The sequence below is a fragment of the Prosopis cineraria genome, unplaced genomic scaffold (assembly GCF_029017545.1).
Source record: "Prosopis cineraria cultivar Desert tree isolate PC_DT_omini unplaced genomic scaffold, ASM2901754v1 PC8, whole genome shotgun sequence".
Lineage (NCBI taxonomy): Eukaryota > Viridiplantae > Streptophyta > Magnoliopsida > Fabales > Fabaceae > Prosopis > Prosopis cineraria.
In genome coordinates, this window is record NW_026555339.1 from 27662531 (window position 1) to 27734619 (window position 72089).

General features: G+C 31.5%; 4 protein-coding genes across 12 annotated transcripts; 1 reads left to right on the forward strand and 3 right to left on the reverse strand.

Annotated features, from left to right (window-relative positions):
• Positions 1 to 1770: 1770 nt before the first annotated feature.
• Positions 1771 to 6034, reverse strand: LOC129317049 (uncharacterized). The gene is made up of 3 exons (XM_054961375.1): positions 5756 to 6034; positions 4369 to 4590; positions 1771 to 2327 (listed from the first exon to the last, which is right to left on the reverse strand). The coding sequence occupies exons 2-3, from the start codon at positions 4549 to 4551 to the stop codon at positions 2055 to 2057; spliced, it is 456 nt and encodes a 151-aa protein (XP_054817350.1). The 5' UTR covers positions 4552 to 4590; positions 5756 to 6034; the 3' UTR covers positions 1771 to 2054.
• A 12938-nt stretch (positions 6035 to 18972) lies between these two features.
• Positions 18973 to 22248, reverse strand: LOC129318412 (uncharacterized). Its single transcript, XM_054963154.1, has 6 exons — positions 21990 to 22248; positions 21690 to 21905; positions 20949 to 21028; positions 19938 to 20013; positions 19409 to 19531; positions 18973 to 19311 (listed from the first exon to the last, which is right to left on the reverse strand). The coding sequence occupies exons 1-6, from the start codon at positions 22107 to 22109 to the stop codon at positions 19153 to 19155; spliced, it is 774 nt and encodes a 257-aa protein (XP_054819129.1). The 5' UTR covers positions 22110 to 22248; the 3' UTR covers positions 18973 to 19152.
• A 12529-nt stretch (positions 22249 to 34777) lies between these two features.
• Positions 34778 to 40245, forward strand: LOC129318176 (uncharacterized). 9 transcript variants are annotated; one of them, XM_054962798.1, is made up of 5 exons: positions 34778 to 34926; positions 36546 to 36632; positions 36757 to 36929; positions 37481 to 38525; positions 39825 to 40245. In XM_054962798.1, the coding sequence occupies exons 4-5, from the start codon at positions 37602 to 37604 to the stop codon at positions 39954 to 39956; spliced, it is 1056 nt and encodes a 351-aa protein (XP_054818773.1). In that variant the 5' UTR covers positions 34778 to 34926; positions 36546 to 36632; positions 36757 to 36929; positions 37481 to 37601; the 3' UTR covers positions 39957 to 40245. The 9 variants fall into 9 exon arrangements, with proteins under 9 accessions (XP_054818773.1, XP_054818778.1, XP_054818774.1 ...); XM_054962803.1 differs by having other exon boundaries at positions 36546 to 36613; XM_054962800.1 differs by having other exon boundaries at positions 34806 to 34947.
• Positions 40246 to 51518: 11273 nt separating this feature from the next.
• On the reverse strand, positions 51519 to 56302 carry LOC129317563 (protein TRAUCO). Its single transcript, XM_054961872.1, has 2 exons — positions 55069 to 56302; positions 51519 to 51961 (listed from the first exon to the last, which is right to left on the reverse strand). The coding sequence occupies exons 1-2, from the start codon at positions 56120 to 56122 to the stop codon at positions 51696 to 51698; spliced, it is 1320 nt and encodes a 439-aa protein (XP_054817847.1). The 5' UTR covers positions 56123 to 56302; the 3' UTR covers positions 51519 to 51695.
• Between the last annotated feature and the right edge of the window lie 15787 nt (positions 56303 to 72089).

The following is a 72089-nucleotide window of genomic DNA, read 5'->3' on the forward strand; positions in this document are numbered from 1 at the left end:
AAAAAAGTTTAGAGATAAAAATACACCTTAACCTTTTAAAAATTCAACAAACTACTTCTCTGAGGACTTATGGTATCAACACATCTCAAAATTAGAGTCATTTGTTTTTTATGACTTACATCAGGAGTATAATCAAGAATAACATAATAATATTTTGCATCTTCGACTCGTTTTATTATTATTTTTTTATTTGGAAAGCTAACAATTCTACAAGTTCATTTTGTATAGTATAACTCAAGTAATAAGCATGAAGTTTGCCATTTTTTTATTCCTTTAACATGCTCCTGTATAATTGGGTCAAATTCTGCAAGCATGTCAATCAAGCCCTAAAAGTTGCCATTATTTTTTTATTTTTATATATCTTCTCATTTGTCCCCTGAAGGAAAGATTATTTTTAGAAAAATATTTAACTATGGCTGTAATTCTAGGTAAAACCTTTTCCCAGCATTCCTTTTCTTTATTGATTTGTAATTGGATGCTTTTATCAATTGTGTTTGTTCTTCTGAATCTTGTTTTTAGTTCAATCCATTTGGTCATATTAGTGATATGTTCATGCCTTGTTTCATGATTATTGAGTTTGGAACTAAGATTTTTCCAATCTCTAGTCCCTTCATTAACTAGTTGATTAACGTTATATTTTAAACAGAAAGGCTTACAACAAAAACAATACACTTTATTAAAATCTTTTCAATAAACTAGCCGTTTTCTATCAACCTTTTCTCCATTTGGCAGTATTCATTGGTAAAAAGATGAAGAAAAATGTCTATTATTTTTTATCTTTGGGAAATTGCAAATTTTTATATTTAATTGAACCCCTTTCTACTATTAAACCTCTAAAAAGGAACATCGATCGATGAACTCTTATGTTTAACATTTTCTTATAATTTATTATTTTTGTTTAAATTTATATCATCTTCTTGCTCTTCATTCGAATTAAACGTACTAGAATTTTCAACATCATCCATAGGTGACTGTTCTATTACTTCTCCGTCAACTGAAGTTGTTATTATATCTCTTTTATTATTACTAGTAACAAATTTATCAAGAGCACCATGTCGTGATTCAATCAATTTTTCAACTTTCCTTTTTTTTTTCTTTCAATTTTTCAATTTTTCTTTCAATTTTTCTAGGGAAAATTTCCCAAAAATCCTCATCAAGAATTTATTTGTTAATAAGGACTCGGGATAATTTCTTAAAATAGGATCCTTCTCTAGCATTGAATCACACCTGCAGAATGACTATTTTGCCTTTATTGCATTTGGGAAAAAAAAAAAACACACACACACACACACACACGCAAAGGAGTTCTTTTCAGGCGCGTGATTTCTAGAAGCCAATGTTTGATTCTGTCTGACGAAGCTTCACATCTGACGACCGAGTTGATGACTTCGTTCGCTCAATTCATTGAATTTCTTAGGTTGAGTTTTAAATTCTTGTTGAAAGATCTTTTTCTCAATACCACATAGGGAATAATTCTAATTCTCTAAATCATATACATTAATTATCTCCTCACGTCATTAAGGACACTAAAAACATTAAACATTCATGATACTTGCAATACAATTTCTTCAATATTTATTTTTTTCCATCACTTGGTGTCCTATAAAATTTGAAACATCAGCATCTTCCACTCAAACTAATTTGAACTCTCGTTATATGAAACTATTATTATCAATTATGATTTCACAAGTATCTTAGAGATACTTATAGCATATTTATTTAACATAACTACATATTCTAACTCTTGAACTCGATACAGATAACATGGAGTTGAACCAGCCACAAGATGTCAATCAAATTAAAATGCTCATACATTCCCAGAAAAGTGCCATTCACGTCAGTGAATTAAAAAATATTATACCCAATTTCCATGCAAGGCTCTTTTTCTTGACAACCAAACTGAGAGCGCATGAGATCAACAACATAACATCATACTAACTGATGATATCAAATTGTAGCCTCACACTATTAAGAACATGCCTAGCACCACAATACAAAGCCCAATGCTTTGTTCCTCTCATAATGGAAACCAAAAAGAAATACCCTATTAGACTTTAATCCAACTTTTTCTCTACTTCCTCCACTTCATATTCCTCATCGTTGCTGTCTTCATGTTCATCATGGTCAACATATTCATCATAAATACGGCTTCGAGGCCATCGGCTGAGCTCGAGTTGAGTTTGCTCCTCATTTAAGAAGTCAATCCCATATTGCGTGTTGCGATGTTTAACCAGCAGCCAGCGAAGTAGCCGGTCTTCCTTGTTTAGGTAATGCAGCTCCTTATTGATGTTGGGTGTAGCCATCATAGTCATTTGCATCATTTGACCCTACAATTATGTATATAGAACATTGCCAGGTTATTACGGGACAACTTTCAGAGATCAATCTACCTTAGCCACCAGAAAATTTTTGTTAGGTTCATTAAATTTGAAAGTATTGACAAACATTTCCAAATAAAATAGCTGAAAGAAAGAATTCCAGCATCATATTTATACACCAATGACAAGACACATGAAAAACTACAAAATCTTGGCACCATTTTATAATTGATATGATCTAAAAGTACCATTTTATCCTAAAACTCCTAGTTCCATGCAGAGAAACCACAGGATCCGCTACTTTCTTTTTATTAGCATAAGATGATAATAATAGGTTGCATCAATTCCTAGGGAAACAGCCGTTTCACAAGAAAAATCCATCTTACAAGATCAGTGTAGATTAAAGTAGTAGTCATAATGGTGGTGGTGGTGGTGGTTAGCAGCAACTGTTTTGGATAGTTTTTTTATTCCTCTCCTTTTTTAATGTTATAATTTTTTTATTTCTTTCTTTCCTTTTTTTTTTTTGGGTGGGGGTACTCTCTCAGGATTAAAAGAACTGCAAGGGGAGGCATGGGAAAACATTAAGGAGTGTCGGAGAGAATTTCTAACAACCCAACAAATTAAGGAAATTCATTGTATTATTATTAGATGCCGATTTGTAAACTGCATTTCTGCATACTTTACATATATTACTACTTCTGTATTCTGGTTTCCACAAACTTGGTATCAATGCAGTGATACCCAGAAGCATGAAAAACACAAGTGCAGTACATTTGACGAGTTGTAAAGAGACTTTGCTATCAATAGAAGTGAGTTGTAGAGATAGAAAATACAGGCAATGAAAAGGGGGGACATATTGCAGAAAAAAATCTCTAAACATGCCATGAAATTTCCAAGAGTTTAATCATGGGGTAAACTTCCAAAAATGAGATAAATTTAGAAGGGAACATCAAGGAGCAAGAGGTTATGGTGCTGGCAGGTATTGTGAAAGCTATTGAATCAAGTGTTTTGAGGAAATTAGAGGAAAGTCCAATTGAAAAGCAGTCCTTGGTCACAACTTTAATTCTTGCCGTGGGATCAAGGTAAAGCTTCAAGAACCTGGTGTCTATGGGATCTCATTTTCCTTACCCATTATCATGTGACCGTTTAGAATGCATTTGGCTACCAGTTAGAAAGCCCAAACTGACTTTCTACAAATCCAGTTATGGTATATGTCTGTTTGGGTAACTCAAAACTGATTGTTGCAAAATGGAATATCAACCCAAAATTGGGTTTTGCAAATGGAAACAAAAATCACTTTCAAAAAACTGGGTTTTGCAAAAGGTGACTGAGTTTAGGAAACTGGTAGCCAAACACATACTTAGAGAAGTTTTTATGCGATAGAGGATAGTCATGTAACCATCACTGTCTGGGTAGTTTCGTGATACCTGATTTGGAAGATTTCGCCAGTAGTTGAGGATTAAAAGGATGAAGCAGCAAGGAGAGGAAAGCATTATGAAGTGTTTGAAATATTTCCTAATGTCTTGAATAACTAAGGGAAGTCATTGTAAGTAGATTTTCCTATTTGCCTTTTTTCTTTTTGGGGGATATTTTGCATATAATCCTGGTTTTATATTCAAATTTTGAGACTCCATCAGGATTATCCTAACAAAATGGTGGTTCAACAACTTATCAATAACTTAAAAGTGCTGTCACTAAAATGAGACTAACAGGCAAAGTGGGGGAAATCAGGCAGTTTAAGATGTCAATACTCAGAAGTCAACTCATATTACGTCAAATTAATCCTACAAGTTGGTAGCTCTTTTTAATTAATCTCGACATATAATATAATTTAATAGAATCATGTTATATCTTATTGCTATAATCTTCTAATCATCACGAAATGAAGCATTATTTGCATTCTTGAGGATCAAAATGGAACTTGATTTCAAGCACACAGTGCCAACAAGGCTACAATAATATACATTATCTAAAGATATATTCATAAGAGAAACTAAGAAAAAAAGATTTAAACAGAGTCATGGAAACGTCATGGATTATCAAACCTCACCTGATAATATCTGCCATCTAGCTTTTTAATACCATAGCCCAACTGAACTGTTCCAAAAGACTTGACATCAGTGAGGACTCCATTTCTTCTATAAACATGTTTCCCCACCCTACAAACCAAATCCATGATAGCTTCCTTCTTTAGATTAGGCTTGAATAGAAACATACAATCGTAAAGAGGCATTTTTTTTTCTACTCTGATTGTGCCAAATCAGCTGTGGATCTGCTTCACCAATCAATCAATTAGCAAAGTTAAAGTATGAACCATCTATTAAATATGAACCATCTATTAAAACACATACACGCAGAGAGTTTAGACAGATAAATGCCAATCTTATCCCTATCAAAGTGCGTGCATCTGTACATACACACATCAGTATTTCTATACCCATATCTTTTTCCCTTTGAGCAAACTAATACTAATGATGATAAAATGAAGTTATGAAAATTGAGACCAATACTAAGTTCCTATAGTTTCAATTCTTTACCATATAAAATCAACAAAGATTAGAATTCAAATCCCATGATATAGGTAGTGTTTGGTTTACCAAAGTAAAGGCAGATATGATTCAAATTGATCACCCCGAGTGCTTAAAACTGGCTTCTAATGAGGAAGGACTTAATAACTAAACGTTTTCGAAACCAATACAGAAAAGTGATATTCTAGCATGACCATAGGTGGACCTATAATAAACTGATGCCCCCACAGAAATCTTTGAAATATGAATAGTTGATATAATATCCTATAAATTGTGGTTCCAGTCTTCCAGATACTTCAACGAAGATGCCTTAGTAAGCCAATTAATTCAGGCAACTCCTCCAAGCCACTGAAGAATAACAATTTAAATCCAAGTTTCTAAATTGTTAGACACAATCCAAGCCAAGTCATTTAACAGATCATGCATCACAAATACCTTGAGAATTTCCACAATAGATAATAATATAAAGAGATTAATAAACAGAACGCCCGAATCAATTGTCTTAGTAACAGACTTCCAAACCATAAATCTTTCTGTTTTCTTCTTTCTTTTTTCATTCTTTTGTCCATCAATATCAACACATTCCTCTCTTTCTCCATCATCAGTATTAGGAACAGAAAAACTTGCATTTCCCAACCCCCCATCATCAGTTCCAGACCCAGTACATCATCCATAGATTATATCCTTTGAGGCGCACACATTTTATCTAAGAAAATATAAATCACAAATCAGAAATCACCATCTATTATTCACTAATTGAAGAAAAAGACATAATTCAGAATCAGAAGAAAATAAAGGTTATTCAGATACCAATACCACATTGCAATCATTTTCAATGGCTCACAAATTGCGGACATAAATCCAACAAACCACAGAGAAAGAACAGGTGAGAGTGAGTCAGTGAGATACCTGAGTGCGAGAAAGGGAGAGATCAGATACAGAGGGAGGAGATTTGATTATCTGAACTCTGAATATTGAGGTGAGGCACGACGATGAAGAGGGACCGAGGAAGAGCACGAAGGCGAGGAACAGAGTCGGGGGTCGGAGACGATTCGAAGCTTGTGGTTTAGCGACTGGCGTTGTGGACTGTAGGGAGGATAAGGGAAGACGAAGGCGGCACGGGGACTGGGGGAGAGGAAGAGGAGCTTCGAACAGTCGGGACTCCAAACTTCGACCGCAGGTTTAGGTATAGGTACCGTACTGTGTTTCTTTGTTGCTTTTTTTTTTTTTTTAAGTTTCAATTAAGGACTCTAGATAAAATTTAATAATTGACCTTAAAAAATTTAAAATTTCAATTCAATTTCAAAAAATTAAAATAAAAATAAAAATAATTTTAACAGTAAAAATATCAAACTATTATTTTTTTATTATGTAAAATTATTAATTATTATTATTTTACTTTACTTATTAATTATTAATATAATTTATAAATTACATGAATTTACATGTCAATAATTATATAAGAGTTGACATGTTGTTCAATTACAAATAGTAATATCATTTGTTAAATTGTTAAATTTACTTATTAATTTTTTAATATCAGTTATAAATTATTGACAAGTATAGTAATTTACAATTGATATTAGTAAATTAATAAGTAAAGTAAATTAACAACTGATGTTACTGCTTGTCTAACAAATAAATATAATTTATAATTCATATTGAAAAATTAACGAGCAGAGTAAAAAAATTAATAATTAATAATTCTGCATAATAAGTAAAAAATAATTTAATTTTTTATCATTAAAATTATTTTCACTTTAATTCTTTTAGACTGAAATTAAATTTTAAATTTTTTTTAAATTCACTAGTAATTAAAGGGGCTTTAGTAAATTTAGCCAACATTATATAACTAAATAAAACTAATAATCTACTTTTTTCTAAATTAAGAGAATAGTTATTTCCTAATTTTCCTATGATACAAAAAACAAAATCATCCTTAAACACCCCAATGCCTTCAATCAAAAAAAAAAATTACCACACTACCCTAATTCCCTTTTTTAAGCTGAAAACCTGGAGATTTTACTTTCACTTGCTTTCCCCCACATGAAAGACAATGTGTTGCTCTTGGTCAGACGCCAAAGAACCTGACAGCAGCCACCAGAAAAGCTCACGCCCTGTGGATAAACTGACTTGCAGTTTTAGAAAAGAAGATCACACGAACGTGAGAAAAGGCAAACTGAAGCTCTGCATATTTATCTGCTAACAAACACAAACACGAGACAGGCATACTCGCTGCTACAGATTCAAGGTCAAAAATTATGAATGCGAGGTGAGGAAGTCCATAACTGCATCTTCTATACAAAGCCATGCTAAAGCTATAGATTCAGGGTGGGGAATCGATCACACTCTGTTACTAAAGGCAAAGTTCAAGCGAGGGTTTCAAGTCTTTTGTCAATGCCGCCAAAGAGAAAGAATAGTCCCACTTCACCAAGTTTTTTCTTTATATTAGTGATATATTATGTCAATGCCCAATTTGAAAAATCACCAAAGAGGTTTCATGAATGCTATTTTTACTTTCATTTTATTCTTCTTCTATCATCTTGTTGATTTTTCAGCTGATCTTTTGCTAGTTTAATAAATAATTGATGCATATCTTTAATGCCATGCACTTATATAGCAGTTTAATTTTAGAGTACAGTAATAAATTTATGGAGTTCGATCTTTTCATACATCTTTTTGTGTACTGTGTCTCCTAGAATATGTTATTTTTGCAGAAGGGATATACCTATGTTTGCTCCATAACACATACATCACCAAACTTATTCATATTACACACAAACACAGAGATAGGATTGAGAAGTTACTCATCAACATATATATGTCTCTTGAGATGCAAATACTTGTGTTAACTTCAACACCAATTATGCTCACAACATTAATTCGAATTATACAGTTTTAAAGGACAATTTCTTGTATACTGAAATCCTACCAAGCCTATTCACATTTCAAGAAATTAATGTCTATGCTAATTTCTTTAGAATTAGTTTCAAATTTATTTTGATGGCTCATGCTAAATGATACTAAAGTGTATTTGTTCATGAATCTTGAATTGATCTTCACTAAAGGGAACTATCCATCTTTTAGTCTAATTATAATATTTCCCTTCGATTTCAACCTTGATTTCATTTACATGAATCTGTTTTCAATACTCCACTGCTTATTGATTGAAGGTTCTTACTATGCTCATTGAACTTTTCCTATTTGCTTATTTAGGAATAGCTTCAATGAATAAGCTAGTTGTAATTTTCTTCATTTGTTTTGGTCTTAGGGAATGTAGTATAGTTTAGATATACATTCATTTGTTTTGACCAAAGAAAGGAAGGTAGTTATCTCATGAATTCATGTAAAAGCTTCTTGCTTTTTTTGCCCACTTTTTATGTCCTTTTTAATGGTTTTAGTTTTATAGAGGATGGAAATAATATCAAATATTTATGGGGTCCGTGTTTTTTTTTCCCTTTTTGTATCAAGAGGTCCAAAGTCCAAGTTGCTGTTAGCTTCTCTTTTTGGTCTATTTGACACAACTCTACCTAATACTTAAATGTATCAATGACATCTCTTGTTCTTTTTTGATAAATATATCAATGATATACCATTAGTACATCAATGATATATGTACCTATATCAATGACATTCCATTATGAAGTGTATTTTTTTATTGCTTTTATATTTGATTCATCAATGATAGTACTTAAATATATTAACACTTTTCTAAAATATTAGGGGCAACAACTTCAAAGGCTATTCGTAGGAAAGACAAAGAGGCAATGGAGAACAAAAGTCAAGACTAAAGAAGCACAAGAGAATATATAGTCTATAGGGAACTTTAGAATCCTCACCAGAGAATTTTGCATGGCAACAAGATTGAAGCTGTTGAAACAATAAACCAAAAACTAAACAAGGAGCAGCTTGAAACATTCAAAGAAGGATGTTTAGGACACCTACTAAACATAAAAATGTGTGCTTTTCTAGGGCGATTAGTGCATTAGTTGGTTCGAAGCTAATGCCCTGGCAAAAAGGATGACAAGTTATACTTTTTGATTAGAGGAAAAGTGCTAACTTTTAGATTAAAGGAGTTTGCAATCGTTACCGGACTAAATTGTAATCATTTACCTGCTATGGACTTTAGTAAAAAATCCATCCCAGCCTTCATAGACAAATTCTTTCAAGTTAAGAACACATTGCATAAAAGAAAGGATGTCTTCTCTGTCTTTAGAGGTAACATACCAAACAATGACGTTGATTTTGTCAAGTTAGTAAAACTTGATTGTTTGGAGAACATGCTCTTGTCAAAGCAAGATCATAATGCCATTGATCACAAGTTTTACAAGTTGCTTGAAGATGATAACTTGTTTGAAAAATATTCATGGGGAAAGGTGTGCTATAACATGACTGTGGAATCCTTCAAGGATACAATTAATAAATTTGGTGTCAATTATTAAATTGGAGGATTCCCATATGTCATTGTTGCTTGGGCATATGAAATGATACCGGCATGCTGAAAAAGTAGGAGATACACTCCCAAGGATATTGAACTGGACAATAAATGATTATTATGAATGATCACAACTTGAAAAGAATGTGATCAATGCAAAGAATACAAGTATATTTATAATTTTATATTTACCTTATAAATTGGTTGATGATCATGTTTACTATTCTAAATCATTTAATATTTAGTGGTTTCTATAAATATATGTCAATTATAAATAGATGGGTGCAATTGATATGCATTATTGGAAAATGAAAAATATAGAGTTCATGGTCTTGTATATCAGTGGTATATACTCGTATATCAGTGATATATGATTGTTTATATCTAATATATATTGTTAAATTGCTAGCTATTACTTACATCTGACATTAATTAGCAGCTCTAACTTAACATATATCATTTTATTTTGGATATTGTATAACATCCCAATTTAAATTTTAATAGTTAATTTGGGTTAATAGAAATTTTAAAAAAAATATTTAGAGGTAAGCAAATTAGTAGGAGATGATTATTAAATCTAACTTAGGATATAATTCTAAATTAAAATTTAAAAAATTAATAAAAAATAATAATAAAATATTATTAAATTATTATTATAATAAAAAAAGAAAAGGTATTAAAAAAAAGGGAAGAAGAAGAAGAAGAACGAGTTTGCTTTCGGCGGCCGCGTAATGATTACATATAAAATAATAAAAAAAAAGAAGAAAGAAGAGAGAGGAAAGAAGAAATAATTTAAAAAAAATGTGGGACCCACTGAATTTTTATAAAAACTCACCTGTTTCCTTCGTTTCTTCATTCTTTCCTGTGCGCGAGCTGAGGCTGAGAGAGTATCTAGTTTCGTCGGTACGGGAGATCTGAGTTTTTAAGTAAGAGTTTTTAATAGGATATTTAGGGTGTGATTTTAAGCTTTTCAAGACTAAGTGAGTGTTCTAAAAATTTTTCTTAGTCATCCTTCCTCTTTGGTTTCTGATTTTGTAGTGGTAGAAAATTTAGGATCTGGAAGAGGGATGAATTTATGTTGAATAAATATGGTTTTTGAGGTTGTTAGTAGTATAATAAATGTTCTAGAGTATAAATTTGTTGATGATCTTTGAATTTGTGGCTTATGGATCAAATTCTAAACTAGATCTAAAAATATATGTTAATTTATTGAGGTTTAGATGATTATTTGGGATGAGAAATGAATTATTATGGCTATAGGATTATAATTCTAAGCTAGAGACTTAATTTTTAATTTTTGAGTATTTTAGGTGCGAATTTATAAAATAAAAAAAATTTTGATAATAGAAATTAGTTTAAAATTTAATTTTTAGATTATTAATGTTTATTGATGACTAAAAGAGGAGTTAAAAATTTTACTTAATAGTGTTAACTCTAGATTTATATTAAGATTGAGATTAGGAATTATGTTAAATTTTTAATTCTATTATTAGAATTATTTTATTAGTTTCAAAAATTGAAACTAATATTTATAAATAATATGTTATTTGTAGATTGTATTATTGGTGAAGATTGTGGTGAGAGAGAAATTTTAAGAAATAATTTATTGAAAAAGCCACAAGATAACCATACTTTTAATTTGTGATTATTGTTACTTCATGTTAATTGGGTGATTATTGAGAAAATTATGAATTTTGTAATATTGTATAATTGTGCAATATTATTATGAATTTGTTTGATTATTGTGGGAGGTGTTGGGAGACTTGCTATTGTTGTTGTATTTATGTGCCACGTGGTACGCCCCTATTGGAGCTCAATAGGTGGCTTGTAAGGACTCGGGTTAATCTACCTTTGGCCGGGTAATTTGGCACCGAGTGAGGGCTACGGCTCGAGGTTAATGGAGGGATATAAGGATGGTTGTTTGTGTGTATTATAATATTTCTTATATTTGTTGGAATTATATTATTTTTAATTCTCACTTAATAAGCACACACTTAACTGTTTGTATACACTATCATAAATTGGCTTTGGTTACTGGGACTTTTGAGTCTTATTATGTGGTTAACAATTTTCAAGAGAAGAGCCACGAGTGACACGTGGAGGTGTCCCAGAGACTTAGTGGCATAGATCCACTGTCTCTTTTGGGTATTTGATTTATGATTTATAATGTGTTATATTGCCAATATTAGGGCTTTTTGTTTATAAATGTAATCATGCCTTTCAAACTATTTATTGTCAATTATATGAATATATAAATGTAATCATGCCTTTCAAACTATTTCTATTTTTGGTACAATTTGGATGACTGTGATTTTAATATTTGATTTACTTTGGATTGGTTAAAATGACATGATTATAAAGCCAAATAACTGGCTTGTATTGAAAATTGACTAAATTGTTTATTTTTCTTGTTGGGAGTATAAGGATGGACAAATGTGATTTAGTTTACTTGTTAGGAGTATAAGGATGGACAAATGTGATTTAGCCTAATGGCATGTGGGAGGTAAAAATTTATCTGAAATGTTATATTGTGTGAGTTGAAGCCAATTATAAAATATTTTATATTGAAATTATTGATATAAAAATGTGTTGGGTGGCTGTAACCCAACTATGGTTAAGTTAAATTATTTTTTAAAAAAAAAATTTAGTGTGTTGCATATTGCAATTGAGAATAGAAGAGCTAGTCATCACAAATCAAGAATGGGAAAAGGATTATATGCACATTTTTGTAGGAGAGAAGAGCACAACTCAAGCTGCAGTAAAAAAAATACTGTGCCACCTCTAAGTGTTGAAGATACTGATAATGATGACTTAAAAACAAGCATGCAAGGCTCACTTTCTAGATCAAAAAGTGAAAGAATATACAAAAAGCTTGAGATAATTGAGAAATGACAACTACAGATTGAAGAAAGACAAATTAAGATTGCAAAAAGTCAAATAGAGATGCGATCAATGATAGAAAAAATGTTTGACATGCTTGTCAAACAACAAGAAAAAAGTGGGGACAAAAATAAAAGTGTTAATAATGTTGATGATATCTTCCACTCTATTAATGTTGAGGTTATCGTGAGTGAGGATAATCTTTATGAAAAGAGGAAAACAACCAAGTGAGTTAAGATTTATTTTGTTTCCTATAATTGGATGTTATAATTCCACCTATATCAAACTATTACTTGTTTTCATTTTTTCATATTGCATTTCACTTGATTAGGGATCAATGTCAATGATGCCTTCAAATGTTGAGAGGGTTAACGAACAAGAAGGTTGCGACCCTAATGAATCAACAAATACCAATGAGAAATTGGAGGAAAAGAAGCAGGTATAAATTACACTTCATATAGAAAACTAAATCAAATTATTATTTGTTGACGATGTGATTCATATTCATTGTTGAAGATTTTATAGAAAAAGCACATCATAGTAATGTATATCAGTGCTGTATTATTGAATGTTAATGATATATTTAGTCATATGTTGATTGTTATAGTTCATGAGGCTAAATATGAATGACATACCTTACAAATAATTGTTTCAATATACTTTTATAACATACATTTGCTATTGACTCTTTGTTATTTATTTTTTTATGATGACGAATTAGTTGAACCTCAAAAGGACCAACAAAAAAAGGTTAGAATCAAGAAAATTACTAATAAGATGAAAGTAAAAAGGCCTAAGAGGTCAACAAAGACACTTGCTATACTTCAGTCTCCTTTCACTGCAAATTACGGATCAACAGATGAGGGTAAAGCTCAAAAAAAGGACCAAAAAGAGGATGGTCAATATGACGATCCTAGTTATGAGTTACTAAATCAATTATAGAAAAGTTGAAGGACTAACGAAGTTGATGCACCTTTAGCCTTTTGTATTTCAGTTAATTTTAGTCTATTGTTCCCTTTAGTAGATTTAGATGTAGATGATCAATATGAATTACGCTCTACTTATTGTTGATATATATCTAATTGAACTGACTAAAGAAAATATACTTTTAATTTAAAGGTGATAAAATATGAATCTTTTATGATCACTTCTATATTGATCATTTTTTTGTTTCCTTTGTTAAATGTTTTAAGTTGCATATTGCATAAAAAGCATAATTTTTGTGCAAATTATTCGAATCAAGATTTACTTATAAATTAGGAACATTACTTCTCTTTGATGGTTATAATATATACAAGGTCACAAGCAAGGTAAATGGATGCTGTTTTGAGACTTAAATCTCTTGTCTACATAGTTGGATTATATAATTGTTCTTGCAGTATGAAGGATATATATTTCAAAATATTTTCTTAATATTATCGCAATTGTAATTCATGTACTTGATTTAAAATTGAGAAGTTCATATACTTGGCGTGAAATTATAGCTATATATCTAAAAAAATCACTGTTCATCAGCAATGTACGATGACACAAAACATATGAATAACCAAAAATAAATCTAAATGCAGTAAGTTTCACTTATGAAAAAAATGAAATAAATATAAAATGTCCAAAAAAATTTTAAATTTGACTAGTAAATCCAACTATGGACTTTTGCTTCTTTAGAATGCTAAATCCAATAGGTATATGGTTCTTACAAGTAGCTATGTTATGTCCAAATTGGCCATAACAACTGCACCTAACAATTCTCTTAAACTCGCCAACCGATGGAATTCATGTCTTTTTAGGCCTACTGGTACTCTTCTTGTCTCTAGTGGCATCAAATTATTTTCAAGCACTTCGCTAGAGATTTTCCAATCACATTGATTGCCCAACGAATGAATTGTTGCCCCATATGTGCAACCATATGAATACTTAGTACCTAGAAACAAAAGTATATGCACAAAGTCGTTGCTTGCTAATCACTGCATAAGCATGAGAATAAGGAATCTCTTTAAAATCCCACTTCATGTAACTATAACTTCTAGTCTCCAAGTAAACAATAAAACTAGATTTGCCATGCACTACAATGAATTCATTTACATCATTTGGTTGAACCTACAATAAAAATGCAATACAATATAATAATGATAAGTTTCAAATTCAATATATCAATGATATTCAATAGTATATCAATGAAGATATATTTAGTTGTAAAAACATTGCCTCCATGTGTCTACTAAGCTCTATTTGCTCGAACAACTATTTTTCAGCCCATGGTATTAAATGAAAAGATATAGAATTAGCATGCATCCTTCATGTATAAAACCAGTCTTGGAGCTTAATGGTATAATCAGTAGGTCCTTTGCATCATCTAGAGTAAAGTTCATGCTTTCTAATATATTAGAAGTCATAATATCATACCATCTCTTCATATAATAACAATGTGACCACTTTTCATAACCTATATCTAGAAGGTAATCATAAATGTCAGGTGCCACTTGATCTAATTTCTTCATCTTACATTCAAAATCAAAAAACTTATATACCTTAGCATAATGATTGAAGGTACCGGCAACTGAAAGGTATTTGAACTTTGTTTTTATATTACCCAACAAATGTTGTACACAAATACAATGGGTAGTATTAAAAAATATGTTAAACACAACCTTTGGGATACTACTTTTCCTGTCTGAAACAAAGACTAGGTCTTGACAATAACATAATGCACTCTTCAACTTATACAGAAACCATTCCCAAGAAGTATTAGTCTCTGAGTCAACAACTACAAATGTTAATGAAAAGATTAAATTGTTTCCATCCATAGTGCATGTAATTAGAAGAGTCCCCACATATTTTTCCTTAAAAAAGTTCCATCAATGGATATAATTGGCCAATAATGGCTCCATCCCTCAATAGAAGCAGCAAATGATACAAAGAAATACTTAAAACGACCATTACCACCATCTTCAATAGCAATGATAGTACTTGTATCATATGATTAATAATCAGACAACAAAGTAGGATACAAAACATAATTACTGTCTAAATAACACAATATATCTAATTCAGTTACTGTCTGAATATATCATTAATAAACGTATGCATATCAATGATAAATATATATTTGGATTTGTGTAAGTCAAAGCACAGCACAAGGAAGGTAATTGGGCATAAAAGTCCTTCGGACAACCTTGAATTGCTTCCAAAACAAGTTTCTTTGCTCTCCATGACTTGTAATAACTAATACCAACTCTAAATTCCTTATGCATGTGCTTAATTATTGATTTCGGGTCATTACATTCTCCATCAATGACTTTTTGCTTCACACATTCACTAATGATAAGGCTTATGGCTTGCCTATGGTCACCACGCATGACATTAATGGCACAAGTATGGTCTTTTACATACCATCTAATGACCCAAACCTGAGTAAAAGAAATTATTGATGCCCGTACGTACCACTTACAACCATCAATACTACAAGCAATAACAAGCCTTTCACTATTTGATTTGAGAGTTTTGTATTCAAAATTTCTCTTCATAGCTAACAGTTGTAGAACTTTTTGGATTTTCAATTTGCTAAAGAATGCATCTCCCTCCTTAATATCGTCCATTTGCAAAAGTTCATCGGGCCCCCTACAATTCTTGTTGTTGGTAAATGTAAAAGAACATGAAGTTAAGGAACTATCTTCTTCATGTCAAGGTTCAAACACTTCTTGTATGGACAAAGGTCAATTAGAAATAGAGACAATCAATGAAAAGTTAAAGAGATTAGAATTTCTCAACAAATTATAATACCATATCAAATCATTGTCATTCTTGACCTCTAAAATACTATATGTTGAAGTTCCAATATCAAAAGAAACTATCAATTTGACCTCATGACTCGCAGTCAACCACAATTTCTTATACACAATTTCAATGACATCAAGATAGGAAATTGTATCTTCCACAATCACTTCCAAGTATAAACCATCCACATAACGGTTGTTCAAATCCCATTTTCCATCATAAGAAATTATAAGATTAAGCATCCCCATATCTACAAGATGACATAGTATCGGTAAGTTATCACTGATATGATTTATCAATGAGATACTATAATATATCAATGATATACTAACGTTAATCAAAAACACGAAAACACCTTACTACTTCACCCAAATCAGATCAAACTAGGTTCAAAAAAAATTATAAATGCCTTAACTGATCATAGAAAATCAAATACCCGAAATAAAAAAAATAAAAATCATGAACAGTGAGAAAATAATATATTTTGTGTTCGAAATTCAAACAAAGTGCATGATCAATGACAACAAAATAATAGATTAGGAACAGATGATTTAATGATTCAATGGATATATTATCTGGATATATGAAGATGATGGAAATTTGATTATGGATGATTCTCTTCAACCTCTAGATAAACGAATACAAGACAATTTCTATTCAATAATGCAGTTTCCTATTCAATGTGATGATAATGTCTAGGAAAAACAGAGAAGATAAACAAAGAGAGGCAAGCACTATACGATAAGAAACGTTCTGCGATCTTCGATGAAGATAGTGAAAATAACCGTATGAATGTAGAAATAAAAGCAAGGAAAATCAGATAAAAATAACATCAATTATAGTCTATTTTAATAAAAATAACCGAAAGGATTTGAGGATAAAGAAGTAAAAACACATCTAATTTATTTTTGAATGGGTCATATTTCAAAATATTTAAAAACCTCTTCCATAATTTATAAAAGTTGTATTTTTTGATGCCATTGAGCAAATTTTCTCGTAATTAAATCACATCCATAATCTTTAATTGAAATTCTTCTTTTTTTTAATTATTATATACCGTGCTATGTTTCATTTACTTACATACTTTACTCCATATATTTAATATATTTTTATTTAATTAAATTATAAATAAAAATATTTTAATTTATTAATATTTTTTTAATGGATCAAATATAAACATGAATCCTCTGACGTGCACCGCGCCCTCATATACTTATAAGATGATCTAGACCTTTCATTTATTTTCTGAAATGATCTACCGTTGATTTTCCATTTTTTTTAAATATTTTAATATTATATTTATTAAAATAAAAATTATAAAAAATCAAATATTAAATTATGACTATCTAAAGTATATTTAGATAATCAATTTATAAAAATTATAAAAAATTTTAATCTCAAATTGGACCTTTCAAATTGTATATGTAATATTCAGAGTGCGACTGAATAGTCAATTTGTAAAAATAGTTAAAACATTAATATTAATTGTGTCATCCAAATTGAATCTGTATTGGCTAGATTAGTGATAACCAAATTTATTAAAGATTTCTATATTTTTTACATATTTTTATTTAAATAAATATAAAATAAAAATAGAAAACTTAAATTTGGACTGTCTATAACTAATCAAGGGTGATGATTACAATGGCATTCATCCTATAATAAGCATAAAAAATTTTATTTTGATAAATATAATATTTAAAAATATTTTAATAAATAATTTAAAATTAACAGTAGAGATCATTTGAGGAGAAAATGAAAGGCCTAAAGAGCTGATCATTCCTGAAGAACACCAAATGCAAATCCATACAAACGGACACCTCACACACACTTACATACATACTCATTCTCTCATAGGGCAGAGTGACCCCCTTTAAGTAAAGAACAACACACCCATTTGTTACACTTATACACACCCACCCCTTACCCACATGGGAGAATAGAACTCACAACCTCTCTCTTTTAAGGGAGTGTGGGCACCATTTAATCAAGAACCTCTTGACAGCTGGAAAATTTTCTATACACAAAGAGAAGTTAATACTTTATAATAAGACTCTCATATTGCCTGCAATGTAGAACCTATTTTTAGTAGGGCTATAATACATTGTAATTAAATTATTTGATTTGTTTTAGCAAACTTCACAAGTCTTTTATAATATATATATATATATATATATTTAATTATAAAAATTTTAAATTGCATAAAGTATGATTACATTAAAAGAATTAAAACAATGGAGTATATCTTTGTATTTGCTGCTCGCAGGATCTTTTCTAAAATAATAGCCTATAACATGTGTTAAAATATGAAATTTAGATACCTAAAATACTCCTTTAACATTTCATTATAGAGCACATTCTAAAAAGAATTTTTTGGTCCTAGAATCTATTTAGATTAGATTAAAGTACTCCAATGCTACACAAAATGATGAAAGTGGAGATGAGATTTATAAGAAAAGGGACCAATTACTTGATGCACAAATGATAATTGCATAAAATGTAGTGATTTATATGAACTAATTTAAAATAAATCAATGAAACTCATAAAATATAAAGTTATGAGGGATATCAAACACTCACAAAATGTATCTGCATATTTTTATAAAACACATACTTGAGAACTTTACCAGAATACTATAATACATAGTTTCCTCCATGCAAAACTTTCTGGATGATTGAGCTAAAACATGAACATACTTATTCACAAAATTTTGATATTCCACCTTTATAGCTTGTGAATGTTTAAACCAAAGACTCTTGTCACATATCCCCGCTAGCGTCTTTGAATTTAGTGGTTCAAAAGTCATTAGAAAAAGATCACTTTATTAAAAAATGTTAAGAAAAAGCCACCAGTGGGATTTAATACCCATGTGGAAAATGTATGACAAAATATTTTTAACAATTTGTTATTTTTCCACAATGTATTACTTTTTTTTTTTAATATAAGTGGGGCCTATATATTCTATTCATAACCTGTGAACAATTTGGCTTTCCAAGGTTTGTGTGTGGGTATGATGATCCTGATAGATGGTACACATTTAATCCAACACGTTCGAACATTACATTAACCAACTAGTTCAACAATTTAACAACTGTTGCATTGGCCAAGAAACATTGCCATATGGGGAGTTGTTTATTTGTACGTCAGCACTTGGATTCATATTCTATAAAGAACCCATGGGCAATACAACACACAATTTCAAGTCATTCTAGCATCCTAGTGATTGCTTTTCTCATCATCACCACCATCATCCTCCAGTATGTTGTCATTCAAGTGTTGCTGAAATGGTGAGGACCTTCGAGGATCTTCCCAGTCCCTAATGTCCCTCAATTGATCTTGGACAGGTGGCAGGTTCCTCTTCTCTTTCTTGCCTCCCTTGATTATATAGCAAAGGAAGTTCATTTCAGAGAGAGTAAAAGAAGCTTGTTTGTAAGTATGCTATCATTAGAATGTAAATTAACACGACGTGTACCTTAGACACATCTTCCTTCTGATTCATATCATCTTTCTTCCTATTACCTGATGACATCTGATTTGAAACTTCCCTGAATATTTGAAAACCCTGGATATCTCCATTTCTGATGCTTGCTTCTAGCTGCAATGGAAATTACCAGTAAAAATGAGGATTACAACCTAGGAAGCATAAGCACAAACACAAGAACAAGACAAGACATGATACACGATCGATTCTACAACCGAGTGTATAGTGTTTAGGAGCAATTTAACTTATCGCTCATATTAGAAATAGGCGTCAGAACTGTACTAGAATGGCTACAACATAGATTCAAAATGGTCTAGTCTCAATTAAGCTCCATAATGTATTATCTTTTCAAGTCCCTGCATCAGCTGATCTTAGCTTCTTCTTGTTAAGCTACATTGTTGCTTGATATCAATATTTGATTTGAAACTGTATTTAGTGTTTACTATAACAGACACACAAAATATGTAAACAAACAACGCATGTGAAACCAGCGCCATAAAACAAAGTCATTAGCTTGTACCTGAATGTGAATGATGCAGAAAATAATACTAGCAATAGGCAGCCAGCTTTCTTCTGGCGAAAGTGATAGGTTTGACCTGATCAGACAAGCATTCACATCTGGTGGTCACAATCAATAGTAATATCACATAAAACTTAAATGCAATGAACCATTATTAGCAAAACAATAAAAAGCAAGGTGTTTTCATCATCATCATCATTTTTTGTTGCTATGAATGCAAGATGATTCTATTTTCTTTGGGGCACGCATCAAATGCAAGGTCAGAAGACTCAAATTTTGACTAAAATTCAAGATGTCCCTTCTTTTTCCGAGATGAGACTGATTGCCCAGAAAAAGAAGCACTTAAAAAATGACTGGCAGCTTATACTCTTAAGATTCAAGCATTTTGCATTTGTAATACATATTTTCAAACAAATAATTAGAAAGGCATAATCCAAACTCAGGAGACCCCAAAAACCATGACAATACAAGAGTTTGACAAAATAAAAACAGGGGGTAGCAATGGCCAGAGCAATTAATGTTTACGAATTACTCATTTGTTAAAGAAGATAACATTATCAGGCAGTAGTTTTTTTTTTTAAGAAAAGGATATGGAATTTTGATTTTTTTTTTTAAAGAAACAATAACTCAAGAAATGTATGTGCCTGTGTATTCAAACAGTAAATAAATAGTACTAGATCAATTTGATAATTGATGGATAGCATTAAAACAGTACTAGATGATCTTGGTTTGACATGATATATTGACATCATGTACAATTCAACAGTTAATCTTTCTTGCTCAAGAGAACATAATGTATTACATAGTAGCCAGTACTATAGATAACCTTACATGTCAAAAAAAAGAAAAAAAAAAACACTTCCAATTAAGTAAACATTATATCAAGCACATGAACGAACTTAGCAGACTATTTTGTGCCCGATAGCATTCCAAATCAAAACAAAATTAAGGAATTGAGCAATGAAAAGAATAAAGCATAATCTTGAGATTCCAACCTTAAGAGATTCCAACCTTAGATAGGGGGCCAAATACACAAGTGCATACACAGCATAACGTCTTCTGCCAGTGTCAAGCCATGCAAAAACCCAACTCTATCAGCCAAAAAACATCAAGCAAGATCATTACTATAGATCGGGGCCATCACAAAACTAAGATCAAATTTAGCAGTCAGGTATATTTCACCACGATACTCAGCATCAAGAGAGGGCTAGAGTTTTGTTCGGATCAAAGAGCCAAAGCCGTGGATATCTACAGCAACTGTGCGGACGTGATTAATATTCATACAAGAGACAGTGATCCTTCTCATCCGTTTCATCATCTACTCCAAGGTGTTACGTGTCGTTTGTAAGGATTGGCTCGTTACCATTAATTTTGTGTACAAGGAAGCTTTAAGTCCTGTTGTTAAACTCACTGATTTAGCCCATGAGTTAGAGGGTACTTTTGCAACTTTGATCATCCCACACCTTCTATTTTGGTATGCGGTGAATCATGAAAGTATTTTGCCTGATTTATTTCTTTCTAGTTGCATTTTGTTCATATTTTGAATTAAAGTTCTCAATTTACATTCAAAGAAGAAAGTTCTAATGAAATACATGTTTGTTCCTTCTTCACTTGACCAAATCATATCTCAATCTCACTCAATATGTGGATAGCAATCAAACAGAAATCTGACAATTCAAGGGCTAAGAGCTAAACTTTCAATAATCAAATTGTATATTCCTAAAAGATGAAAGAACAGGAAATGCAGATTACCAGCCAATTAAAATAAGGAATGAAGCCAACAATCCCCATCACAGCGAACCTAGTATCAGTTCCGTCAATGGCGGAATCACCATCCCCCTCTTGTCCACCATCAGAGACAGGGAAAACCAAAGAAGTGAGCATACAAGCCCCGATTGCCACAGCAAACGGACCGTCATCACCGAAGTGAACCCTGCAGGTTGTGTTTTTCCCAAGCTTAAACTTATTCTGAGACCAAAAAAAAAAATTCAGAATTAAGCCACCGAACTGCTAATAGGAAGCGCTAATAAAAGCGATAGTGATGATTCTTACCAGATTGTGTTTGGCACCAAATGAAGAACTGAGAATTGGCAGAGAACGAGAGAGAGGAGAGGACAAGGTAGGAAAAGGATTGAAACGAGTACATGAACTAAGAGTCCAGGGATTCATCATTCATGGGCGTGAATCTGAACTGAGATTAGTGGAAGGAACCATTCAAGATGCCAAATTCAGAAACATGGAGCGTAGTGCGAGTCTGAGAGAGGTAAAGTAGAGGTAAAGGGTTTGATGAAGCATCGCTGTATGCGCTGTACGCTCCCGTGGAAGACTGCTGTATCCGTTTTTTATTCAGGTTTTTTTTTAATGACAATTAGATACCCAAATAAAAATACTAATTACAATCACAGGTCATGATTGTTTGAAATCGTAATGATAAATCAGTCTTTACTTATATAATAATAATAATAATAATAATAATAATAATAATGTATCTTTTATTAATTGATTTAAGATTCACTACTTACTTATGTAAATTTTCAATTAAAGTCATAAAATTTTTCAAGTATTTTTTATTAATTTTTCAAACATTTATGTACTAACAATAAAAAAATCATATGTGATTGCACGATTTATAATTAATTTTTGTAAATTTTGAACTAACATTATAAATAATATCAAATATATATTATTAGTTTTTCAAGTAGTTTATACATATATAAAAAAATTAGTCATTTAATCCTTGTAATTTTAATCTAGTTATAACCTAATTTTTTAACTTTAATTTGTTAATTTAATTCTTAAAGTTTTGACTTCATTATAAATTAGTCCTTAACTTTGTTTCTTGTAATTTAATCCCTAAAATTTTATCTTAAATATTTATTTCTGTATTTTAAAAATAAAATTATAAAGTTTAAAAATATTTTAAACTTTTAATATTTAAAATAATTTTAATATTAGTAATAAATTTTAAAATATTTTTAATCTTTATAGTTTTATTTTTTTAAAAATATAGAAACCAATATTTGAGATGTTGAAACTTTAGGGACTAAATCATAAGAGATAAAATTTAGGAACTAGATTGAGTTATAACAAGTTAAAGTTGAAGGATTGAGTAATAATTAAGTCAAAATTATAAGAACCAAATGATTAATTTTTCCTATATATATTTAAAGCAAAAAATAAGATTTATAATTAACTCTCATAAATTCTCAAATAATATTATATATAATTCTAAATGTATTTTATTGATTTTTTAATTAACTATTCATATTTTTAATTATAAATAAAGATTATAATCTATTATTAAAATTTTAATAATTTAAAATTTATGATTGTAAACTTTTCCTTTGTTGTAGAGTTCTCAATTATCAGTTTTTATTTTTTAGGTTCGGCTTTTGATTTTGGTCAAAAATTGTTTGACCTACTTCATAGTGCAAAACAAAAAAATTCATCACTATAAAAAAAAAATGAAGTAAAATAAGTCCAAGCCCATTTTTTAAATCGGTGAAGGCAATAATTTAATAGTCAAGGGTTAAACCGATCTTAATCAAAATATTATAAAATAATTAAAATATACAAAAATATTTATATTTAACTACAAAAAGTATTATTTAATTTTATAAAAAAATTAAAGGTATTATTTAATAGGCTAAAAAGGCATTAATGTCATCAGTTATGTGATTACTTCCGATTCCAATATTGATGTGCAATAACTAAAATAATCTCTGCAAACTGTAACGTTATCAGCACAAATTCCAACAACACAGCATTAATTTCACTCCAAAGACGGAGTTAAATTACAAATACTAATCCATTTAAATATATAAAATATTTTTTTAAAAATATAAGTTATTTTTTATCCTTTGAGATGTAATTATTTTTTTTAAAGTGCTCTTATTAAATAATTCATTTTATATTTTTGAGAGTAAAATATATTATTAAATAGAGATAAATATAAAAAAAATATAATTAATTTAAAAATAAGTAATTGTGTTATTAAAAGGTGAAATTTGATTAAAAATATTTTACGTTTTAAATAGAGGGAGTATAATATTTTAACAATATGAAAGACTTATTTCAACAAATTCCAAGTGCGAAGGGCGAGAATAAACAGATAATAGAACGCTCTTATCGTAGCAGAAGACGGCTAATCTGGAAAATTAACAGAATAATAGTATTGATCCAAATTCAAATCTCGATTGATTTCTCCCTTTTTTTTCTATTTTAACTTAATTAATAAAGTGAAGTATCAACTGCTACCAAAAAAACAAAAAGTGAAGTGTAAACTATATTATATATATATATATATATATATATCAGAACACATTAATTTTTAATCCCAAAAGTCTACATCCGAGCAAAAGCAAACCATTAATAATTTAATAGCCTCCTAAACGGCTAAATTAATGTCAGGAGGGAGAAAGAGGCGAGAGAGAGAGAGAGAGAGAGAGAGAGAGAGAGTACACCGAGTTTTGAGGGGAAGGGTACACTTAGTGCGGATCACTTTGGGGTTGACCTCTTTGGGGAAAAAAATAATAATAATAAAGCATGGAAATCATTGCAATTTTAACTCCAAATTTATTTATATTTTAATCCTCACCCAGACTATTGATCTTTTTTTTTTTGAACAATTTGTTCCAAAAATCTTTGAATGCGATTTAACCCTTAACCTATATATATGTTTGGGAAACAACATAAAGAAAATTTAATTGGGTTGAACTAGTTTGATCAGGTTAATCTCGAGTCAACTAAGTTAGCTTAGGTAGTGGCAGAGTTAAGACCCTGGTTAAAAGGCAATTTTCTTTTATAAAATTAACAATTTTAAAAACAATTTAAAAATTAAAAAAATCAATTATAACAATTTCTGATGTTATTAGAGTTTGGATTAAAAAGTTCAAAATTTTGGAATCCAATTTAGAGAAAGAATTAAATGAACTTAATGTTCAAAATATTAAAAGTATGGGGTGTAAAATATGAAGAGAATCTGTGCAGAATTTAAAAGTCTATACTCAATATATGCAATTTTCTCAAATGAGATGGAGCATGCGCCTATTGTCACTTGGAAGGCTCAAGATGTCTCTACTTTCTTTTGGTGCATTTCTCCCTCACCTCTTTAAAACGACATCGTTTTGATTAGTAGTAGGAAAAAAAAAACAAATGTCTCATTTTCTCCTCCAAAGTGTGGGAAGTTGGTTATTTTTTTCTCTAGAACATAGTTGATGTTCTCTCACACAGCAAGAAAAAGGAATTCGATGAAGGAAAGATTTTTGATCAAGGGAGGATTTTGATTGTAATTTGATATGGTTTCATTTTTCTCCTATATATTGATCATTTCCATCCCCTCTATTAAGCATAAAACTTACTTAATATAGTTGTTGTTCTCTCTCTCTTTCTCCCCTACATTGATCATTTTCCTTTGCTATATCTATTTTTAAATTTATTTTGAAACACCTCATTGATTTCCCACTGACTTGTGCTACATACAAATTTTTCATTGACAATCACAAATATAGGAAAGCAACTCTAACCCACAAGTTATTATGCCTTAGCTTTGCATAAACAATAGCATCACCAAGCTCTTAGGTTATTTTTAAATTCATTTACAGTGTTTTTGTTAACTCTCATGTATAACAGTGATTTATTATTATTTTTATCTACTTACTTTTGGTTGTAGTGGTTTTATTTTTTAGTTTTTCTTGTTAGCTTTAAGTAATGGATGCAGTATGACTCTAGTACTTGATCTTGAATTTGATGATCTTGAAAAAGCATGGCAATATTGGATTGGCTATGGTGGAAGAATAGGATTTAGATTAAGTTCACAAACTCTCCTAACAGTGTTAGAAAGCAAAACTCTAATAGGAGCAAGAAGGATGATTATGTCATATATTACAAATATGTTTGTTCCAAGGAGGGAGTGAAAAAGCCAAATAAAAGAGATTTTAAAACTAAAAAACTTGAAAGGAAAACAATAACAAGGTGTAAGTGAAAATGATAATTAAAAAAGTGAATGTAAGATTTAGAATTAGTAAACTATTTTTGGACCATAATCATCCTTTGGAGCCCCAACAAATATTCATATTTTAGCATCACAAAGGAGATTACCTAAAGCACAAGGCTATACTTTGAGGCTACTGAAGATACAGGGATTAAGGAAAATGCCTCTTTTAATTTAATGGGCAAATATGCAGGGGGAAGAGCTAATTTGGGGTATACCAAAGAGGAGGTAAAGAGTTATCTAAGATCAAGGAGGCAATGAGACATGGTCTACATTGAAGCTAAGTTTTTACTTTGCTATTTCCAACAACAATTAACAAAAAATCCTTAATTTTTTCATGCTTATCAAAGGGACTTAAAAGAATAGATAACTAATGTGTTTTAGGCTAATGTACAAATGTTGATAGATTATGCTTGTTTCAGGGATATCATTTCATTTGATACAATATACTCTACAAATCATAGCAATAAACAACTTGCCATTTTCTCAAGTTTCAACCATTACAAAGAAGTAGTCATAATTGGTACTACTTTATTATATGATAAGATCATTGAGTCTTTTAATTAGCTTTTTGAAATTTTTTTGCAAGCACATAAGCAAAAAATGCCATTATTGTGTTTACTAACTAAGATGCAGTAATAGCAAGATCTTTGGAAGAGATAATGCCAAATGTAAAGCATGGCTTATGCACATTCCATATCAATAGAAATGGGGTGAAATATCTTGGGAACTTAATGAAAGATGACTCTTGTTTTTTGGGTGAGTTTAATTGGTGCATGTATTATTATAAGAAATAATATTTGAGGAATCTTGGAAAGAATTATTATTAAAATATATCATTATAAGAAAATTAATTGTTGATGTCTATTTACAAGTTAAAAAAAAAGGGTAGCATATTATATGAAAGACTTAAAGATTCTTAGTATAAGAAGTACACAACTTGGTGAAAGTATCAATTCTTTTATAAAAAGTTGTACTACTCCTAAATTGAATATTATAAATTCTTCAATGTCTTTGAACAAGTTGTCATGGATAAGCGGTATAATGAATTGTAGAGTAGTTTCAACTCATGCTAAAAGTTGCCGAGGTTGATTTTGAAAAGTTCATCTATGGTACAACATCTTTTTCAAGTTTACACCCCACCAATTTTTAACTTGTTCCAACATGAGTATGACTTGCGTGATGCTACATGTATAAAAGAAAGGAAGGAAAGAAAAATAATTGCAGATGATGATGCTGTTGTAATTGATTATGTAATCATAATGGTTGACAAAAAAGGAGAGTTGAGATTAACATTTGAGCCATCAAGAGAAGAGAAGGAGGCTACCATTACTTATAGTTGTAAGAAGTGTGAACAATAAGGAATATTGTGCTATCATGCCTTGAGGATATTATATGACCAAGATGTGAATCTACTTTCAAATAAATATGTTTTAAAGAGGTGGACAAAAGAAGCAAGGTGTGGTATAGTGCATGATAACAAGGGAAAGGAAGGGGCTGTTATTTTATTGTTCTGAGAACCGATGTTTTATAGAATATATTCTGAAAACAAAAAAAATAATGAAAATAAGTGTTTTTTTCATTTTTCCTTGTTCTCCAAAACAATAATCACAGAATACCTAAAAGTTGTTTCTATTTTTTTGTTCTCTAGAATAATATTTTATTTTTTTATTCGCCAAAATACTTTTTAAAAATACGTTATCAAACAGATTTTTTTGTTCTTTTGTTCTAGAGAACAGAAAACTGTTCTCAGAACAGGTTTCCAAATAAGCCCGAAATTAAAGTTGATCCTAAACTTAAATGCTCAAATTGATATAAGTAATTGTGCCCCATGCTTATACAATTAGCAAGCGATGCATCTGAATGTCTAGAGGCATTCTCTATGGTTCATCTAGTGGTGCTAGAACTTAGTAAGAAAATGTCTCAACTTATTATTAATCACTCATTAGATAGTGTTCATAGTGAAAGGGGTGTTGATGATGATAATGATAAGAATGATGGTTCAGGCATTGGATTCAAGAAGAGAGAACGCAAAAATTAGAATATAGCCCCCTGTGTCAACTATGCCTGTGCAAGTGCAATACGGCCCCCTATTTCAACTATGCCTATGCAAGTACACAATGGTCTACTTGTGTCAAATATACCAATAACAACGCAACATGATCCACCTCAACAAAGTTGTCACGTCCCAAAAAATGAGAGTGACCGGCATGGAATATGAACCATATCACACATCTCTTAAGCTCTAAAAAGAATTCTTCCTATTACTAAAACATAATTATGTTTATATTAAATTATAACATGTGTGATCATTTTCATAAAAGCTTCCCTATTCTTGTAGAAATTTCAACAGAAATTCTCTTGTAAATAGGGCTATCTTGAAAATTTTACAACAAAACGTTCAATCAAAAAATCACAATAAACAGCTTGGTTCCTTCCAGCCAATAGACAAAGTATATATAACAAAATAAGGACCCTAACTATAATTTATGTGGAGCACTTAATTATATTTTTCATAATATGATACATAAATTTCATATTTGCATCAATAGAAGATATTTACAAAATAAATCTACACATAATTCAGCAAAAGAAGTCCTTCAGTGGTCAATAGGATGTACAGCCTTGGCTACACTATTTGAGACCAAAAATAACTTTTCAATAAATAATATCCTAACCATAACATTTTTCAAAATCAAAATTAATAGCTACAACATTTATATAAATTAAAGAAAGACAATTCAAATGTAAGCAAATTTTGTAAACTTGGAATAAAAATTCTATATAACTTCAACATCAATAAACTTTAAATTTATAATGACAAAACAACCTTAACATTTGATCTTAACAAGTCAAAACGATAAAATAACTAAATAAGAATAACAATATTTACCAATTGAAAACCATTGAATATAAAATTACTAACTAATTGAAAATTCATATTTTTGGAGATTTATCAAAACAATTCACAAACATGAACACATAGTCCACGAGAATAAATATCCAAACGCGGCTTATGCCACGAAGACAAACGTAGACACACAGTCTACAAGGGCAAGTAACCAAATGTAGCCAAAGCCACGAAACAAACGTGAACACACAGTCTATGAGGGCAAGTAACCAAACGTAGCCGAAGCCACGAAACAAACGTGGACACACAGTCCATGAGGGTAAATAATCAAAGGCAGCCGAAGCTATGAACCAAACGTGAGTACGATACTCACGAATAATCATCCCTCCATTCCACGTGTGCTGGCTATCGTACGAGGCTAGCATCTCCTATAAACATCCTGCTAGCTAGATGTACCATGCCGCGCCAAAGGCTAATGAAACTGCCGTTAGCAATTAGTGTTTTGTATAAGGTTCCCTTCAAATTTATTTTCAAACATGCGAGAAAATTATCACTTTTAAAATAAAATTTAATTTTCAATGTCAAACTCACATGAATTGTTTTTCCATAGCAATTCCATAATTTTCAGAATGAAATCCCATAAGTAAAATCCAAACTTGTATTTACTGATTAACTAAAATAATCAATTCTGGTAAAATAATTTCATGAAATAAAGTAATTTAATCAACAAAATATCAAATAATCACATTATTATTGTAAAAAAAAAGAATTTGCATAAAAATGTAATATTTTAATGAAGAAAATTTTTATTGAAATATTAGTTGGGACGCTATCCACTTACTTGAAATTCTCAGAATTCAAAGATTCACCTTTCCATATCAATTAAATTTCTCTTCCTCCAAATATCCTATAAATTAAAATTAGATTTTTTAAATAAACTATCTGTAATTTCAATTATTTCCTCCCAACATCTTTACTATCAAAATGTTGCTATAGTAAATTTGAAATTTTAAGAGAAAACTTTGCACATAAAATCCTTCAAAAGCCATAGCTCAACACTCCATTAAAATACTATCTTCTCTTAATCTTTTTTGTCACACCAACCATGTATCATTTTCAACCCACATCTTTCTCTTATATTCTATTTGTCAAAATTCTCTAATGTATAAGTAAATAAGTAAATCAACTTCCTAACTCCAATCCCTTTATTGAATAAATCAATCTTAACTTAAGAAAATTAAAGCATCATCTTCGACATTTCATATGACAGCACTAAATCAGAATTTCAGCTTCAATTTAATTTCTATTCTTCTCATACAGTCATGACAGTAGCAACCAAAAAGGAGAAATTGGATCCTCAATCATCAATTCAGTCACTCACGCACAAAAACTATGAGAAATAAGTGGGCTCAAGACTTCTTTACCTTCATTAATATTGGCATACACAGGGAGGAAGTAATGACAACTGGTGTAAGAGAAGAGTGTCAGCCAACAAAAATGAAAATTTAACAATTTTTTCTAAATCCTTTACTCAAGTATTATTACAAACACCTTGAGAGCATTACTCAAATTTCAGTTCACAGTAAACCTTTTTATATTAACTTTCTCATCAACATTTAACTTAACATCCCAATAAAATTATATAAAGTATCAACCAATTCAAATTAGCTGTTAATTTCTCAAAAGATTCACGTAGCAAGAAAGAAAAATAGAGGCAGAATCTTCAATCAAAAGAGGAGAAACAAGAAGCTTACCCTACACATGCGCAACAGCCAGAACTGAGGAGAAAGAGAGGTTTCGGGTGACACACATATGCATGCCAACACTAAACAAGGGAAGAGCAGAGGAGGACGACAGGGGAGGACGATTCGAGGACTCAATCCCCCACAATAGTCAATGATGTAGAAGAAAAGAAGAGTAGCAGGCATCAACAGTAGCAACAAGAACAGTCAACGGTGAGGTACAGAGAAGTAATCGACTCAGTGGAGGGAAGGAAATTTTTAGACGCTCCATCTCTCTCTCTCCCCCTTCACATGCTCTGTTTTTTTTTCAAATGGCAGAGGGATAAGAACAAAGGGTAAGTCGGTGACTAAGAGCACACACAACAATGAGAAATTTCTCGAAGCTTCGAGAGGCACATGGGGAGATAGAAATGATGAACTAGATTAAGAGTCGAAGGATCCAGAAATTTTTTGTTTTTTCTGACATGTACGTATGACCGAGAGAAGAAGAAATATGAACATTAAGGAATTTGGGAATATTACAAGAAAAGGCACAAAGAAAATTACAAAAAAGGATACAAATGTTTTTTTTATAATTTAAAACAAAAATGAAACCATATTTTGGGTCGATAAAATTCAAACTTGTGACCTTCAAGCGAGCAACTGACACACATTTCATCAAACCACCACTCACCATTTTCTATCAAACTAAAACAATTAAATAAAATATAAATTAGAAGAGAAAATTTATTTAATTTAAAATTTATGGTCATTACATGCTTAGTAGAATTTGAACTTTAGACCTTAAAAAAATATTACTAGCAGGAGTTTTAATAATTAACCACTCTCCACTTACTATAAAACTAATTTAAAATTTAGGATTATTACAAAAGTCAAATGTCATTCATAACGTTGATGATGGTGAGGATAGTATATTTCAAGTCCTCAGCTAAGTCCAATGTCATTCACAACATATTTCATGCTATTGTCATTTTATTTTTTTGTGTTTGTAGGATTCATTGAACAATGATGTGAAGTCACTTGAAACAATTGAATTTAATCAAGTATTTAAGAAAGGTAAATCATTATATGAATGCACTGAAACTTCTATTACAATAGAATTACATTATATTATTTGAATATAAATTCTATAATGTTACATATGCAAATTTGAATATGAATATAAATCCTCTACTATGAAGTCTTCATTTCAACTCAAGCCTCTTGCTTTGTTCTCCATTTTGTTCTTGACAATATATACTTGAGGGTTGGTCCTCTTTTTTGTCATAATAGCTCCATGCTTTGGTGTTTGTTATTTTGCTATAATGTTGCCCAAACACATTCTATATACTTGTAAGCTTGCTTCTTCCCATTTTGTAAAGCACAACACATTTATGTATTTGTAATTTGCACAATTTACAATATGTAGAACAAAGTATTTTTTCAAGTCTATTGTTATTGACATTATTTTATATTGCTTTCAAGCATATTATGATTTGGTAAACTTAAACAATAGATCAATTCAATCAAGTTGATAACGAGGTGGAGTTTATCAAATGACCCATAGCTTTCAAGTGATGATGTATATTCTAACGTACATACTAACTTTTTGAAATGATCCAAAGAGCATGTCTTAGAAAATATGAATGTAGCTTGGGATGAAATGTATTTGCATGGGGAATAAATGATCATTAGAGCAACCCTTGATATAATTCACTCTAAAAACTGTCATCAACATTCTTTTTTGATCACATCATTAAAATTGTCATCAATATATTTGGCATCATTTCTTAATACAATGTCAAAAGTCAAGCTACAAAAAATAATGGAATAACAATTAATAAACATAAAAGGTGTCAACCAAATGAATGTGTTAAGAAAAAGCATTTACCTAATTTAACCAGAAAGTAAACAGTCACGGAAAGAAAACACGTATATTATAACACGTATATCAAGCAAAAATGAAGGGTAGAAATTACTTTACCATGCACATATGATAATTGAGTTGATAATATATTATAACAATGATGCCTCGTTTTTTATCTTTGTCACCCCTTAATTTCATCTGTAAGATCTGAATTTTCTCCAAACTCTGTTTTTGGAGCTGGCAAGAGATCGATAAAATGAAAAAAATGTCAGAAATTTAAGAACACAATCCACTGTATCGCATTAACCAAATCTAAATAAGAAAATATATTCTTAAAACTCACACATGTCTTTCAAACACATCGAAGAAAATAAACAAATCAACATTTTTCTTAAACTCAACACTATTAGCAATTGAAAAAGGAACTTGTCGAAACAGGGCAAAGAGAAAAAGAGGAAAGCCCCAAGACAAATCCAACATACGTATATTCCCCAGAGAGCAATTAAAATCAATGCAATTAAATTTCTGTTGATATAAATGACATTAAGATCTACTCAACAACCTGAATCAAACTTTGTGGGGGATTGCAATAAATGGTAGGTCCACATTTTGCACAACATTTAAAGTTCTCCAACCTCCCAATTTATATTTAAAAAAGAAGTGTCCTATTTTCATATCTAAGCAAAATTCTTCCAATTTTATTCTCTGGCTCTTTACAAAATTTTTGATGGAGTATTCCAACAGTATAAGAAATAAAAAAATGCATTATTGCAATAAAGTATCAGCCAATCTATCACTATTATAAAATGAAATCAAAGTGAAATTAATAACAATAACATTAATAGCTAAAAGGAAAAGTAGATGCACAAATATTAAAACAAGAACATAGATTAGATATTAGCAATGCTAGATTTAAGCAATATGGTATGAATCAATGCATACCATGCTAACAAGTACATAAATCAAACAATGCATCGAGATCAAACTAAGAAGACAACACCACATTATGAGGAGAAGCATGTCTGGACCCAACTTGATGAATGATTGAAAGCCCTTACAAAATAGTCTTTCCAATAAAGCAACAATAGGCGAAGAGTACTCCCCAATTTGAAGCATGCACTGCATATTAACGGCTAATGTTGCTCGATGAACTGGTAGTTTTGTCCTTGTAACAACTCAATGTAGTTTGAGCACGCCAATAAGCATCCTTCTGAGATTGAAGCGATCACCAACCTTGTTTGAACAACCCTATATCCTCCTCCATAATTCTTGAGGCAAAATTTCAACCAAATTTCTCGAGCCACGATAGTTAATCTTGTGCAGTGATTGGAATTCACTCCTTGCTTCGACAATTAAGGGTGCCAACATTGAATCGACAAGGAAAGAGGAGAGTAACGCCAAGAGGGAGGGAGAGGACTGAGTTGGGGTGTGAGGAGTGATAAGGATGCAAACAGTTGAGATGACAACCATAAATGGACGATGGAGATTTCATCACTAATCAAAATAGTGTTGTTTTGAAGAAGTGAAGGAGAAATGCACCAAAAGAAAGTGGAGACACCTTGAGCCCCTTCACTTGTACGTGGCTCTGAATTTGACTTTGAGTTGATCATTTCTTGACACGAGTGCTTTAATAATAATTTTGATGAATTAGTTTTTTTTAAAAAGGAATATAATAATTAAAGTAAGGGATATAGCTTAAAAAAAAACACTTATAAAAATACCTGGTACACTATATTTTGAAACAAGAATATCTTATACTCCCTTTGGTCCAAAATATAACTATTTTCTAGAACTAATGTTAATTTAAAATATAAGAACCTAAAACATGTAAAATAAATTTTCTTGTGTTATTTCTTATAGTTATTAATTTAAATATTTATGTAAATATATATGTCTCACTCATTATAGAATATATTGGTAATGGTAATTGGTAATTAAGATTAGGAGTAAAAAAATAAAATATATTTTCACAAAAATAATGACTTTATTGATATGATTTTTTTTCAAAAACTGTTTACTCTCTCCTTCTCTATATATAAGAAGTCTTTAAAAATTTTTTTATCCTTAAATATAAGAGATTGTTAGTATATTTTTTTTAATAATTGGACCATTATATCTTTATTAAATTGAAAAAAATATAAGTACTTTAAATAATTTATTTTAAAAAATAAATTTATTTTTATTTATAATAATCAGAAATAAATTTAAAATTTTACTATACTTTTAATTAAATTTTAATTTTTATTAATTTATATGATTGGATTAAAAATATCTCAAACATATAGAGGGGGAGAGTGTGCATTAAAACGGGGATAATAACGTGTGGGAGGGGCGCATAGCAAAACGAAAAAAAGAAGATGCCAAGCGCAGGTGGCAACTTGTCAATGCCCACATACTAAAACACCGTCGTTTCAGGTGGCGAGGTGCTGGGGACGGTATTGTTAATGGAAAGAAGCCGAACACAAATTCTCATTTCTCACTTCTCTGTTTGCCCTATCTGAACGAGAACTCGGGGCGAAGAAGAGAACTCGCCATCGAAGGAGTGGAGGTCGCGGCCGGTATTGGATTTTCCGTCTCTGGTGCTTTCTTGTTGTCGTGTTTGATGTTCATCTCTAGTTCTTCTTTGATTTTTTAGCTTGTTTGATTTATGATAAAGGAAACTACCGATTGAGGATATCTGCATCATCTTTTTTTCTTGATCGATGGATCAAATGTGTGGAATTTTTGGTATGCTTTACGGTGAACTGAATCCTCGACGTTAACGTCCCTCTCGAGCTCTTTGCGTCTATTTGAAGAAAACGGGTCTGAATAGATGTTCCCTGACTACGTGTTCGATTCTGCATAATTCTTCTCGTCTCCACAGTTTTTATGAGTCTACGGTCTACTTGTTCATGATTCACATGCAATTTCTTCTTCTATAATCCTGTTTCATCATCAGGATACGTTAGAGAACAGAATATAATAGCATCATTTAATTAATTTCCCTAATCATTTTAATCTCCGGAAATGGTGTAAATGGGAACACTTGATTTAATAAGAATGAATTAATTGTTATTCTTGGAAATTTCTAAAAGTAAAACTTTTATTAGTGGAAATACAGCTCTGGTGCCTATTTAATTGTGCCTATGACATTTGAATTTAGAGAATAAAAAGTTTTTACCGTGTACAATATGATGTGTTTCATGGATCTGTCAAGCTAGTCATATATTACTTTGAAAGTACCATTTATTTAGTCTAATATGCTGAGGTGTTTCTCAGATGTGAAATACGTTCCTATCACAGAGCTTCTGAACTCCAAAGTTGTTTCCAGTTACTTCAGTCCAAAATGGCCAAATTGGTTCCTGGTCATAGGAAATGGTGCACCCTCTACTGAAAATATTAGGGGAGGCGAGCTTAAATTAGTGGAGATGTTGAACTTGACAGTTGGTATTTAGTTGTGATTGAGTGGTAGAATATCATATGTAGGGGCATGCATCCAGTGTTGTCTTTCAAGTATTTGACTAATGACTCGGTTCGAGGTTTACGGGTTCATGTGTATTATATATATATATATTTATATTTATCATCGCTCTGCATGGATGAGTAGTAACTTCAACTCTATTTCTGACCCATGATTAAGATTCATTCTTATCAGTTGTTTTTGTTTTCTTAAATATGTTACTTAGTTTAATTATCTGTGTTATAGATATTCTTGTTGGTTCTGGTATTAAGTTCGTTTGTGCTTAGGATAGATTTTTCTGTAACAGTTTTTCTGTGCTTGAGTTACTTAATTGTGCATTACAAAGGAGCTTGTTATTGCATACATCATACTTTTTCTGGGCTTTGTAAATTATGAATTGCGCCACATGTTTCATAAATGCTTTCTGGAATGCATTTTATCTCTAGTATACGTATGTGTATGTGAATTTTAGTTTTGCTTCCATACTTCTATTGACTTATGGACTATGGTTTCTTATTGAAGTTTTGACATGCCCATGCTCTTATCTGTTGTTTGCGTTCTTAAAAGTGTAAAGATGTTTGCAACTCTATCTGTTTCAATTGAGCCTTTCCTCTGAGGTTATGGGCTCACGTGTAACTGCCAACAAATCTGTTTGGTACTGAACTTCCTTATGACTAAGTGATGAGAATTGAGTTTCACCTCTGTCTATTTCTAATTGTAAATTTGTAATTGTGTTAGGTTTTAGATGGGACTCTAAAAGTCAATGTGTAACTGCTGAAAAATCTGTTAGGGACAAGTATATCAAGGTAATCGATATATAACAAGGTGTGGATTTTCTCTCTTCTGTTGAGAAGTAATTGCAATTTTTGTTGTGTGTATATATTAATAGTCGTGATTGAAATGTATATAACAGGTTTAAACAATTTTCTTGTGCTGTGTGTTTAAACAGTGATAACAGTTTGAGTTTCAGAACTGGTTCTCCATGTGTGAATTAGTGAACGCATTCTAAGATAAAAGCAGTTACCAAATCTTAGGCATGGCCCAAAGTTCAAGCAGATCGTCAAGTGAAGTATTTATTATTCACAAATTGTTGCGTGCATGGTGTGGCCATGATGATACTAGGTGATTAAGATCCACATATATGACAAATTTTAAGAGGGACATGACATCACATATAATTAGCACATTAATTAGAGTTGATTCTCGCTCATTTAAAAAACACTCCCTCCGTTCCAAATTATAGGGCACTTTTGAAAGAGTTTTTCCATCTCAAAATATAAGACACTTTGGCTAGATTCAGATTTTATTAAATGCGCTAATTTTAATATTACCCTTTTTCTCTCTATAATTAATTTCTATCTCTTCTCTTTTCAATATATTAAATGATGTGTATTTTTGGAAGTTTATATTTTTGTTTTGGAAAGATAAGGTTGTTAGGTGTATTTAGTGAGGTTTATTGATATATGAAATTTTTTCTAAAAATGTTTTATAATTTGGGACGGAGGAGTACTATATATGATTTGTTGATTGACAAGAAACTTCCATTTTCCTTTACCATTCATCCAGTCCATTTCCATTCTCTTTTTTGATCTCATAGCAAGCCATCAGATGTGAAAAGAATTAGGCATTTGCAACACATGAGTTTAACATATTTATATGTTATGATGTTATAGTGGCAGGAAATAGGAAGGAGAAACTGAACTCGAAACTGATCACCATTCTCCTCCTACACCTCTTCTGCTTTTATTCCATACACTTTGATTCTCCAGCAATCGGAACTCCAAATCCATCCTCATGGAAGGAGAAGCTGTTGATTTCCAGGACTGGGAACTGCTCCACAAGTCGGAGGATGATGCCCCACTCATGGGTTCTGGGAATTTTGCTGGTCTTGGAGTCGAAACTGATGGTGGCATGTTGAGGCATGATTACTTTTCTATTGATAGTGAAAACAAATATGCCATGAATATTTCAGGAGAGGGTGATGGCACTGAAGAGGGTTCTGTGGAGTCTGATAACCCTAGCTGGGTTGATCCTACCCTTGAAACCGGGCAGTATAAGAGAAATAATTCAGGTGAGTTTTGGTCTGATTCGAGCAGTGATCGTTCTGAGGAGCAGAAGACCCATGAGTTGGAAGTGACAAGCGAATTGGCTTTGGCAGAAATGATGAAAAGCTGTGTGGATTCTGGAGGGATTGGGGAAATAGAAGCAAAGAGTAAGAATTTTGGTAAATTAGGGTCTCATGATTTGAATGTGACTGTGGAATCAAATATTTTTGACAATTCAAGAAGCCAAGTTACTGGGAAAGTTGATTTGTTGAGCAAGAGCTTGGAGAAGTGCTTTTGTGATTCTAGTGGTGATGATTTGGGATTGGATGATAATGTGAATACTTTTGAGACATCAGAGTCTTCTAATGGATTAAATGGTGATATGGATTCAGTGAAATTGATTCAAGAGGAGGAGCGTTCAACTGAGAGTAAGAGTATTCAATTAGCAGAAATGAAATCTGATTTGACTCCAGATGGTGCTGGAGGGAAGAGAAAAATAGTATGGTGGAAAGTTCCCTTGGAGGTCATAAAATACTGTGTTTTAAAGGTGAGCCCCGTGTGGTCTATCTCTATGGCTGCAGCTTTCATTGGATTTATCATATTGGGAAGGAGATTGTATAAAATGAAGCAGAAGAGTCCAAGCTTGAAGCTTAAGGTTACCATGGATGATAAGGTTCGTATCTATCTAGATAATCTGGTTATCTCAATTATTCTTATGGTATTGTTTTATTGGCCTTGAAGATTGAAAAGCTTATAATCTTTGCAATTGCGTGTTGCTATATACTGCATTGTCATTGTTTAGGCTTGTTTAGCATACGCATGGACAATGACAAACATTACAACACGACAAAAATTCAAATTATTCATATGTAATGTAATGTGTCATGTCATCTGTATGTGCTGGACATGAATATGAATATGGCTCCTTTCTTTTTATGTGCTGTTGCTTTATAAGCTTATATATTTGTTTTAAATTTATTTTTATGTTATTGCTGAATATTTTTCATTGGTTAATCATGTATTATCCATAATTTTTTAATTTTAATTTACTTACAGTTTTATTCCAAGTGAATATGTGTTAATGATTATTGCCTGTGGATTGTTAATGTCGTTAGATATATTTTTTTTGCTAGTTTGATTTAATATTTGGGGCTGAAAAACGAATGTGATTTTAGTTAAGCTTGTAGTTTTTTTAGTTGTATAATCTCCCTGAATATCTCTATCCTACCTCAATGGTGGAAGGTGTGATTGTGAATCAAGTTTCATGCTGAGTTGTTAATGAAATGGATGTTTAAAGATAAATACTTGAAACTGTGGGATTTCTAGTAGTCAATCTTGAGACCATTTTGGCAGAAACAAAGTGGTTAACTGCTTCTGTGTTAACGTCACAATTTAATTATGTTATTGTACAAATTTATAATAATGCTTTAAGGAAAATTTATATTTTTATTGCTCTAATTTTTCATTTCAAAGAGTTGAAATTCTAGACCTGTGAAGGCCAAAGGCCGAAGTTTGCTTCTCAGCAGGATGCATTAAGGAGTTATGCAAGAAGGGGAGGGCTATATATGTGGGAGAATTAAGCCCAAGATGTCATCCAAGTTGAATTCTTTGTATTTATTCCGAGTAGCATTTCTGGCTGATGGTTTTGTAGAGTTGATATTTGAACTCATGATTTCAATTAGGATTTGAATTGGCACTCAATAAGATTTATATACATTTTCAGTCTATAAGAAATAATTATTGATGTACTTTGTAGAGATTCACTTCCATTGTCTCACTTAAGGTTCACTTATGAATGGTTATGTCTCTAATAATGAGTTGCTTTCTAGGTATATGTTTGAGCTGGATGTTCATTCAAATCTACTTGCATCTGCATTCTGTAACTATCTTTGTTGGTTTCAATATTTATGATGCCTTTTAAAAATCATTACTGATCATTGATTTCTTTGGGTTTCACCGAACAATTTTGCAGAAGGTATCTCAGTTCATGAGCCGTGCTGCTCGTCTCAACGAAGCATTTTCTGTCGTGAGACGTGTACCTGTGATACGGCCAGCGCTGCCAGCTCCGGGGATGACTCCTTGGGTTGTGATGAGTATGAGATGAAGGCTAAGTTTCGTGGCAGGAAGCATAGTAAAGTGCAATAATGGTTGTAATATAGATACCATCGCTTTTTATTTGGAAGCACATATTTGTATTATGTTATAGCTTTGAAATTCTATAGGTTTTCAGGGCCTTGAATTATTCCTGGCTTGCTTTTATATATATATATATATATATATATATTGTACAAATGAATGATATGTCTCCAGTGTGTACTCAGTGTAAAGAACAAGCCTGAGTCAAAGGTTTATAGCGCTTTAATATTATTACTGATGATTTGTTGTATCATGCAGGTAATGTACAAAACTTGCTAGCCAGGTTGTTTCAGTTTTTAAGTTTTAGGACAATATTAAGATACTGGCTTGTGAGGGAAATTTTAGTACTTTTGAAACTTGTTATTGGGAAAAAAAATATTCTTTACAATATTTTTTCAATGATCCAAAAATTATTTATTATTTCAACTTTCCTCTACCCAACCCCATGAGATCGCGATTTGTCCAAGCCATGCTTGTGGGATCCTCATGTACAAAATTGCAATGTGATCCAGCAATTTGAAACTCAGTTGCAATCGAATAGTTCTTTGACTTGGCGCTGAAGTTCTGTTTGTTTTATAAGAAATTAATACCAAGACGTTGAAAATGAGTAATTAAAAAAGATTTGAATACTAGTGCCCAAATATGAGGTCCAGCGTTAGTATGGAGTTCAACAACCTAATGTGAAGCTACCCAAAATCATTAAGCGTAACAGCTAAACTAAAATATACAGAGAAAATAATATGGAGAATTTCAGTATAGGATCACAAATAGAACTTTACTTCAAATCATGCTTAATAAATTCTGAAATTCATTGGAGGGTCAAGGGTCTTGATGGAAAATAAGTTTTGAAGGGAAATGACAAAATATTATGATAATTTATCTTCAAAACTTATTTTCAATTAAGTCCCTTGGTCTTGTGATGAATTTTCAGAATCTATTGGACCTAATTTGAAATAAAGTCTCATATGTGATTCTATACTAAAATTCTCCCAAAATAATATTTAGGAGAGGAAATCGAGTATCATGATTAATCCCTGAAGAAAATTACATGAGCTAAATAATTGGTTAACATTGATAGGATGACAGGTTTACTTAAAAGGAGGATGCAATAGGCGATTAACAAGTTTATAAAACTTAAAAGCAGTTTTGAGATACCAACAAAGTGGTAGCAAACAAAATAATACTGAAGATTAACCAAAAATGTAAGTAACAAAAACAATTATAACATATTGTAAAGAAATAAAAACAATTATAGCTTTGACAATTGAAATATTGTACATCTATTTACAAGTTGTAGGAGGATATTTTCTTGAATTGTGCATCAAAGATTACAAAAAGCAAATATCACTAACAAACAAGAGCCGGGGGAATCTTATGCTAAATAACTCTTCTGTTTTTTTTTTTTTTTTGATTGATTTCTATTCAATCATATCTATGACAAATTGTTTTCAAACGGAGAACAACAAAAAATATAAAGCATTTTCTTTTTCATTTTGCATCTAATTTAGAAAAAAAGAGATTTTCTTCTTCATCATGATAAGCTCACCTCACCAATATAAATTACTCTCTCTAGATCATAATATAAGTTATAGTTAACTAATTCACAGTTTACAAACAATAGTAATTGAAACCTTAAATTCTTAAAAATATCAACATATTTTCATTTATACCCTCATTAAATATCCTATATAAGAGTCTTGATAATAGTAATTAAAATTTTAATGCATGATTTTTTTTAAAAAAGAGTAATAAATGAAGTAGGGATATACTTAGAAAAACAAATATAAGAATAATCCAATGCTCAATATTTTGGATTAAGCAAAATTTCTAGAAAATATCTTATATTATGATCTGAAGGAAGTTTTAAATAATTTCAAAACCACCTCTCATTTCTTAAACTGGTTTGTATCTAGGGACTACTACATTAAGTGAGGAGCGGATTTGGAGCCGAACAAAAATGCTTGGGAACACTCCCAATCAAGAGGACTCCAACAACATGCAAAGCCTTCATCAATCACTTTCCTCTCACCAAAAATGGATTATTAGGATTTAAAAAAAATAAATTAAAAACAGGAATCTCATCTGTTGTCAAGCCATCTTCTTACCCAATGACAATTTATCGTTTCCTAATTCTAATTTATCTTCAAAGTATTATTTTCTGGATGAAGGAATGTTAAATAAATAATAAACTGAATATAAAGAGTAAGGCCAAAATCTTACCAAATCTGGGCAAAGCACAATCTACTTGACTACCCACACGAGTTTAGACAACTAGAGTCTAAACTATGTTGCACATCAGATGTACCAAAGAGAGAAAGAGAGGGAGAGGAAGAATGAACTAAAGAATTATTCATTCTGTGTAACATTCCAAAAATTATTCCTCTGATTAATTAAGATAATGAAGGGTAAATATATAAATTTAAGTATAAATTGGTTTGAGGATAGTTAGAGATGACTAATAGGCCAATTAGGTATAGTTTTAGTCATTAGATTAGGTTTGGAAGTAAATTAGTTCACTTGGACTCAAATTGTAGAGAGAAAATTAAAATTTGGCCCATTGTGCATTACAATGTAATATCCAAAATTAGCTTTTTTAAAAATGTAAAAAAAAAAAACATCAAAACAGAGAGAAAGGAACTAGAAACAGAGAGGGGATGACAAAGAGAGTATTTTTTCTACTAGGGCATCAACTTTTGAATATTTTGGAGCTAATTAGAGCTTGATTTCACTTAGGTATGCTTTCCTTATCTCTTATTCTTCTCTCTACATATTTTGGAAGTGAGATATAAAGTTAGGATATGAGGATTTTTAGACCTAGAGTTATGGGTCTGAACCCATTAGTCTAAATGGAACTAATGAGAGTTGTTTGAGCTCTCAATTATGGACAAATTTGTGTATTGAAGTGTCATTAGTGATGAAGGTTGGGATTGTTGGAAGCCATTACTAGTAGTAGATGGGTTTAATAAAGTTAGTTAGAGCTAATGGGAGTTAATAAACTTAATGTGATGATTAAACTCAAAAGTTGAGTTTTTGGTAATTAAAGTGTTGAAATTTGAGAGTTGAAAATGAGTAATTTGTGACATTGATGATGATTTTGGATTGTTGGATGAAATATTAGTGATTATTTAAGTTGTTAAGAGCTGAATGAAATTAATGTGAGTCAATGAACTCATCGGATGTGAAGTTGATGTTGTAGTTGGAAAATTTAGTTAGTAAAGTATGAAATTAGATGTTGGAAGTGGTGATTTTGATGATAATTAGTTATGGGTGTTAAAATTAATTGTAGGCTAACCTCATAAAGCAAGTTGTGATTGAGAGGTAACATTTGACCTCTCAAAAGTTTGAGGTAATTGAGAGAAATTTTACTTTTATTTTTGTGCGTTAGTTAGTTACTTGGTTTTTATAAACTATTGTGGAGATATGTAAATATGTTTTTATATAAGTATGGCATGAAATATTTGAAAATCAAATATTATGATTTATGAGATATTGAAAATAAATATGTGTGAACTTGCAAATGGAATGATTATTGCGATATAGACTAATTTAAGCAAATCTTGTGCTTTTTTATTGTCTCAAATGAGCAATACAAAATGATGGTAAATTGATAAGTTATGTGGATTTATGTAAAGAAAATTGTGAGTGTGGAGTTATGTACTAATTTATGATGTGAGAAGCATATGATGATTGTGTTATAATGAAAATGAGGACAATAAATTGTATGCTAGTTATGAGGATTTATATGCATATTTGTGTTGGTATGATTATGTGGGGCAGGAGTTATAGGGAGAGTAGATATGGGAAATTTACATGGTATTAGCCACTCATTGTTGAAATCAAAAGCTAACCAAGCTACCAACCATTGAAACTGGGAGGTAGTCATTGTCTCATTATTGGGTAGTCTGAGTTCATGGATGTAACCCACTAAATAGTCACTGGTTTCATGTCGAAGGTATTAGGAGGATATAAGGTTGGCATTGATTGTGCATATCATTATTTGGTTATATGATTGTTATTTTTGTAGTTTGACACCTTTTATAAAGGGCACATGGTCGTTAGTATTGTGACCCTTGCATGCTAAATAATCTAATATCACATGATTGTTAGTTTTGTAATTATATAAATTGAGTGGTTTAATATATGAATATGTTTTATTTGAATATATCATTTGAATCACTATAATTAATTAACATGTATTAGTATATGTTTGATGTACCTTGATTACTGAGTGGTTGTATTCACCACTCATTAAATATTTTACAAGCACTAGCTTAGGTTAGAATAAAGGGAAAGCACCAGAGGCTTATGAATCTTATTTCCTAATGTATGCCTCTTTATTTTGGTTTATATATGTGTAACTAATTTGATAATGCCAACTAAAAAAAATGCATACTTTGATAATTTATGCACTATATAATTGTTTATGTTGATTGGTTCTATTTTGGGCCCTAGAATAGTGTGATTTGAGAAGTTTGGGTAGGGTCAAAATATTAGTGCAAGTATGACTTTAGAGTTTAAGATGATTGTAATTAAAAATTGTAAGATTTGATGTTAAAATACCTTCCTATTTACTTTTGATGAATTTGGGGTTGATAAGTAAAAATATAATCTATATTATATATGTGTATTGTGGTGTGTTGCATATGTCATATTAAGTCCCTTGAGTATAGTCTAACTGGTTGTGTGGTGTAATATCCTAAGTTTTTCCATTAGTAATTATCAGTGTTTTCAAAGGTAATTTAGTCAATTTAGATGATTTTTTGATTTAGCGAGGTTTATGGGAGACTAATTTGGTTTTTGAATCCTTAGACAGCCTTAGAAGAGGGCTAAGTCGATGTTTAAGCGGGCCATGGCATGGAAGGGAGTTTGAAATTTTGTGAGATTTTCTGTGTCATGCGTCGCGGCGGGCATGTTAATGCGCCACAGCACATGTGTAAAATCTGCACTTATCAGATCATGAATCAGACTCGAAAAACAGAAGAGAGAAAGAAGAAACTCGAGAGCAGCGATGAAGGGAGACTTATGGCTGCTAGGGCTTGCTTCCAACGTGATTTTGGAGGCCTTTCAAGCTTCATATAAGTTGGTTAAGCCTTCCTTTCTTCTCCCTCTCCCTCTTTTATGTGAAAATCTAGATTGGTAGGGCAATAAGGGCTTTGATTTCAGTTCCTTTGGGTTTAAATCGAACCCATTGATTTATTTAAAGTCTTGAAAAGTTAAATTAAGCCTCTAACCCTAAGTTTATGAGCTTTGTGGTGATTGAGAATTTTTGGTAAGGGTTTGGATGAATCCTAAGTATAATTTGAGGATTTTGAGACAATGTGGGACATTGATTAGTGAATTTAGTATGTTGGAATGTTTAATAGGATGGTTAGAGTGTTTGGGAATAGTTGATGTTGTTAGAAAAGGAATTTTGGATATTTTAGACACTTAAAACCTAGAGAATTAGGAGTTACCTAGAGTGATAATTGATGATTGTCACTTAATTGTGTAAATTGAGCGTTGCTTGAGCTATATTGTGCATATAGAATGTGTGGAGCTAATGTTGAACCACGGTAACCCTTTTGGGTGTGACAAAGGGTTGAGGTAACAAAATAATTTATACTGATTGATAATATTGCTTAACTGTTGTGAGTAGATATGTGGATTTGAACTTGAGATTTGATAACCTTGCATATTACAAAATATGGTTTTGTGCATGAAAATCTATTTTTACAAATGATGCGTGTGATGAAAGTTATATATAAATGAGTTGATAAATTTAAAATGTTTATATGATATATATGTTGAGTGTGGGCATAATCATATTAGGGGTCGGAGTTCATTCGTAGGAAGGAGTAGTGAAAATCTATATGGCATGTATCTTCTTAGTGTCTAATGGGGCACGTTGTTGGAGATTTTTTCCTTAGTATCCATGTGGGATATGGCGTTGGAGAGTAACGCTCCTTAGCATCAATGATGCGGTGTTGAAGTAATGACATCCTGATTTGTGTGCAATAGGTGGAAACTGTAGTCCGAAAGTAGGATAGGATACCTTTGGCCATGTGATCCTACCACTGAAGGTGAGCTCAAATCATTATGAATGTGTACTTGGTCCAGGAGCCTATAGTTTCGGTCGGGGTGATATAGAGGCTCGTATGGTAGAATGATCATGCTAGTGGAAAAAGATTTGTATTGATGAAGAGAATATGTGGTGATATGCTAAATGTATATTTTAAAGTTTCATAGTCTTACTCTCTTATGGTTGTGCATGTTAATTAATAGTAGTGAATTATTTTATTACTGAGATGTTTATTTCACCCTGTGGTTATATTTTACAAGTGAGGGCTCCGGTAGGGGCAAGGGGAAGGATGGGGCAATTGAAGAGTGAAGAGCGTTTTAGTATAGCTCTTTCCTTTTTCTCTTTTGGTTTTGTAATGAATATTGCCACTATATATTGCCAACTTAGGAACACGATATTATTTTGGATATCACTTGTATGAAATTGTGATAAATGTGTGTATCTTGGTCCAAGATTGATGTCGTGGATTAAGTGTGTGTGCTTGATCAAGTTACACTTACATGTGATATGTATATTTCAAGTGTTTTATGTGTCAAAATGACCAATTAATTTTTGCATTGAATTTTATCCGCTTCCTTGTGTTATTGTCAAATGGAGGTTTGGTGGTCATTTTGAGCATGATTTCTTAATTGTGTGATGTGAATAAATTTTTATGTTGTATGTGGTCCATTTGAGATGGTCAAAATGTCTCTGGCGCTAATGACATTTAGTATTGTGAGTTGGACACCCTTGAGGTGTGTTTTGAAGTAAAAACGAACCATTTTGGGTTCAAGTGTCTATCTTTTAAATTAATGATTATTTGAGTGTAAAACTAATGCCCTTAGCTAGAGGGCTCAAAGAGCTTCATGTGAATACTTGAACCACTGAAATCGGACATCAAATGGCCAAACGGAGCCTTCTGGAATTTTGGAGGGTTGTCATGATAGCAATCTGCTATCATGACAGTGGGTGTGCACCGCGACGTAAGAGGCCTTCGAGGAACTTGTCCCTTTGTGCCATCCGCCGCGGTGGACGGAGTAGAATTTGTAAAAGAATGGCATTTTTAGCCTAATTTTGACGTGGTTTGTTTCTCATACTTCTGTACTTGTTCTAAATTAATTTTTAACCATAGTTTGAGCTCAAACAATATTTTAGAAAAAGGTTTTCTTGGGATCCCAATGTTTTAAACTAATTATCTTTAAATCCTTGAGTTGTGGTAACTTCTTTAGAGGATTTTATTTAATCCTAATTATCATAACGATGTGTGAGTGTTGTTCTGATAATATTAAGGTGGACATTACATGTGGGCTAATGGCACTTTGGTGAAAGTTGAAAAATGGGAGAAAGTGATAGTTTTGGTTCCAAGTGTCCAAGTTTTTAATATGATAGAATTTGTAAATGAGACTAATGCCATTAGCTAATACACTAAATGAGCTTTTCGTGGATACTTAGATCACGTCAATCAAACATCGGATAAGATTTGTTATGCGTTGAAAGTTTGGCCAGAAAGTTTGCCATGGGTTTTACATTTTATGCTTTAGTGTAAAATATTACGCCACAGTATAATTCCAAACTTTGTTGAAGTATGCTTGTCGTGCCTTATGTCGCGACGTATTGTGCCAGAAATGCCGTTTTGGCTCTTTAAACCTAAATTAATTTGCTACCTTATATGATATGATTTTCACGCTTTCATATATGTTTTTATTTTGTTTTAAATTAGTTTATATTTGATTCTAAAATAAGTTATTAAACTTAAGAATTCAACTTTGAAAGGTTTATATTTTCAAATGAAGTTGTTGTTGGATTGTGAAGTTAGTATTCTAATACTTATTTTGAACTTTTTAAATGATAGTAGACCTTTTATTTGTCTTTTCTTTCCTACTATGGTTAGCCTTTTAATAATTGGTTAAAGTCTACAACCATGATTTGATAATTGTATGGTTTAATCCATATTTACCATGGAGGCTTTAGCTAAGTGTTGGGATAATAAGGAGAATGTTATATTTTAGGATGTATTCTACCTTCAACCACCTGTCTCTATTTATAGTGGAGTGAGGTCACTTTCAAAAAGAGAAATCCAATTAAAAATAATTCACCTCATTATGAAGTGAACAAATTGATTGAAATAATCATCATTATTGTGAAGAATTACTTCTCCTTTTAGAATTCAATTAGAAATTATTGAAATCAATTTCAAATTTTGGTCAACTCATCATTATTGGATTTATGTCATATCCTATTGATAGCTCACCGAGGGTGGATTTTATGTAAATTCCAACACTGGATAATGCATTGCTAGAATGATTATCAAAGTATTTCTTTGCTCACGTACTTGAATCTTCCGCTTGGAATGATCTATTCAAGAGAGACCTTATTTCACTTTTCAATGGTTTCAAAATTTTCTCGCTTTCCATAGAAAAATCTAGATGTCCTTTGATGTCTTTTTTAATACTTCATCATTGGTAAATTTATCATTGTAACTTACTTATATGTTGATCATTTTATTAAAAAGAAAAAAGACCAGGACAGAAAAGAGAGAGATGTTGAATGAATGAAATGGATCTTCTAAGGTGAGAATTTTGTGAAGTTTCCTAACGAGCACAAGAAATAGGGTATGCATAGCATAACAGATCAGTCACATGGTAGGATCTTCATCTTCAAAGTAATTAACTCGCAAGATATCAACATTTTAAGCAAATTTTACGCATGCATTAATTAAATAAGGGTTAAAGTCTGTTTTTTTTCCCTGTACATCAATACTTTTTTAGGAGCAACGAGCACCTTATATTAATAAATGAAATATTTTTTTCTCAAAATCATTTTTTTAGAGGAGTAAAAATTCCTCTTTGTTAGTGATCCATTTTAGGAGAAAAATGTTCCATTTATAGTATAAGGTACTAAGTGTTTCTTAAAAAAAAAAAATACAAGGCAAAAATACACTTGACCCCTAACAATAATAGCAATAATATTTTCAAATAAATTATAGACAATGACCTTATAAGAAAATTAATAATAATTGGAAATTTCAGGTCATTTTTTATAATTCTTTTGTCAACTGTCAATGTTCTTCCAAAATATTGCACTATTCAAATTTAATATTTTGATATTTTACAATTTTGTATTGAATGAAGGGAATGAACTTTTAAATAAATGGATAAAATTGATATTGTCTTGTTGAATTTATAACTCATTTTCCTAATTTTAAAATTTAAAACATATTGTATGATATGAAAATACTAATTAAAAGTAAGTGACACTTCATTTTTAAATATCCGTTAATTTAACTGTTAATTGACCAAAAAGATTATAGAAAATGACATAGAAAATGTAAGAGACTTAATCAATATTAATTATTTTTAAAGACTATTTTATTAATAAATATTAAAAATTTGAATAATGTGTATTAAATTTTGTTTTAATAAAACTTTAAGGTGTTCAGCGTTCCTAAAAAAAGAGTTTAAAAATAAATTAATACCATAAGATATACCACGTCAATAAAAAATGACAGAGTTAATGGATCACTAATAAAGAAAAAATTTTGCTCTTCTAAAAAAAATTTAACAAAAAAAATATCTCATTTATTAGAATAAAAATAAAAGACTCCGTGATTGAGGTAGAGCGCATTTATTGACCCAATGTGATTTGATGAATAATAAAAATAGGATTTTGTGTATCAATGGAGTTGGGTGTAGTCGAAATGACTAATCTTTCATGATCAAAGTTCAAATTTCTATAAAGTGACGTGTTTATATTTAATGTCTCTAATGAGAAGGCTCTTATAAGCAATAAAAAATAGAAGTTTGTACAACCTTGGTGTTTTGCGTGCTTTTGTAAATATCATGATTTAAAAAAAATAAAAAAATAGGACCGACTGTGCAATGGAAGGCCTTAAATAGGTTTTGGACGACACAATGGGTGTTTGGATTTCAATGTGCTTTTTAAGTTTTATTATTATTATTATTATTATTATTATTATTTAGTTTTAGTTGTTCTAATATCCGTTAGAAAAACTCTTACGATTCACAGAATAAAGTTATTATGTATTGTTATGTTAGAGTTTGTTTTTCAATAATAAAAATTATACTTGATAAGTTGTAATTTTTTTAGCTCTTACAATTTATAAAATAAAAGTTATGATTTTTTAAATAAAAGTTATGACTAAAACTTTTTACTTTCAACGAAGATAAAATGGTCCTTTCACTTAAAAATTTATTGACACAAAAATTCCTAAAAACTTCATTAGAATTATAATATTTTGAGGAACTAGATTGTTATTTATATAATTTGAAAAAATTTTATTATCATTTTCTCTTGTAAATATCAAATTGATTACTTGAAAAAAAAATCATTTGTGCTTTCAATTAGGGGTGTTCAGCTTGTACTTGTCTTGATTAGTTTGGTATTGTCTCGATCATATTGGGATGGGTCTTGTCCTAGCCCGAAAACAATCGAGACCAGACTTTGTAGGACAGGATAGGAAAGGGGTTTAAGATGAGATGGGACACAAGATTACCATCGGGACATCCCGTCCCGAATATTATATATATGTATATTATTTTTTATTTTGAAAATATACATTAGATATATTAATTATATTAATATAATTAGTCATATCAATTATAATTTCAATATTTGCAATTCTTATATAAAACTAAAATTTTTTATATTAATAATTTTAATGACATAAAGTTAACAGGGCGATATCTTTCTTTATAATATATTAATTATATTAATAAAATTTATTCTTATATATATATATATATATATCTATTTAATAATTTTCATTTATATCATATTTTTTGCTTTATTTTCAAAAGAGTAATCAACTTAACAAATTTTAACTAAAGTAGAAGAATAAAGATTTGATGTTGTGCTTAATCTGCCTGTTGTTGCTATTCTTATAGCCTAAAGATTACTTATAATTGCTATCATAATGTATATTTACGATTAATATAATTTAATAATTGACTTTAAATTGTTATAATTTATGTACTTGTATTGTTTTGATTTTAAATTTAATAAATTATATGATTTAAAATTTTAATAACTATTATTATTTGAATTTTTTTCTAACATTGTATGATTTATCAGGATGATAGAACGTCCTAATTTTGTCCCAATCCTATACCAATTTTTAATGAGACAGGACAACTTGCAAAACGGAATAAGACATGAGACAAAAATTCAATCTGTCTTTTTGTAAAGATAGAATATAGGACAAAGGTATCCCAATTCTATCCCGTAAACACCCTTACTTTCAATAATTCAAAGACATGGCACTCATGGCCCTCAACATTCAATTCTAGTACTTCTGGTTTTTGCCTTGAACACAGAAGTCATAGTCAAGTTTTCTATGAAATTTTTTTGGCGCAGATCCTTCCTCAATTGCAACTTCAAACCACCTTTCATCTTTTATGTGAGCTTCAAGAAAATCATTCTCAGTGACACGGAATATTTAATTGCAACAAACATGCAGAATCAAAAACCCCAAAAGACAATGCCAAAACTTTGTACACATGTTCTGTATTTCACATGGACAATTTCTCTCTGTTAAAGAGTCTACATCAAAAATCTATCCATTAGTGATTCTCAGTTTTCATTTTAACAACCAACTAGAATTACAACCAACTGTGCAATGTCATACCCAGTAATTTCATGGGCTAAGACTTGCTAGGATTTCTTCTCGTTAGACTCAACATTTTCAACTTTGTTGTCAAAACCATGATATGGAGCTTCAACCATTGGCATCGGAATCGGCCGTTCACCGAAATCCTCAGGAAATAATTCGAACTGTGGACCAAAGTTAAACCTGACCGTGCAGTTCGGCTCGTTGGGGAGGGTGTACATCGAAGCTGCGGGATAATAGCGACCACCGTAAAGATCCTTGAAAGCTACTCCTTGGCATACACCATTTCTGAAGAAAGATATCTCACTTCCTGCACAGAGAATACAGTATTGAAACAGTGAATATTGATTATTTCAATGCTTGCAACATACACCGCAAGAGAATAAACCATGACTCTAAAATGCTCATCCAGTAACAGCCAAGATACTGAAAATCAAACCGGCCATTAAACTAGTCAAAATATTGATTCAAGAGTTAATAATCAAAATCATAGTCAAACTGTCGTCAAACTGATCATAAAGAAAGCATTTTATTAAATCGGTCAAAAATACTGGCTTAACGGTTTACTAGGTTAACAGGACGGTTGCTGGATTTCTCTAGAGAAAGCAATTATTCAATGCAAACTGCATTTTCATTTGTATGACAGTATAGGCCACTGGCCTTTACAGATTCTATATGCCTCTATCAAAGGTCCCAGGGACAATCACTCCCATTTTCCAATCAGTCGATTCTCAATTCTGTCTACGGAATCAAATCAGGATCAAACTACAATAACAAGTTCATTTTCCACCTGACTGACTTGTACAAATGCATGAACAAAATTTAGCTGCTCTGGAGCTTACCAGAGTACAAACCCAATATCTTCCCTAAACCTGGTTTTTAGATATCAAACCACATAGAATGATACTACATAAGCACCAATTCCAATATCACCTTCAATTTTATGCCAATGCTAGCCCTAATCAGTACACAGAACATGATATCCTCTAGCCCCAAGGCCATTCTTGTATAAGAACTCAGTTTGCCTAAATACCAGCCAGTCAAGTCTGAGAAAGCACCTATTCAAGACCATTCACCTGTTTTTACATTAACAGATATTGCATACAGAGCAGACAGCTTCAACTGTCAGCTTCTGATAACAAACCCCGACAGGATCAGCTGAATCCTTAGTAGAATTTTCAAAATACCATAAAATTCTAATTTCTAATTCTGAGCGTTCTAGCCCTATGTTGCGCCAATAACGAGTAAATATGTACTATATCAACATGACCAAATAACTTGAGTTCCCCTACATGCGCACACACATCATCAGCTCGGTGATTTAGGAAGACTTTCAACGATTAAGAGATAATGAATCAGAGCACCACAAAAAAAAAAAAAAAAAGATTACATCTTAATTTCATTGTGATCTGAATTAATCCCAAAATTTCAGCTTTGGATGATGCCAGGATTTCAGCGATAATTACTTTTAAAAAAATGACATTCATTGACGTCTGAAAGACAATTAATCAAGATGGTGTTCCATTTATATATATATATACACACACATATATATCCTGATTTTGAGAAGTCAAGCACCTTCTATCAAAAACTATCATTGGTTAGTATCAGAGATCGAAAATATCACAATTCAGATGCAAAGTGTAGAGAAAGGAGTGATAAAGGTGATCAAAGTCATAGAACATTGTTGTCCTTGGATATTACAGGCTGAGTAGACATATTTGGACAACCCATTTTCAACGACGGCCGATAAGTCCAGAATTGTTTGGTGGTGTAACTAGAAAGAGAATGCCACTGGGGCCTTTCAAGCCAATTGGAAGTGTCCATTTCAAACACAACGCAAATGAGACCCATACTTTGTTGCCTGATATCAGAGAACCTACATCCTACAATGGTCAGTACTGGGGTACATGTTTTACTAGACCCAAGAAGCCAGACCCCATACACAGCAACATATTTGTGCCAAACCCATTCCCCACCAATTCCATGAACACCTGAGCGCAGTATGCAAGACATTAGGTTGCCATCAATTTTACGTTAGGCCCCATTTAAAGTCCCAACATATGGGAGATGGCAGAAAAAATCATTCCAAGATAACATCAGCAATCACAATAGCAGCATAACCATTACCGTTACAACGTCTAGGGTCCATTGGAATAAAATGAGAATGGGAAAGATCTCTTCTACAAACACGGAAATCCCTCACATTTTCCTTTCTTCAAATAAATTTTCCACGTACTAAACGCACCATTAGTAGAGATCATGATTTCCTATGAAATCCTCAGACTGAATCTTCCTTTACGTTCGCAATTCCAAGTATATGAAACTGCTGTAACTACAAAAGTACAGTATGAGCATGTGTGCAAGTTCAGTTGGGTCGCCCCAGATTTTAGTTAAAGGAACATACGTGTCAGTTTATTTATCACAAAAAAAAAAAATCCTTGCATTAGCAATATAATCAGAAACTTGGACCTGCATAACCCATACCTCTGTTGCTTCTCATAAATTGCAGTTTATGAAAACTAATGTGCACATGAGACACAACACAAACATTGACTAAAGTTTTTAAGTGATATAATAAAAAATTATGAAAAAAAATCATATTACAAATGTTAGAATATGGGATACACATGCAAAAGTATCCTACAAGTATCATATCGGATACGTATTGGATACGGATACATTTTTTGAAGTATCTGTGCTTCGTAGACATTGAGACACAAAACTTCAAAGTACCCATTTGTATTATAATGCATCAGATTTGATTTAATACATGTGTCCATCAGACACGTCTGTCTGTCACCTACGAACACAACTTTTTTCCCAGAGTTCATGCATTTTATTAACACAAAAATTCGTCCTCTATATATTATACTAAACGCTGTTTACATTGTTTAAGAAAACTCTAAATTGATATTACTAACCCAAAAAAAAAAAAAAACTCAAAATTTCATTGTTTTATAATCTATCGAGAAAAATTCATGCTGCCAGAACAACTCTGGCTATTTGGTTGGTGTGCAATACTCTTACATCAAAGTCAGAGGTTTGAATTGGCAGAGAAGTAAACTCGTGCTATTGACAAATCAGCCTAATGTAACAGATCAACAATATTCCATCTTCATAAAGACCAAAGTTACTACAACGTCTGTCCTTAATCAGTAGATTAGAACTTCATATCTTCTCAATCACTAGCCTTCATTTTGATGTCAGTAGTCTATCAAAAATCAATAAAAAATTATGGGGAAGCGTTTATTGCAGATAAGGTGAAAATCATTCCAATGATTGGGATTTATGTCAGAGGCTCTGCTTGCTATCCAGCAAACTTAAGACAAAGTTTAATAATGAACCATTGCATAATCAATTCACACACACACACACAAAACAAACTGCCCATAAAAAAAACAAGGAGCCACTCACCGGGCACCACTTTGGGTGGATCTTCCTTTGCATCTGGTCCGCAAACATATCTTTGCCCTTTATACCAAACCAAATGTGGTGTCTTGGGTGCATACGTCGCTCCATCTGGCAAATTAATATAGAACCCAATAACATCACCTTCCTTGTACCCCTCCTCTCCATACTTCTCTCTCAATGCCTTATGTATCTTACTCCCATCAATATCCCTGTATCCAAAACTGTTTGCATCATAGCCAACTGGTGCCTGCAAGTCTCCCTTCTCAGTTGACCATCCTAGGCGAGTATGCCCAGTTTCCCCCAACTTCACAACCTTTATCTCAAAGTACCATGCCCCTTCAACAACTCCTCTCGTTGCTCTCACCATTCTATAACCCTTTGTACTCCCCGCACTCATCCTATCCTCACTCAGTTCCACCTTCTCTGCTTTGTACACCTTAGACAAACAAATTTTCATGTCTGAAGTATCATCGGTTTTATCGGGGAACCTTGGAACAGGGGTGATAAGAACAGTGTCCTCAACAGGGTTGTTGTTATTGTTGGTTTTACTCTTCTTCTTTCCTTTCCGAGTTGATTTTGTCACCCACACATTGTTACTTTTCTTCTTCGATTTCTTCGAATTCGTCCCTGTTCCTAACCCTGGCGTCACAGCAGCGGCATTACTCAAACCATTATTCCCATCAACTGCATCAGGCAATACGGACGATTCATCCTTTGCAGTTTCGGTCGTAAGAGAAGAAAGCTGTTTCTGCTTCTTAGGAGGTGGATCTTCGTCTTCCTCATCATTCTCCAGTTCTCTTCCGGATTTTGGCGATTTCTTAGGGTCCCCAGAACCGTCAGACATCGCTTCGTCCTCGGATATCTCATCGGAGGGATCAGGCTCCAATTTGGCATCAATATTTGCTTCAGTTGGGGTGTCTGAAGGAGTGCTGGTAGTAACTGGAGGAACATCTTGAGATTCGGCGTCAGTGCCACAGCCGGCTGCGGCGGCGGCGGTGGGAGCTGACAGGTCTTCTTCATCCTCATCGTCTCTGTACGTGGCTTGAAGGCTATCCATGTCGAAAAATTCTCAGTCACAAGGGAAAATGTGGTTAAAGGACTTTAAGGTTGTCAAGTTTCAAACTTTGGATATGCGCGCTCGAGAGGTTAGGTTTGGCTCCAAAAATCACACTGAATTTCTTCGGAGGAGAAGAGAGAGAGTGAGAGACGGAGAACGGAAACCGAGAGCTGCGCTGAACTCGGTCGATCCGTTTGGGCTGGGCCTCATATTGTCATTTTTAATTATTTCTAAATAGAATAACTTTTCTAATAAATATTCTTATCAAATATAATCTAAATCCTAGAATAATCCTTGATAATCTAAATTTTATATTTTACTCCCTTCTTTTAAAAATGTCATACATTTTTAATTAAATTTTATTTTTTAATAAAATAATTATTTATCTTTTAATTAATTATATCTCTATTTAATAGAGTGTTTCACCTTAAAATAAATATAAAATAATTTATTTAATAAGAATATTTTTTTAAAAAAAACAACGATTATACAATGAAAGATTAAAAATATATTATATTTTTAACATTCAAAACTTAAAAAAATATCTTATATTTTTAAATAGAGGAAGCATATAATAATTAATATTTTTTATTTTTTATATTACTTTCTTAGAAAATTTAAAAAATTCCAACCATTTAGCCAGACTAACTTGGATCTCACTATGTGGGATTCTTTTACATTGAACCAAGCAACCCTTGGGATGTGGCAATTACTTTAAAAGATGCCTAGTGTTATAAATGTCAATATTGAAATAAAATATATTTAATAAAATAATCATCAGATATAAAATAGATAATTTACATTTATAGATTATCAAAAAATAATAATAAAATAGATCATTTATATTTATTTTCTAATACATAAAAATGCATTTATATTTATTTATAATTTATCAATTTTAATTTTAAATATATATATTTATAATTTATTTCAATATATTCTTAATTATATTTAAAAAGTTAATTATACCTCTACAAACTAATTAAAATAATTGTGGTTTCCTCAACCTTGTGGCTGTTTTTCCCTTGTAGGCATAGAAAGAGCTCTCTCTTCTTTTCTTTTTCCTGATCTTATATGCATTTCATACAGTTTATCCTATTAATGACCCATTCGAATCATAATCAAAATCCTTCGGTTATTTCCATTTGACTTTTATCCTTATTCTTTCTTATTTACCTTTCTCATTCAACTCAAAGTCTTCCATTTTGTTTGTGTGTTATCATTAAGATCACAATGGATTTGAAATCATAAAAAGAAATGTCTCATAGACGTGTTATCCTTAAAATTATTATTGGATATTTTATTTTAGTTTATTTTTATTTGTTAATTTTATTTCAAAATTTAATGTGCATAAAAAAATCAATATATTATTATTTTCTCTTTTACTTTTTAAATTATCATTATGAAAATTCATCTTTTTTATTTTGTATTTTATTTTTAGATTTTTATTAAAAAGCCGGATAAAATACTTGAGATAATTAAAAATACCATGGGATTAACTTTCAATTTTAACCTAACGAATGTAATCAAGTGCACGCTTATATGAAAAGATAAGATGGTGTAGGGGTGGGAGAGTGGAAGAAGTTAGTGAGATAGGAGAAATTCTTGTATGAATTTGGTATATCATATTGTCCATGCTTTATTCAATGAAATTGTACTAATTTACTTAAATAAAATTTTATGTGTCATTATTTTTAATAATTTTATTTTTATAATAGAATATATTTTTTGACTTTTCTATTTTTAATTACTATCGTTAATGTTAAGATTAATTTATATTTGATATCATTTGAATATCATATTTTTATTAAATAGAGCATGAATGACATATTATATTTGGCCCATGTCAGAATTTCTCAAACTACTCTGCCTAATTTGAAAGATTGAAGAAGATGAACTTGCCTTCCCGAAAAATGACGTTCTACAAAATGCACTTAAATCATATTTGGCAACTCAAAAGTGTGTGTTGTTTCCAAGAAGTGGAGTTAATGTATGTCTAAGAATATATGCGTGTATGATAAAATATTTATGATGATTTATTTAAATGCTAGAAAAATAAAATTAACAAAAAAAAGAGTTAATAAATCAAAATAAAAAACTATATTATGCATGGTACATGATCATGTAAGTGAGAAAAAAATAAGAAAAAGAAATAAAATAGGAAATTGAAAATTGACAAGCTTCACCTTGGGCTTCTATTTATTTGTCAGTTGTATCTTGCATCATTGGGTCATGAAAAAACTTATCCAAAGACCCAATTTTGAGCAGTCCAAATTAATTTCATGTATCGAATTAATTCTTTTAAAATTATCATTATTTACACTTTTATTTTAAAAATTATCAAAATTACAAATTGAAAGCTTGTTTGGATAAACTATATTTGGCTTGTGGGTAGTACTTTCCCACTTTTGAAATGTGAGATGTTATTTAAAAAAAAATAAGTAGATGAAAGTACAATGTAAAAGTAATTTAAAAATGTTATTGAAAGTGAATTTGGTGAATGTAAGAAGATATAATTTTTGAAAGTGAATTCAAGCATTGGGTATTTATTTGACCATACAACCCCAAGTCCAATAAATCTAAATAATGTCCAAAATACCAAAAATATTCAAAAACAAGTGCCAAAAATTAAAAAAAAAAAAGGGAATAAAAATGATGCAAATACTGTTATTTAACATATGTGAAACAACCTTTGTGATTCCATTATAGTACCCATCAACATTAATTCAACCAAAAAAAAGTCAGAAAAAGAAGATATCCCAATATATAATCTGCATGGATTTGGTTTATTTCTTTCTTTTTTCATCTTTTCAACCCACCCACCGAGTATAATGAAAGGATAATCTTTAAGAAGGCATTATAAAATGGATATTTTATTATCATTATCATTATTATCATTATTAACATTATTATTATTTTAACTGAAGAAAATGGGAATTCAGAGAACCGGATACTTCAACTTCACAGCTGCTCACGGTGCCATTAAAATAAACAAAGAACATCTATGAGAGAACGATAGATAAGGATCTCATAAAAATTAATGTCTAAGTTAAGATTTCTTCACAATTAAAGTTTTTAAATTCAGTACTACTTTCATCTTTCAAAACAAATTTTAAATAGACTCGATGCACAAGTTTATATATATTTCATTCAATAAAATTGCACCAGTTTAATCAAATGAAATATTATATTTTATTATTTTTAATTATTTTATTTTTATAATGAAATGCCTATTTAATTTCTTACATTTTTTCTCTATACTATCATTAATGTTATGGTCAATTTACATTTAATTATATTTAAATGTAACGTTTTTATTGAATGGATTATGGATGATGTAATGTATTGAATTTAAGAATTTCTTCTCATGTTTCATCAGTACTAAATCTTTAAAAGATCTTAACTTGAGATTAATTTTTTTATGAGGTACCTACTTGCCATTTCCCCAAAACATATTAAGTATTTTATGTTCATAAATTGAAGAGATATGCTTTTATTATTATTAGCTTGTTGATATGAACGCGATGATCCCCATGACCTCAAAGTGAGACTTGGAATTCCAACATAAAAAAATTTGGAAAATTCACATATTCCGCAAAAAGAGACATAAACACAAAAATGGTGAATCTAAAAAAGAATGTAGAGATAAACAGATGTATCACAGGAACTAAGTTAGAGTCGAGAGTAAAGGTCGGGCCTGGAGGGCCGGATTTGGAGGCCCTGTTTAAATAAGGGTTTGGGTTTTAAAAATAAATTTTTTTAAAGTAATCGGACTTGAGGGCTTGGCCCTGATAAGCCCTGTAAAAAAGGACTCGAGCTCGGGTAGCCCTTCAAGCCCTGTTATATTATTATTATTATTTTTTCTTTGGTGAAACACATGTTTGAAACCAATGACCTGCTCACTTGATCTTACACATATTATATTATTATTAATTTTAATTTCTTCTAAAATTGATTTAATATAATTTAATAAATATCAGTGTATAGTATAAAATTTCTGATATTTTTTATGTTTCTATAATTATTATGTTTTTATATTTATAAAAAATGAATTATTTTTTAACCAAGATTTAAATTTTATTACTATATTTCTAAATGTGTGTTGTTTAATTTTTAAAAAATTATGAGAATTTTATTTTTTAATTTTAGAATATTTTAATTAATTTATAATGCTTAATTTTATTTTTATTTTTTTGAAAAATGGCTTACGGGCTTGGCCCTGAGCCCTTCATATAAGGGCAGGGCTTGAGAAATAGGGTTCAAAATAAGGAACCGGGCTTTAGAGCTCGGGCCCTTAAGGGCCGGGCTCGTCTGTATTTCCAACTCTAAACCAAGTACTTTAGTTTAATATGTACAAACACGCTGGTGTACGTATTTGATTGAGAATAAAATAATTTAATTAACCTCATTTGCATCCATTATTAGAAACAAATTTGGGCTTAGTTGATTTGATTTCTATTTTTATGTTCTCAAAACAATTATATAGAATAGTTTTTCAGAACAAGTTTTGAAAATAATAAATGAAAAAAAACATATTTAAATCATTATTTTGAAAAACTATTTAAATTGGTGAAATAAAAAGTGAAAGAATAATTTATTTTATTAATATAATTTTTTATTAATGAAAGCATGATATTTTCTGCTTTTTCTCTTGTTTTGCATAATAAAAAGTAATAAAATATCTAAAAAATATTTGGGTTTGTTAGTTCTTCAAAATAATTTTTAACTTTTTGTTTTTCATAATAAATAATAAAAAACACATTTCAAACAGGTTTTTTCATTTTTCTTGTCCTTTTAGAACAAAACTGTTGAAAAAATAGGTAACCAAATAGGTCCAATCTTAGCCATTTCTTCAAGGAAAGGACAAGCAGGCAGAACCAGCAATGATATATTTTTTTTGTTCGTTGTGGGGGACTTTTTTTAAAAATATATGTATATGTTATTTTTTAGGTAACCCTCCAGGCATATACATTATTTAAGGTTTTCTAAATTTTTATAATAATTAATAGTATGTGTTCTTCAACATATACTTGAAAATAGGACTAACATGTATAATTACGTATTATTTTATTTTAGGAGTGAATAAATAATAATAATGAAAAACAAATAAATCCACCTGTCTATCCTATAATAAAGATATGAATCATTAATTGCATTTTTCCAATTTTATTCTTTCAGAATCTCTTACAAGTAGAGCAAGAGGCAATATATGCTAAGATTTGTATATGGTGTGTGTTCTAAGTCTACTCGTTCAAATTTTTGGGAGACACATGAGAAGTGTTTTGATAACGAGGATTGTTTTGAATTTTTAGAGAAAAATATATTTTGACAATTAATTTTCAAATGTTGATGAAATCTAGTGGCTATAATTGAAGCATTCATTGAGTGAGTGGATTGAGGCTACTCACTTAACCCAAATCCACACAAAAGAGATAAATTATTTTTTTAAAGATGGTATATTTAATAAGAGTAAACTCAAAAATCTATTTTTTTTAAGCAATAACAATAATTTAACTACTTTTTCTTGATTCCTATAAAATAATTAAAGATAACTTATACATAATATGCTAAGAAACATGTGAAGAAACATAACCAAATAAACAAATATATAGTTGTTTCTTCTAAGTGCTTCATACTCCTTCAATTCCTGGGAATTTGATAGTTAGGAGGATTAGAAGTACATTGTTCTAGTTTTTCATGCAGCTGGTTCTTTTTATCTTCATCAATGAGATGATTCGCTTATTGTTGTGGTTCGTTTATTGCTTTTAATTTTTTGTTACTTCTTGTTTTTAGTTTTATCATGCTCTTTCATTTTCTAAGCCTGAGAGAGTAGTTCAACTACTTCTATTTGGCTTTTGTTTGTAATTGTTTTACTTTGTTTAATGAAAATATATAGCTGTTTTTAGTGTTTTTTGTGTAGGTGTGTCTAAGGAGCGTGTCCTCAAAAAGTGCGATAAACTTGAATTCTAAATCAAATAGAGAGTTCCTGGGGTCCTTTATCACAATTTTCTTGAAAGCAAGTTCTTAAAACTCAAGGGAATAAAGAAACAAAGATGAAGAAACATGCAAAACTTGCATGATTAGAGCAGTCATGGTATTGGAGACAATACAAAAGGAAATTATAGGAAATAAAAGATGAAAAACTAAAATAAAAAGTACTAGCACAATGTTATTGTTGTTTTGCTAGGAGTTGGCGCTCTAATGGTTGCTGAAAAACTTATTGCTCTATACTTAATGCATGGCGCACTAAGAGCATTTTGTCAAATTTGCTATAAGATAAAAAGAATTGAGCAGTGCAAGCTTCGGATGATGGAAAGTCAACGTTTGAATTTTGCACAAGGCAAGTAGATTTTGGGTTGAGTTCTTAAAGTGTTGAGAGTTGTTAAAAAGATGTGTGTAGGCTCATATGTATGTGGTGGCTTCTCCTTTTATAGGTATAAAGTGTTAGTTTTCTCCATAGTTCATGCTCCACTTTTTTAAGGCCATTATGTGCAGTTTTCTCTAAAACTTTATCTACTTTCATTTTCTAAAAAGGTGCATGGGAAGACCAAGTCTCCCCCTCAACCACCTCCTTTCTATAAGTTTGAAGTAGGTCTTGGGCCATAAATTAGATTTTAGCCCAAATGATTGGGCTTAGATCAAAAATCATATTTTAGTCCAAAAAATTCCCCCAACACAAATTTGGCCAAGTTCATTGAAGACCAAATTTGTATGGACAATTAAATTGTTCCATCCTTTGCACATTCCTTATGTATGTGATGTGGAATTTTGGGAACCGGCTCCTTTTAATCAAAGTTTCAAGTGGCAATTCTGCTTGACGAGTTAGCTCATTCTCAATAAAGGGCTCTAGGTGTTGGTTTATTAGCCTAAGATAGTTAGGTGCTCTCAATGGGTTGCCCCTTAAGTTCTTCATCTATAACCATAAAATCTCCAATTTTAATCTAAACATAACTTCTCCTAATTACACTTTACCATGGTAATAAGATTTAATTATAAATTATAACCATTAAACCAAATATTAACAAACTCCAAATAGGGATGAATTAGAGTGAAAAGCAACTAGAAATATGAAATAATATTTTAAAAATCAATTGAGAAAAAGGGCAAAAATGTATCTTCACAATTCAAGGGAGTCCATTGAGACCATCACTCAACCCATCGCAGCTTGACCTCCTTTGTGCTGTGTGCCATAATGCAGGTACCGTACCACACAAACATATGGATAGCATTGTGTTATCATAAACCAGTTCTTGGACCAAATTTCTAACACATCCTGATTTATCATCTAACATCCAATTTGGATAATCTAGGTGGCAAAAGGAAACTCATAAATAGGACTAGCTATTAGCTTTGATTTTATTTACAAATAACAACACACCATAAAATTGAATACATGGAAATAGAACAACTATCTTTTTATACTTTAAAATGACCATGATGTCCAAACTTCAACAAAAAATGCCAATAACTTATAACACCACCCAGATCAAGCCCAAAGGACTTAATAAATCTTGTTTAATACACTAACAAACATATATATAGCATATTACACAATTTTAATCCTCAACCCAAATATCATCAAAAAGAAGAGGAGAAGGTAATCAACATAAAGTCCACCACATAATTATCTATGGCCATCAAAATAACCAACAGCCTACTTGCACAAGCATTCAGGCCATGTTCAGACATTTACAATTTACTCAACATAGCTTAGGGCACTAAATACAACTAGACAATAACAATAGCATGCAATAGTGCAAGTAATCAAAATAATACTTCTAGTTGGCAACATCATATTAATTAAGCATAATTCGAAAGGGTAAATTGAGGCATTACAGAAGGAATAATATCATAAGTCTTAAAAGCTTTTTCCTTGTCCAATCTCGAGCTAGTGCCTATAAAATGTTAAATAAGAGGGTGAGTATAACTATTCAGTAACTAAGGTAGTCTATAACATGTTCATTTGAGCCAAATAATAATAGGCATATAAAGTGGGCAGTTATAACATAATTCAGTACCATTTAATACAAATCAATGCAAAGCATGATCATTACAAACTACTAAACCTTTATCACTATTGATTGAATCCATGGGTTACAAATATACAAGAGCTAGACTCATGTGACTAGGCTAGTCCAAGTTCACCAATCATGAGAGGTAATCAGGCCAGGGTCCTATACTCAATATTGGACCATAGATTCCCCTATCTCAAACACTGGGATGTTGCAAAAACCCTATTATTAATTTTGTAAGTTGGGGTTTAAGGGTGAGCCTTATTACCACTTTTGCTAGGTAGGGTTTAAGGGTATAATAACAACCAAATATTGAGGCCTTACGATGTTGGTGTTCTATGTGGACACAAAACACTACTTTATTAGGCAAACTTCCACCATCAATATGATCATACCAATGCCTCATGCCATTTCACGTTACATATTTCAACATCATCATATTTATGATTTACAACTAATATTTAAAGTGTAAAATCATCATTTCAATATTTAACAAGTAAATTAAGAAACAAGTCCCACTTGCATATTTTTAAATGGAAATAATAGATAATGTCATATATTTATAACTATATAAAAACATAAATCCAAGTTCACAAACACCTGCAATTATTTAGCAAGCAATAACATGAAATAAATTTTCCCTGATTACCTCAAACCTTTAAGGATTCAAAGGTTACCCTAAAGAATCTACTTGCTTTCAAGCTAAATTCAAGCTTTCCAATGAATTACTATCACTAACAATCATCAAAATTAACACTTTCCACTTTTAAATACCACACCTTGATAACCAATTTTCCTAACTACCAGTGTAATCTTACATTCAATGAGTTTCTAACTTTCATTTAACTTTATTTAGCTTCCAATAGCTTAATAATAGCTAATATAACACCTAAAATTCCAAAATAATCCCTTAGAGGCCTAGGGTTTATCTAAATCACATAAATTTAGATTCAATGGCCAAACTACTGGTACCCATTGTTCTAGGAGCAAAAACTAATTTTATAACAACTTCATTTACCTTTATTAATTTGGAAAACAACTAAACAAAGCTCAAAAATCCATTAAGGGGGCAGATTCAATGAGAAACTAGAAACCCTTACCTTAGAACATAACTAGAAGGGAAGAGTAAGAATAGGGAACTTATCTCTAGTGATTACAAGCACAAAAATGCCCAAAACTGTTGAAAATTGCATGCTTTAGCAGAGGCTTAGGGTGTTCTCCTTTGCCTCTTCTCTCTCTCTCTCTCTCAATCCTGTCCCTTTTCCTCTATTTCTACATTTTCTAGCTATGTAAAATACTTTTGTAATGTTTAATCTATGGACGGTAGTGCATATTATAAATTATGACTGTTTGTAGTTGTCTCCACTTCATAAGGTTTGTCCTCACTGTTCAAAATCATGGACAGTTGTATCTATTGTAAATCAATATCACAGATGGTTTTAATAAGAAAGCACACCCATTTCCAAGGGTGCTCAACTGCAACTAGTTATCTTTAGTGAAGACACAACCATGGATAGACCTGAATAGAGACCCCATTTCTACCTTAAACTCAATCTTAAACCCTAATCTCGCAGTACAATATTTCCAATCACTTCTTACTTTGTTTAACACTCCTAATTACCTTAATTATCCTTAGTTAACTTAATCTAGGGATTAAACTTTAGGATGTTACAATAATTAGTTCCAAAGGCCATAAGTTGGTCTCTAGCTTAGTGTCCTCATAAAGCTCATCCTCAAAGTCATCAGAAGAATGCTCCCAAGCTCTTCAGATATGCTATGTTGTAAAGGCCAAGCGTCGGCCTCTGGCCCATCATTCTTGTAAAGCTTATCCTTAAAGTCATTAGAAGAATGCCTCTGAGATCTTTAGATACACTTGGTTATAAAGGCTAAGGGTCAACCTTTAGCTTATTGTTATCATAAAGTTCCCTTGAGCTCTTCAAATATGCTCTCGATGGACTCAATGTACTTATCTAAAGCCAAGATGCATTGCCTTAATAAAAGATCTTGGATCTTCAATTGACACTCTATGTTGCATTGCGAGGTTCCTAATATCTGTCCAGGGTTCCAATATATGACTAGACAGTTAGCCTATAACTTAAAGCTTCATTTACCATACTCATTTTTAGATTGTAATAGAGTTGACAAGTATATTGCGCTTGCAATATCACATATAAGATCTTGAGATCTAGTATATAATTTTCTATTATTTTTCAATTACATCTGTGGTGATATTAGAAGGGTGTGGTTCTATGCTGGTTTTGTGCTGATTGGATCCATGACTTTTCTGAAGCATGGATCTTTATGTCTTTATAGGTGGTGATTTGCGAGTAAATCTTTAGGTATTTTAGTTCCTAGATCACTAGCTCTTGAGGAGCCCATATCACTATTTCTATAAGTACACCAATCTATGACTCTATTGGAGTGCAGTTCTCTGGGTATTCTAGGACTTAAATTGCCTTTAAGTATCTTGGTTCCTAAATCACTGGCTTTTAGGGTGTCTAAGTCACTGATTCCAGGAGTACATCAGTCTATAACTTTACTAAAGTGCCAATCTTTAGGGTCTAGTATACAAGATGGTCCTCTAAGTCATCAGGTTCAAAAAAATCATCCTCGTATTCAAAATATCCAACTTGTGGTGGTGCTATTGGTATACATGCATGGATCCCACCAGGTGTGCCAAAATTATTTCTAGAGTTTTTTATGCAAGCATGCTAAAGGAGTGTGTCCTTAAAAAATGTGATAAACCTAACTTTTAAATCAAATGGTGAGTTCACGAGGTCCTTTACTAGAATTTCCTTAGATGCAAGTACTTAAAAGTGAATGGAATGAGGAAACAAAAGAAAATGACAATTAAGGGCTTCATGAAACCATTAATTACAATTATAGGCCCTCAATTATTAAAATCCTAATAATGAACCATGATCTTTACTTGGAATTTAAAAAATATGAATAGTCTAAAATGCCCCTCAGAAGTGACTTTAGTAAATTTTCAAGTGACTATTGTATATTCACAATTGGCCTTGGCAAGTTTTAAAAGTAAATTTTAGTTTCATAATAAGAAACAATCCATTCCCAACTATTGTTCCTTAGTTTTCTAACTGAGATTAATAATATTTCCATTCCATGATAGTAATTTCAGTGGTATTTTTTCTTTATTTTCTAAATCAAACAATAGAGTTCTTGAGGTCCTTTATCACAATTTTCTTGAATCCAAGTTGTTAAAAGTGAATGGAATAAAGAGACAAAGATGGAGAAATATGCTAGACTTACATGGTGAGAGCGGCCACGATATTAATAATGACAAAAAGGAAATTATAGTAAATAAAACATGGAAAAATAAAACAAAAAGCACTGGCACTCTATTATTGATGTTTTGCTAGGATCTAGTGCTTTATTGGTTACTGGAGAACTCATTGCTCTCTGCTGAATGCGTGGCATTAAGGGCATTATGTTGAATTTGCTGAAGGATAAAAAGAGTCACACGAGGCGAGAGCTTGGGATGACACGGGTTCAATATTTGAGTTTTGTATAGGGCAAGTAGATTTTAAGGTTGAGTTCTTGAAGTGTTGAGAGTTCTTCAAAAGATTTTTATAGATTCGTATGTATGTGGTGGCTTCTCCTTCTATATGCACAAAGTGGCAATTTTCTTCTTAGTTCATGCTCCACTTTCTCAGGGTCATTATGTGTAATTTCCTTTAAAACTTCCTCCACTTCCATTTTCTAAAAAGGTATATGGGATGACTAAGTCTCCCCCTCAACCACCTCCTTTCTAGAAGTTTGAAGTAAGGGCTTGGGCCACAAATTTGGTTGTAGCCCAAATAATTGGGCTTGGATTGAAAATCATATTTTAGTCCAAACAATAGTATATATATATATATATAGGGGCATATTTTTATCTTTAAAATTTTTTTAAGAAGAATTAGGCACCCTAAACTAATAAGTGGGGCAATTTTTTCCTTGAACTATTTTTCTAAGTAGCAAAAAATCACCAGTTCTATTATTCAATGGTTAATTTCTCTATTTTCTACTGATGTGGCATTTATGTTGTAACATCCTGAATTTTTTAATTCTAAGGTTAGCTGTTAATTGATAGTAAAGTGGTAATTAGTGTGAGATTAGAGATTTGGATGACTACTTGATAGTTTGACTCACTGGGATGTTAAATGAGCAAGTATATTGTGTGTTGTATGCGTTGCAAGTACTTGCGTTGCATGCGTTACGACTCATGGACCAGAAAATGACCTCTGAAGTCATGAAATTTGGGTGACTTTTAGAAGGAGAAATATGAAAATGCATGAGATGAGAAGAGAAGAAGGGCTGAAGACCTAGGGCAAGCTATTTTAAGCCATTGGAAGGTGCATCTAATTAGTTACTTAGCAGGTAAGCTATGTATAACTCTTACTTTCCATTCTACACAAATTTCTTTAAAAATGAGTTATAGGAAAATTGAAATGGTATAATTTGAGGGGTTTGATTCTTGCCCAATAGTGATAAAAAGGTTCTCGGAAGTTAAATTAGAGCTTTGTAATTGGTTTAAAGCTGAACAATAGAGCTTTGAACTCATAAGCTCAATTTGGCCCTAGGTTAGAGAGAGAATGGGGTGAAAATATGATTTGAGTAAAATAAGATCAGTTGAGGTGATGTAAAGTAGTAATCTAGTAGTAATTGACTTAGAGTAGATAAATGAAAAAGAGTTTACGAATGAATATAGCCACAAGTAGTGAATATGTGTTTTTGGTCAAAATGGACTGAATGATTAAAAAGTGTTCAAATGGGCATATTGAGCGTGTGAGTAGAGAAAGGAAGCTTGAGATAAGCTGTAGTGGTAGTTGAAATCCACGGGTAACCTTTCTAATGACAGAAGGGTTGAGGTAACTGAATAACTTCCTTTTTTAACTATTTATTGTAATTGTGTCTAAGTATGCTATATAACGCATGAAATGGTAGCATGTTTTATAGCATTGTATGAATGTTGCATGGAATAGCTTTTGATTGAATAAAAGCATTGAAATGGGTTATTTCAAATGATATGTTTATATATATATATATATATATGTTATGTTATGTATGAGAAAGCATGTAAAGTGGTAATGAGGAATCTTGAATGGTTCGGAAAGCATGATCATAGGGATGGGAGTTCACCCGAGTAGAGAGGTGGTGATAAGAACACATGGCATATTCTTCTTAATGCCTGATGGGGTACGATGTTAGAGAATTATACCTCTTTAGTGCCTTTTAAGGTGCAGTGTTGAAGAAGATCTCCTTAGTGCCTATTAAGGTATAGTGTTGGAGATATGAGACTCCTTAATGTCTTTGTGATACGGTGTTAGGGTCAACGATTACCCATTATGTGTATTTGGGGAAACCATAGTCTGGAAGTGAGATAGAACACCTTTAGCCTAGTGATTCTATCACTAAAGGTAAGCTTAGGGCCAATGAGAGTGTACATTGGTTTAAGGCGAGCTTATGGTTTTGTGTCGAGGTGATTTGGAGGTTTGGTCAGTAGTGATCATGCTTTAGAATGCTATGTGATGCTATGGTGTGCTATGTGATACTTATGCTAGTAAAGTAGTGAAAAGGGGTCTAAAGAAGTGAAATGTGAAACATTGATGTGATTTAAATGAATTCGTGATATATGCTATGTTAGTGAGGTTTAAATGGTATATTATGCTTTACTTTTATATAGTTATATGGGGTAGTCATTAGAAGTAAGTTATTTTATTACTAAGATTTTTATCTCACTCTTTTGGTTACATGTTTATAGGACTGGTGTAACATCTTAAGTTTCTCCATTTGTAATTATCAGTGTTTTCAAGGGGTAATTTAGTCAATTTAGATAAATTGTTGATTTAGCGAGGTTTATGAGAGACTAATATGGTTTTTAATCTTTGGACAGCCTTAGAAGAGGGTTAGGTTGATGTTCAAGTGGGTCATGGCACAGAAGGGAGTTTAAATTTTGTAAGATTTTCTATGCCATGCGCCGTGGCGGGCGTGTCAATACGTTACGGCGCACATGTAAAATTTACACTTATCAAACGTGAAAAACATATCGAAAATAGAAGGAAGAAAGAGGGATAATGAGAGAGCGACAAAGAAGAGCTTGTGGTCTGTTAGGGCATGATCCCTAGGCTACTTTGGAGGCATTTGGAGCTTGAATCACTGTTGGGTAAGTTGCACATTCCCTCTTCTCTCTCATTATGCAAAAATCTGGATATTTGGGGTAATAGAGGCTTTAATTTAGTTCCTTTAGATTTTGATTGAACTCATTAGTTTATTTAAGGTCTTGGGAAGTTAAATCAAGCCTCTAACCCGAAGTTTATAAGTTTTTGTAGAGATTAGGAATTTATGGTAAGGGTGTGGACGAACCCTAAGTATAATTTGAGAATTTTGAGACAATGTGGGACATTGTTCAGTGAATTTGGTGTGTTGGGATGTTTAATAAGATGGTTAGAGTGTTTGGGAATGGTTGATGTTGTTAGAAAAGAAAATTAGGTGTTATAGGCACTTAAAACCTAATGAGTTCGGGGTTAACTGAAGTGATAATTGATAATTGTCACTTGATTATGCTGATTGAGCATTGCTCGAGCTTTATCATGTGTATAGAACGTGTGGAGCTAACATTGAGCCATGGTAATCCTTTTGTGTGACAAAAGGTTGAGGTAACCATACAGTTTATTGTGTTTATTAACTATTATAACTGTGTAGAAGTAAATACAAATGATAAAGTTGTGGTTTTGAAGAGTTTTGTGCATAATTTAATATTGTAAATGATTTTAGCATGAAAAATAATTTGTAAAAGGTTATTGATTTTAATTGATATGTATATACTATGTATATAAGTTAGTAGTATGGAAATGTGATGAAAAGTAGTAGAAATTATGAAAGAGCATGATCATAAGGGGTGAGAGTTCATTCGAGATTTGTGGGGATATGTGTGTGTGGAGATATGTGAATGAAAAATTCATATAGTCGGGATAGCACTATAGGACATCCAGTGTAGCACTATATGGGACTGTTACCATGAGACATCTGGGTAATCTGGCAACTCCCTAGTACCCGTTAGGGTGTGGTTAGGAGTCAACAACGTCTCTATCACAAGTGTATGAAGAGGGAAAAACCATAGTTCGTAGGTGGGTTAGATTACTTTTGGCCGGGTGTTTCTACCATCAAAAGTGTGCTCGGGTCAACAAGTGGTTGATCCAAGAGAGCCTATGGTTTCATATTGGGGAGCATTGAAGGTTCGGTGGTTAGATAATCATAATAGCGTGAAGTTGTGTTAAATTATTGTGAAAAGATGCACTTATCTCATAAATATGGTATACTTGATATTACAATAGTTTTGATACTTTATCTGGTTATTTGTGGTAATAAGCATTTGATGAACTATATTGGTTACTGAGATGTTTATCTCACCCCATGATTATATTTTACAAGTGAGGGCTCCGGTAAGGGCAAGGGAAAAGAAGGGGCGTTTGAAGAGTGAAGAGTGTTATTGTATAGCTCTTCCCTTTCTTCTTTAGGTATTGTGATGAATATTGTCAATATATATAATGCCAACTTAGGAACATGGCATTAATTTGGATTTCACTTGCATGAATTTGTTATAAGTGCGCGTATCTTGGTCCAAGGATAATGTGTAGATTATGTGTGTGTGTGTTGGGCCAAGTTATAATTACAAGCATTGAATTTGAAGTGAATTACATGCCTAAAATGACCAAGTTGATGTGTGTGCTAAATATAATCCACCCCTTTGTGTTATTGCCAAATGGGGGTTTGGTGGTCATTTTGAGCGTGACTACTTATTTGTATGATATGAATAAATTGTCATGTTGTGTGTGGTCCATTTGAGGTAGTCAAGGTGGCTCTGGGGCTAATGGCATTTGGTATTATGAGTTAGACACCATTGTGTGTGTTTTGAGGTAAAAACAAACTATTTTGGATTTAGGTGTCTACCT

Excerpts from the sequence above, each read along its gene's own strand:
- LOC129317049 (XM_054961375.1), bottom strand. The coding sequence starts at position 4,551 with ATGCCTCTTTACGATTGTATGTTTCTATTCAAGCCTAATCTAAAGAAG. Across the intron at positions 2,328-4,368 it reads TAGATGGCAGATATTATCAG|GGTCAAATGATGCAAATGAC; the intron begins GTGAGGTTTGAT and ends ACATAATTGTAG.
- LOC129318412 (XM_054963154.1), bottom strand. The coding sequence starts at position 22,109 with ATGATGAATCCCTGGACTCTTAGTTCATGTACTCGTTTCAATCCTTTT. Across the intron at positions 20,014-20,948 it reads TATTTGGCCCCCTATCTAAG|GTCAAACCTATCACTTTCGC; the intron begins GTTGGAATCTCT and ends TTGTCTGATCAG. Across the intron at positions 19,532-19,937 it reads TCTGCATCATTCACATTCAG|CTAGAAGCAAGCATCAGAAA; the intron begins GTACAAGCTAAT and ends TTTCCATTGCAG.
- LOC129318176 (XM_054962798.1), top strand. The coding sequence starts at position 37,602 with ATGGAAGGAGAAGCTGTTGATTTCCAGGACTGGGAACTGCTCCACAAG. Across the intron at positions 38,526-39,824 it reads AGGTTACCATGGATGATAAG|AAGGTATCTCAGTTCATGAG; the intron begins GTTCGTATCTAT and ends ACAATTTTGCAG.
- LOC129317563 (XM_054961872.1), bottom strand. The coding sequence starts at position 56,122 with ATGGATAGCCTTCAAGCCACGTACAGAGACGATGAGGATGAAGAAGAC. Across the intron at positions 51,962-55,068 it reads TCCACCCAAAGTGGTGCCCG|GAAGTGAGATATCTTTCTTC; the intron begins GTGAGTGGCTCC and ends TTCTCTGTGCAG.